The sequence below is a fragment of the Stegastes partitus genome, unplaced genomic scaffold (assembly GCF_000690725.1).
Source record: "Stegastes partitus isolate 25-593 unplaced genomic scaffold, Stegastes_partitus-1.0.2 Scaffold1228, whole genome shotgun sequence".
Lineage (NCBI taxonomy): Eukaryota > Metazoa > Chordata > Actinopteri > Pomacentridae > Stegastes > Stegastes partitus.
Genome location: NW_007578959.1, coordinates 141178 through 213266, shown reverse-complemented (window position 1 = coordinate 213266; position 72089 = coordinate 141178). Strand labels below are relative to the sequence as shown.

The window sequence follows — 72089 nt, the reverse complement described above, 5'->3', positions numbered from 1 at the left end:
GCTTTATTTTCTTGTTTGTTGTTTTAAGCTAATGCTGTTTATGTGACCTTGATTCAAACATTAATTCCAATACAAACACTATGTTGTATTTGTGAAGCTCTATCTGGGAGCAGTTCTCACAAATAATGTTATTAAAAGAGAAAGAAAAAAGTATTACAGTAAGAGGTAAGTACAAAGCCTTTTTTTGTGTTTCATCATTCGAGTAATTTGTGAAAAATGAAGACAGAAAAACTGAGATTTTGTTGAACAGAACATGAATGTTTTATTGAATTAACCCAGATTTCTTTTGGGAAAGTATCATTATCTGATCTCTAACCATATCAGCGTTAATCAACAGGTTTATTTTCATACCAGTAAATGATTCTATGACACCCAGTGACAGATTTTTTACTTTTATATCTGGAGTTTTTGTTGAATCACATCTGTCTTTGAGCAGAAGGATCCTGATATCATCATCTCTCTTCTCGCTAACAGAAACCTCAAATTACTAACTGTATATTAGACAAGAGGAAGTCAACTTTCCTTGAATTTCATGCACACTTTGTCACCATTGCTCTTCCTCTGAGAAGCCATCCATATTGATGGTAGAGAGTGATTTATATCGCCATGACTACCATCCAATGGCAGCGCTTGTTGATCAATCAAAGCTAATTTGATTGGATGGAATCCTTAAAGAACAGCCAGATGGGAGCCATCAGAGTGGCTCTGTCCACTGCAGTCTCTGACTCTCTTCCTGTTCCCAGAAGGCCGCTGTCTGGACCTGAAGGATGATGCTGCACCACAGAGCTGGAGCAGAAGGATTCGGTATTCTGGCTGGAATCAATATGCTGGATGGTACATTGGCCGGTAAACAAGAAGAGTCCACTGATTTATAATGTTTTCACAGAGCTGCCTTCTTGTGAGTGGGCTGCATTGTCCTGCATCGTTACAGTACATTTTGAATCTCTGGCTTAATGTGGCAAATTGTTTCTGTGTTATTCATATTGTCAACATGTGAAAAGACCAAAACAATGATTATATCCTACAAAGTAAGTCTTTTGTGTGTTGCAAAAAGCTTTGTATATACTTTTGTCCATTAAAAAGACATCGCTGAGCCATGCTGTTGCTTCATTAGGATGAACACACACTGTAGAGTCGGCTCCACATACACTCTGTCCTGCTGCTGGAAATACTCACTAGACTGAAGGAACTGACTGTATTACTCCATATTTGAAAATTGTCTCCACCAAATGCACAATTTTACTACTGTTTGAGTAACATTTACCAAAAAATGAAACATGAATAAGTAGCTTATCCTCCTAAAAATAGATTTAAGGTGTTGGTTGGTTTTGGAATTTGCTCACATAAATAAAAAAGCAGAATTACACCACCCGTACCATTTAGAATTTTTCTCCATTTGTTGATTTACCCTCTAAAATCCTCAATCAAACTTACATATTTACATTTTTTTCCCATGATAGCAATCTCTTCCTGCCTTTAAAAGGCTGAGCTGTAACTCTGCACTGTTGCTTCGGTTTATTCAGAGAAAGAATAATGATATAGAAAACCTCATTCTGCCAGCTGACAGAAGTGGTTCCTTTGGTTTGTTATATATGAAACCTCGAGAAAAAAAAAAAAAAGGAAACTGATGAGCCAGCAGGTTAAAGGTAAAAATGCTCATCCATTGTGCTGAGGGCTTGTTTCACTTTGGATAAGTCTTCCAACATAAAATAAAGTAAAATAACATATAAATAAATAAACCTTACAGACATATTAACAAGGTACTAAGAGGTAGAGATCAGTTAAGCATCAAACCAGCAGTTCTGGTGGCCTGAAAGCCTGCATATGGCCCAATGTTTATCATCTTACCTTGTTAGCATGCTAACATTTGTTGTTCAGCAGTAGCTATGCACATCTGAGTCAAATGGCCATGTCATCCATGTTTCAGGTATTTGGCAAAGGCTTCACTTTATGTTGAAAAAGTGGTAAAAACCAAAACATAATTTAAACAGTCTTCAGCATACACAATGTTTGTCAATGCAATGGGAAGATCATTATGAGGTCAAAGCAGACAATCATAAATGGAGGGAAAAATTCATAACGTGCTGAAAAAAAGGCAACAATATGAAAATACTTCTCGTACAATACAAAACAGTGTCAATACCAGCATCACATGAAGCACCAGTGTCTCATGTCTCTGCCCTGATATGTGACAAAATACAAACAAAGCTAAAGATAGATCAATCCTTCTTTAGAGTTTACATAAAACTGCCTTGTTGTTTTTAAGCTGCATGAGTCAAGCTCAACAAATCATGAATCATCTTAAGCTTTTTGGCCACAAAATGTAGTTAGGAGAGCGCTGGTTTCTTTCACTTATGAAAGCCACTAAGGACACATCATGGACACATGCTGGAGTCCTGTGATCCATCCACATTTCAGGACTGTTTGGAAAATGCACATTTTTGTCTTCTATATGTCCATTGCATTGCATGTTTGGTGAAGAAAAACTTCAGCGAAAGTGTTCTCAGTTGTTTTATGTGTTAGGTATTTCTTGGTTTTCAGAACAAATTTTCAAAATGTAGTTTTTAAAAAGTGATGTCCACAGCAGCCCCTGTTTAGATGATGCTTTTGGTATTTGATCATTACTAAGCATTAGAGAAACTTAAACTTTGGCCTGATAGCAAGCTCATTTATTACAAGGCTGAGTATAAACGTTCATTGCAGTGGTTGTCAAGAATTTTCCCCTGAAAGCCACATAAACCAGCCTCATGGTGGCGCTACACGGGTGGAGTCGGTGGGATTCATTGTCTCAGAAACATACATTTCTGTACAAAATCTTTTGGCGTTCTATCCAGTCGTTGAGATACTTCACTCTGGACCATAGTAGCAGACTGACTGACATCACCTTCCCCAGAATCGACTCACCAGTGTGGCTAAAAATTCATGCCAGCTGCTTTAGCCGTGTGAAAACAGATGGCAGGTCTCTGAGCCTCCTTTCTATCTATATTATTTCTATGCCGCTCTTCTTCCCTCCTCTGCCTCCCCTGTGGTAGCTTGACGTGACAAATAGCTGGATCTGCACTTTTCTGCAGCAAAACCAACATGCCCCTCATCATCACCGGGTGCAAATTTGATCAGAACACACCCAGAATCCCCTGGCTGCCTGATGATGAATTGGCATATTAGGAACGATGTTTATGCATCAGGCCAGCGCTCTCCGGCAAATGACAGTAAATTGCCTCTCAGACAAATCTCTGGTCTGGGATTCCACTGACTGGCGATGAATTGAACCTTCTTCCTGGATCCCATGGGTTCCAGGAAACCTTGTCAAAGACGGCAGATGATGGTGTGGGACTTACAGATAGTTCGCTGTGAAATTAGTCAATTTAAGCTCGTTTGGTGAAAACAAAGGCGAGATTAAACAAAGTGCACAACAGCTCCAGTTAGAATGAAGACGGTAGTAAAGCCACACCGAAAACAATCACTTTTTATCCACAATATATAATCTTTAGGTGTTTTGCATATAGATAGAAATGAATATCAAGAAAACTTTGATGAACACAAGTTTGTCAGATGGAGGAAAAGCTAAGTTCGTCAGCAAATTACTGTGACTGTATATTTACCTTTTAATGCACTCTGTCAGATGTAATGTCCCTTTGATGGAGTGAGCTTGTGAAGTCAGGAGTTGAACTTGGCTGTTCATATAGCTTTTATATGAATTAACGTCAGTGTAAGCTGGTCTAGCTCAGCCTGGTCCAGGTCCAGATTGAAGCCACAGAATGAAAACCAATAGCCCAGGGCTGATATAGAGTAGCAGTGAGAAGACGGAGGGAACCGTAAGAGGAGCAATAAAGCTAATGTGATCAAAGAAAATGGCTCTCTGAATAGAGGTGGGATGAAAGCCATACCCCTGAAATCTGGGTTTGCAGGCCCTGGCTGAGGTGACAGCGTGATGAAGTTTCTATTGGATTTCCTGAGAGTAGAAGCAAAGTAGCCCTAAACCACTGCTACTCACGTGTTAGATAGGAAATTGATAGGCAATATGTGTTCTTGAGGTGAATTACACTGGCAGACTTGGTGAGACTGTAGGCCCACGTATGAATAACATCCCAGAGTCCAGAAAAGGTGTACATTAACTGAAGCTGTTAAATGGTTGGTTGGCAAATTGGCGATGAAGACGTTTTTGTTGTTTCTAAATTCATGCTTAATTAGTGGTTGACCGATACCAAATATTAGCAATCAAGGAGGCCAATAGCAGACATTGGATCTGCAGTGAAAAAATAATCCTGTTGTGAAACTTTAGGACAACATAAATGCCTTTTCCTGAGAATGTTTCAACATTTATCCTTTCCTATTGAGAGGCCTTCACTTGTGACTTGTAACCGGTCAGATAGTGCTGTGGTTGATGCATACGGGTATTATAAAACAAGGAAAAGCACAGAAGATGAATATTACAAATATATATGCCCATGTTCCTTTTACCTAAAACTTGACTTGGAGTGTTACTGTTGCTTTGAATCCAGCACTTTTATTCTGGATATCATTTCTAAATTATAACTTAAAGAAGTGATCACAGAGTTATCTACAGTTGGTTCAGTGGAGGGAAAGAAGGCTGGGTAATATCATGAAGAACATGCTTCAATTAAAACCAGAAATATTTGTGGAGAAATACCAGAACTGTGCAATTAAGATTATAAAATGCCCCGCTGCAAAATACAATCAGCTGAATAATCACATCAAATTGTGTTGTCACTAATACAAATGATTCCAGTAAACACTTTTGCAACTGTGCAAATTGTTGCTGATGTCCTGTGAAATCCAAGAGTCCCCAAAATGTCAGCCTTCATTAGTTAAGAAGCAAAACAGTCTTGTTTTCAGCTTTGTGCCATGTTGACCCAGTAGGGTTTTTTGTTGTTGTTGTTTTAAAATGCAGTTTAAGAAGTGTTAGAATTTACTATTTCTTTTAAATCCGTAGCTTGTTAGCATTCTGTCACCACTAACTTTAAACTACAACTAAGACTGATGGTATTCCAACTTTAGATGAAGATATATTCCATCATTAAGGAAATAATTCAACATTTTGGGGCGATAAGATCAGCTGTTCATGTTTCTGCATTAAAGGTCTAAAGATGGGAGATAATTCACTCGACTACCACAAGAAATTTGACTTGTTTATAAATCTGTAATGTAAAGATGACAGTTTGTGGTTAAATGTTGATCCACTACGTAACATAACTAGTTTGTAGACGTCATTCATTGGTTTATGGACCGCCATTTTGACATTTACCTACCACCACCTCGGGCTTTTAAACCTGGACGTGTCGAGGCAGTGGATGTAACTGAGAAGTTGAGCATTAACAGGTTATCGTGGGTTTGAACAGCACGCTGCTTCAGACACTTACTGCTAATTACAAAGCAAAATGATTACAGTTAGGATGAAGGTCTGAGGGAGGTGGTACTTTGACTCGCTGTGGTTTTCACATGACACCAGGTCCATACTGTAGCAACTCGTCACTGACAAGCTACTTTCTAAAGTCTTGCTTTCTCATCTGTTTTATTCTGTATGGGACAATAAACGACAAAACGAACATCATGCTGTGTTGAAGGAGGCTTGAAACTAGTGATTGAAACCATTAACTCATTCAATAAATGTTGACTGATTTAAAAAATCAAGTGTGTTCTCACAGACTTGTAGACCGTCTGTCTTCCAGAGGAGTCGCCCCCTGCTGGCTGTTACAGAGAGCAAAGGTTTAAATCACTTCTGTTTGGGCTTCACTTCTCACACCCAGAAGCCACATCCTTTTTTTTTTAAACACAGACTGTGGTAAATTCGGATGCCTGATGAAAAGCCAGGATCACCAAGGTCACAACCGTAAATATATTTGATAGCAGTCAGTAAACCAGCAGTGCCTCCCAATCAGCCCTTTGTTAGTGTGACTAAAATGTAATTTCTGGTTGTGTTTACATTATTGTGGAATTCAATGAGGATTAATTCAAATAACCAGGATGATGCACGTCGTGATTTGGTTAGAGGAACTCAGCTAATCTCATATTCTGATTATGACAACCCCAGTTCACACGGCTGGCTTATTACTGTAGCATGATAACACACGTTGCTATCAGAGGGCGAAACTCACGACTGTGGGTTCAGCAATAATGACACAAAATACATGACAGAGCAGCAGGTAGTGTTCTTACATGATTGTCAAGAGGTTTGCCATTAATTTTATTTGTTAGAAGTTAAATACTGCTTAATTAAAGACAGAAACATACAGCTTTTTTAGGCTTTCACAGATGAAATATGAAATAAAAAAAAAGTAAAGTGGTTTATTGCTGAGTAATGTTCATATAAGCAGCCTCATTGAGTGTCTGTCCACACGTCTCAGGACACCTTATAATGACTTTAGAATCAAAACAATCATCATTTTTGATCTATTGTGTGTCCCTCCCGCCAGCCAGACTGTGTCGACGTCTTGTTTGGTTTCTAATCACAAAATGCCCACCAGTTTGCGACCAGCGTTTGTCCGCCCTCTCCTTCCCCTGCCTGTGTTTGCAGGTTTGCATCTGAATCAGGGGGCTGGTGGGGGCCCGAGCGCTCGGCCACGTGGACCAGATTGATGTCATTGTCTCGGCACACTGACCTTTGCTGTAATACCCACGGCAGACATCACAAACTCTCACATCAATTTAGCCCAATTGGATGTGGCATGTCTTGGCTAACTCAATTTGTGGAGAAATGCACCTGTCTCTGCCTTCCCTCCCTATAGATTTACTCAAGGGGAGGGGGGAGGAGGAGGAGGAGGAGGTATTGCAGGGAAGAGAAAGGGAGAGTGAGGGGAGGGTTTCAGAGTGGAGTTGGCTGCTGATCCCCTACCCTCCTCCTCCCTCCTCCTCACCCCCCAAAAACACTCACCCACATGCATATAAACACCGTACACCAACTTCTCCCTTTTTCTCTTTCTCTCAGCTCTTTTCCCTCTGCCATGCTCTGCAGATGTAGCGCCTCTGCAGCAGCACACACCCCGAACACTGAGTGTGTGTGTGTGTGTGTGTGTTTTTTGTGTGTGTGTTTTCCAAGGTCTGGGCAGAGCGTCTGGGAGGAGCAGAAGGAGAGCCATTAGCCCAGCAGTAATCAGATTAGAGCGACGTTAAAGGGGGATGTGAATTTAAACAGCCAGCAGAGAGAAGAAGAGGAAAAGTTGGAGGTGTTATTAAGGTTGTTCATTACTCATATGCTCTCAGAGTGTGTGTGTGTGTGTGTGTGTGTGTGTGTGTGTGTGTGTGTGTGTGTGTGTGTAGCATATGTTGAAGTATGGTCTGCAAGGTCACTTCTCTATGCAGCATATGTGCGCTCTGCGTGCACAGGATGTGAGTAGCTGTACTGTATGTGTGCACTAAGCACAGACTGTTGGTGTAGATTTCTGGTGTTGTGAGTTTATGAGGTCAAGTTTGAGTTTTAGACCTTGGGAGTGAAATTTTGGCTGGTTCTCACTTTCATACACACCTTCAAAGGTCTGTTTAAAGGTCAAGGCTGTTGGTTCAGAATAGGATGAGGTTTAGGTTGGGGTTTTAGGGGTAAGGGTTAGGCCTTCAGTTGGGATGGTAAAGGCTGAAGTAAGAGGCCAGGGAATGCATAATGTCAGGGAGAGTCCTCAGAAAGATAGAGGTTCAAACGTGTGTATGTGTGTGTTTATGAGTGTGTGTTTGTTTTATGCAAAGCGCGCAAGCTGTCAGAGATGAATAATACGTGTTGGGATCTGAGCATTAGGTAATGAGCAGCGTGCTGTGAGGTGAGGCATGAGCCCTCCATCTGCACTGATACTGCCCACTTGTAAACACACAAACACACACATTAGCTCTGCCGTCCTTGTCAGGACCCGGAATCATTCGCTAGTCCAAAAGAAAATCTGAAATTCTGCATTAAATTTGCACTTTTATGAAAAGATGTAATACATATCAACAATACGGAAGCTTGCGGTGATAAACCCACAGTGGCTGGTTTTTCAGGCTGTTTAGCTTTGTTTTGGTTTTTTTATGACCCATTCCCTGCATAGTTTAGCCTCACAGCTCACATCACATTGTTTCAAACAGCAGCAGGTGGCTGTTTTCACCAAAGAAAAGCTTCAGGTAAACCCACTGTTTGCCACCTGTCCTGCACTAAATAGCAGACAGACGTTAGGTCGTTCTGCACTGCAGGAACCTGCAGGATGTTTTCGGCCAACCCAAATCTTTGTACATGTTTAAGCCACAAGAATCCCCATTTAGAACCTCTTCTCTGGCTTTCTGCAGGGGGAAAAAAAGTACCTACTTCAGGGTAGGTATCTCTGAGCAGCCATGAAAAACCTGCTCTGTAGGTCTCGACTCAGTGACGACAGACACTGATGCTTTAAAGTCGGAGAGGACAACAAGCGCCATTTTGTTTTCTCTTCAATGTCCTCGTTAGGTAGCATTCTTCTCCTCTCTCACATCACCACCACCAATAACAAAACTCTTCACATAGGCTAACATAATAAACCTCTAATGCTCTGTTTACTCTACAGAACTGAAATTGCTTCCAATAAGTACTATTTGTTGTTGTTTTGGTGCACTCAGAGTTGACATCAACAGTTAACGCCACAGACCTGCATCTTTATTGACTGTGACCACAATCTTTCTCCAAAACTTACCATGTTGTACTTTCCAGATGTGTTGAAAGCAAGAGTTTTTGATTGTTTGCATTTCACTGTCCATTAAATTGCTCAGTCATCTGCTACCACCATTCCTGTCTGGTGATAGTGTTGGTTTGCTAAAAGTGGTTCACCGTAACAAAGTTATAAAGCTATAATATGTCAGTGCTGCATGTCTGTCAGCTTGTTTTGGAGATCTAAGAGTCCTAATGGCCAAAAATTGATTATCACAGCTTTCAAGTGGCAATCTCATCTCAAGATCGACATTTTGCTCTCTTTGGCGGCACCTTTGGCCATAAGTGGTGATTGCAGGTGTGTTTTTGAACTTCACTTGTGAGGTTGTTAGTCAGTTGGCACCTGGGCCGAGCAATCCAACGTCACCACCCATTAAAGCAAAAAGGGAATAATGGTGATGGAAAAAGCATCACTGACTGCAACACCCAGTTCATAATGATGTAAATGTAAAACCTTCTATATAATTTCATCAGCGGTTCAAAAGCTCTGTCACCATCGTGTAACAGTAACATTTGTCAGACCAACGCTGGAGAAAGTATTAATGTATATTGTTCTAGTAAAATATGTTCTAAGACCTTTAAACCCTTTCATGCATCAGTGAACACAAACCAATGTTGAGCTCACATTTGCAGGCCTTATAGATCTTGCCTGCAGTGGTATTGACAGGCCAGTCAATAAGCCAGCAGGGTAAAGACGACCCTAACCTTACTATTCGGTTAACATTGACTCAGAGGTATCTCCTGGACGACGCAGTGAAAAGAGCGCAGCACGTCAAAACGCCAAAATGCCCGGCATGTCATAATGTTAGTGGTGTTCATGTGATGAGTGTCAAAGCTTTTACCGTTTCAACACGGCTAACCTTGATTACACTAACAGTGAGCTTGTATGAAACGTATGCATACGCTGATATATGTGTTCATGTAAACTTGCATGATGCATATTTCAATCTTTCATAATCAAAGGAACCACGCTACACTCAGTTTTTATACCGTTCTTTATGCTCTACATCCAAATGTAGACACAACACTATGAAAGCCTTTGTCAGATGAAGTCCTTTCTCTTTATCTTTAATTGTGTTTATTCAAAAATGTTGTGCCAACTGCAACTTGCAGCATTTTGAACCCTCATCATGTGTTTTTAATTCCTTTTACACTTGTGACTTAACGAATAACTTTTGCTGAAAACCCCACTCTGTTTGCCACTGTATTTGCTTTACAGACTTTTCCCTAATTTTTTAGTGTAAGATTCCAGTGTAAAATGATAAATATCCAATGATAAAGTCATTTTTTTCTTCAGCAGAGCATCATTAAGCACCATTTACAAATACTTCAGAAGCTGTAATAAATCATTTACTGGTGCTTTACAGATCAGTTTTTCGCCATAGATGAGAACAATTGTCTCACTAATCATTTCATTAGTGAGACAACGCTACTGAAAACCTACCTTATGGAAAAGATCCGCAGTTGACATGCTTTCAAAACCTAAAATAGTGTAAGAGGAATACATCAAATGTGAAATGTTGATGATAAAAGTTCTCCTGCTGCTGTTTGAGTAATCCTCTCTTGCATAAGTGTACCTTTGAAATAATGATTCATTACCGCTGTCTGCAGGTGTAAATGTTAACAAAATCCTGGGTTCTACAATTCCAATTCATCAAGTCCTTAGTTGTAAACGTTAATAAGCAGTTAATAAATGGATTTTGGTCCAGATGTCCTGCGGCTCTGTTCCAGAGGACAGGAGGTCAAACAAACAATGAGTGTAAAGGTTGGGTAAAAAGACTAGCACAGGTTTCTATTAATAACTGCTCTATAAAGCATTAATGAGTGAACATTAATAAATCCTTTAATTACACAATAAACACACACACATATATATATATTATAATACATATAGACCCTTTGTAAAGAGTACTTTATCAGAAAGTGGTACACAAATGATAGTTCAGATGTGTCTATCCTTCTGACTACAGAGTAAAGCATCATGCCTCTGTTATGTGGTAAACAGTGAATGACTTAACGAGGGAGAGATTTTCATCACAGCATTAGCCTGAAGCAGACGTGCTGCTTGTTGCTATGGTTACCTGCAGTATAATAGTGGATGCACGTAGCTCTGTTATCAGGAGTTGTTTGAAGCAGGTTTACTCGGTACCTGCAACAGATCCTAAACCCTTGTATTTGTTGATGCGGTACATTAACTCAACATGCACCACAGTGATTTGTTATTTCACTTTGAAGATGTTTCAAGTTTAAACTGAAAGAAGTCACAAAAGGTCTCTAATGATGGCGGCTCGTGGCAGGTTCATGCTGAAAGGAAGCTACTCCTGCAATACTTTGATCACAAGTTTTATTTTTCTTTGTGTGTTGAGTGTGAAGGCCACTTATGATGAGTTGTGGCTTTTTTTTTACAGGAAATGCAAATGTGCCCTCCATCTTTAAAACTGTAAGACGACAGCAAAAGTAGAATAAAAGGCCATTTTGTGCATATGATGAATCTTAACAACTGAGGGTGTTATGAACATCTGGATAAACAGCTGGTGAGTGAATATGCATTTTTAATTAAAGTGTTACTTTTAGTTTAGTTTGAGTGAAAGCCAAAGATAACCTATGAGCTAATTTTTCTTGTTGTCTTTGTGTTTTTTAGTGGTGTCAACACAGTCAAATAGGAAATCCACACTGTAGCAACATACACAACAACATGATACAAACGAGTAAGAATCTGACAGAGTAAAACTTTTTACAGCTGTTTCAAACCTACAGAGGGACTGTCTTTCATGTCTGGATCTATCTCTTTATACAGCAGGTTCAGACTTCACCCAGCTCTCTTTGGAGGATGACAAGGGGCATTCTGGGAAATGTAGGACAATCACCGCCTGAAGCAGAATTAAACAAAGCCTGTTAAGGGTAAGTAAATCACTGCACTTCATTACAAAAATGAATGAATGTACTAAGCATGACAGATTTATATCTGACAGGACAGATTCTCTCTTCAGCTCAGTTGGATTTCTGAAGCGCCTGAACAGGTTACATGCACATAAAGTCCCATAATCACACACATAAACATGTTTTCCCTCTTGTTCCCAGCCAGAGGTCCAGTCGGTGACCTGTTACAGCCAGGCTGCACAGAGTGACCCCCGCTGCCCCCTCACACCACCGCCACGACCCGTCCCTTCGACCCGCTCCCCACCCGAATGCTGAGGCATCACTGCTCCTGAGCACACAGTCCTGTAGCACCCCCTGACCCCGCGCTGTCCCCCATTATAGAGCAGTCAGAAAGCTTTTAGGGGCTCCGGTAACGCTGAAAGATTGATGGCGTAAAATGGGGCGGAGGAGGGGGGAAGAGCAGGTGGTTAAGAAGAGAATGTCCTGCTTAATGGGTTGCCAGGAATGTAATTCAATAATTATGAAAAGTGACTCAGGAGAGCTGGCTGGATGGATGGATGGCTGGATGGCTACTGAGGGAAACGGGGAGGCTGCCGGCCCGCTGCACATGCCTGAGCATCCTCAGCCTCCTGGTCCAGCAAAAACAGGTGAGCGTGTTTTTATTTCCCTCATTCAGCCTCGATTTCAAAGGAACACAAACAGCCAGATTTATCCAGTGCAGCCCCACTAACTCTAAGACATGTGGTATTATAAAATTAAACTGTTCCATTTGGATTATCAGGTTACGACATGAACATCTCTATTAAAATATCTGGTTCTTTGATAAAAATAAAACAATAACAACAACAACAACAATATTAAATAATAATTAAAAAAAAAAAAAAACTCCCTTCAACTACTATGAACTAACTTGTTAAGATTAGAGATTATGCTGCTGAGAAAGCTGATGATCTGCATCTCAAGTGACAACAAGCGCTCAGATCTTTTATTCAAGTTAAAGTACCATCACAAATCACAAACACACAACTACAAATAAAAGTAATGCATTAAAAAATGTACTGACATCAAAATACAAGTCAAGTGCAAACATTCAAAGTACACATTCTGCAAAATGACCCATTTCAGAAATAATCACATTATATTGATGAAATATGTTTATATACATTAACGTTTAGAATATTATATTTTGTAGATGATCAGATGTTCTCATTGCTTTATATACTGTTGGTTTATTTTAACCTACAATTGCTGAACATATTTTATTATGATTACAGTTTTAAAATAATTCATCTAATTCTGTAGACTAAATAAAGGTTTCAGTTAAATTGAGTAAATAAAACTCTAAGTGAGTACAGTACTTGATTAAAATGACTTTAGTTTGTTACTTTCCACTGCAGCAATTTAGTTTTGTGATTGGACTCAATTTTGTTTACTTTATTGATCACATCAGCAAATAACTTAACTGCTGTGTTTGGTAGAATTAACACTGATTCCAATAAGGAGGAGAACAGAGGTGCTATTGTTAAGCTACACACTGATATATTTTCACTTCAGCTTTTTTGTTGCCTCATGTCTGCCCTCAGTAAAGCATTTGAGCACAGAGAGCAGTGGGTGTGCAAAACATTTTTACATTTCTTTTAAACCAAGCCCACTAGCCATTGATGAGTTGCTTCAACACACTTAGAGGTCGCAAACTATGTAGCTAGAGAAGTTCATTTATGTTGAAAACACAGTCAACTCTTGCATTTTTTTCTCTGCAGTTTTGGATTTCGGAGAATCTTACTACAGCACAGCCACATGCACACCCGCCTGTCTGCTTCCTGAGCTGTGATTGGATGAATGCTGGTAAGTGGTGGGATCACAGACTGCAATTACCCTGAAAGATAGCCCCTGGGTCAGAAAAGGGAGGTCAATGTAAAAGAGTCTTAAGCCTGCATTTTTTTCCCCCGTGGCCAGCAGGGGGCGACTCATTCTGTTCAAAAAGAAGTCTGACTGTATAGATACTCTATGAGAAAATGACTCTACTTCTTCCTTCATTTGTTACATCAGTAAGTATTTTTCTAATACGTTTATGGTGTCAGTTGCTTGTTGCAAGTCTCCTTTAATACAGCACGATGTTCATTTTGTAAATTCTAGTCCCAGCAGATTGAGCTAGTTTATAAAACAGGGTGTGTTTTAGGCTGTAGCCACCTTGTGGTTGCCAGGTTGCCACCATATTGGCGTGCATAGTGCTCGAGCTCTCAGTCAAACCCACCTCTCACTCACTGTGTCCAGTTTCAAAACTCCAAGATGGGGACGGCCATTTTCAAAACTCCAGGCTTCAGAGCATTAGTGGGTGATGTTATGGTGGCTACACCCATCTTTTATATACAGTCTGTGGGTGGGGTGTAGAGAACGGTTGATTACATCCTGAGTGGGAGTTTCCTTGCATTCATTTGCAAAAACAGTCTCCAAATTCCCAGGAACCACACCAGGACCGTGACCTCAGTGTCTTCAATGCTACAAACGGAAGGCCAAAGAAGTAAAAACCAAATGCATTTATCTGAGTTTCATTATTTAATCTCAAAATATAGACACCTGAGGCTATTAAACTGGCGTCACCTTCATAAACAAGGCTCAAAACTGCCTATACTGTTTTTCTTTCAGGAGCTAATATTTTGTTTAGCTTCATCTTATAAGCAGCTCTTAGGTGGCATCAGTTTACTGAAATGAGCCCCACACTGTTTTACGTTTAGGCTTTATGTCCTAACAGTCAGTAAAGCTGCAATGTTCAAACAAAAGAAACGTAACCCAGAATTTTTTTTTGCCAGGAATGAGTAATCACCCCAGTCACAGATAATTAAAAACAAAGTACCTACAAGCACTACAGCTGTTTGTGTGAAGCCCACCTATCTGTAGATACATTTATATACAGCTCTACTAATAAAACACAAAATCCCCAAGTGCACCGCCGCTTTTTTTTTTTGAAATCACATTTCAGGATGAATTTCTGCAGCTGTCTGTGTTTACTGTCTGAGTTTGCTGATCAAATTAAAGCTATTGGTTTCCCTCAAACTCTGTGTCATCAATATTTCGCAGGCCAGATGCAAAACAGTGCTGCATCGCTTTAAAGTCTAATTGTTTTTCCTTGAAGCTGTCAGGATCATTTACAGAGCGAGAGAAAACAGAATACTGTTCGGAACTGAAGCTATGTTAGTGCATCGTTATTGTTTTGGAGAAAACAGAGGCCGATATCAACTGCTGCAGACTGCAATATTGTTGGGCTTGTTGTTTTTTTTTGCTCTTCAGTTTAAAAGTAGTTCTGGTAATTTATCTTTATAACTTCTGAAACTTTCAGACAAATACATGCACTCATCTTTGTGCCCACAAAAGATATTGTTTTTGCTTTATTTTTTTATTCTTGGCGATGGTGAAATGGTGTTTTTATGTACTGTACACTGCTTCCTTTCCACATTTCAATACATACCCGTTTACTTACTGGATTTAACAGCCGCACAATAAAGTATCTGCTGCACAGGAGCAGTATTTTGCAGTTTTGATGCGATTTGCAAACTGTATCATATACATCTGACCCCAGAATGTCAATAAATCCCTTTTCCAGTTGGTGAAAGTCTTCCCATCAACTCTTCCTCATCTTTCATCTATTACATCCTCCCGCTCTCTCTACCCAGGGTCTACTTTTGCTCTGTGTCTTCTTACTTTTGCTCTCCAAGATGTATTGATAATTTCCAGCAAAAATACGATTTCAGTTTATTCTACAGAGCAAAAAATCTAATAGCTGACTCCTCAATTCAATTGTGTTTTACCGGAGTGGAGAACAATAAACAGGGAGGAGGGCTCCGTTTCCAGACGTTCACCATGAGATTATTGTTCAAAAGAGATCTGATACGATTACAGGAAGCAATAGATGATAATTACATCAGAACATGACTTTTCCTCTGCGAACACTTATATTCATCTGGGTTATGCATTGGCCCAAAACTGAAATGTGGCAATGCATGAGATGACATGGCCTGCTAGTCTCAGGGAGCGGGGGGTTGTTGGTGAGGTGGCGTTTGCAGTCATCGCAGGGTCATGAAGCTGTTTATGATGTTTGGTGGACTTCTTTATCCGCAGCACTGCCGCTTGGCCATGGCTGTGTGTGTTTTGTGAAGCGAACAAATGTGTTACCGTTTCCAAAGCTGCTGAACGTTACTTTATTTTTACACTCACTTTTATGGATTTTATGTCCCGCTCTCCATTCTTTCAGCATTCGCTCCATGGTTCATATTTCACCTTGTTTAACTAATTGCTGCACTGTGCTAATTTACTGTTACGTCCTTTGCCTACATTTGCTCTTTATGATGGTCCTATTTAAATCCCTGCAGACTCCAGATTTACTGAAATGAGCTCTAAAACGCTGGTCATCTCTAATGAGAATCTGAAAAGAGTCCATCCTACGTAATGAGCACTTTTGCATTAAAGCCTTTAAGTGTCTTTTCAGGCTACGTTTTTTTCTCACTCTAACTACAGCAAAATTATTATTCCCATTAGACTGAGAACAAATGTGATTCACTGATTGGAAAAATCTGCAACGCAAATACAAACAAAATGCTAAGCTTAGAGTTAATGGAGAAGAAATAAGATCAAATAAAATAAACACACACAACCGGGACCCTGTTCCTGAAAGGTGGTTTAAATAATCCAGGCTATCACAATCTTAACCAGTTAAATTTATGCCCCTTAAATCCGTATTCAGCTTCAACTTTAAGAGTCTTGGTTGGGATCCAGCTAACTGTCACAAAGGCTTTACATGGCTTTGATTTGAGTTATTTCTCCGTCTCATTGCTTGCTGTAGCTTCTCATTTTGGAACCAAAATTGTCAACAAAGGATTAATATAAATATGTCAGTATTTAGCAAAACGATTTTTTATATTAATATATTGGTTTTTATATGCAAAGTTTTTATTCACTCGTTTCATCATTCACCTTAAAGTCAGCTTCAGTTACAAAACAGATCAGAGGAATAACTTTTAAAAACCCAATTCATGAGCATGTTTTATCCTATTATATAATAGACCACGTTATACCTATTGATCCATATAAAGGTGCATCTCTGAAACACAAACAATCACAAATGAAGGGATGAGATATTTAAATTTTTATGTACAAATATATATTTTCACTTGAGAAATGAACAATGTGATGAATTCAGTAAGATGCAGGTGAAAATATCAACAATCTGAGCAGCGCTGCTTGCCGTCTGCTGCTCTGAGTGTTGAGTTGGTCCCTCAGTGAGCTGACCACACGGTCACTGGGAAGAAACAGCAAAACAAACAGAAAAACAAACTTGGAGTAATGACACTCAGCGTTTGCCAGACTCGGCTGTTTGGTAAAGAGCGAGCAGTGGTGAGGGCCAGGCGGTGAAAGATGGCCACTTTTACAAGGCAAGACAATGCAAAAGAAAAATAACAAAACTGGCCAACTTTGATGGCCCCTGAATATATTGGGCACTCTGCCTTGGTTGTGTGTGTGTGTTTTGTTTTGTGTGTGTGTGTGTGTGTGCCTGCAGCAGCGGGTGGGGGGCAGAAGGGTTAAGTAGGATAGAAGGCACCCATACTTCAGATTGGCAGCAAGCTGCCGCAAGGATAATCTAATCAGGGAATGCAATTCAATTAGCCAAGGGTCTCTGGGGCCACCGAGCCAGGCAGCCGGTGGCAGCGCTGCAACCGAGGGGGCTGCTGCCTCCACACCCGACACCCCGACGCTAGCCTCCGCCGGGGCTCTGGCCGCTCCGCATGAATGCAGATGAAATTTGAAATATGAAAATCTCCAATAATTTATGGAAGTTGTCAGGAACGCAGAGCCAAGCTGCTGCTGCTGCTGGCCGAGGGGAGAGCAGGGGGAGGAGGGGGAGAGGGGTGTTATTTTTCTATGGAGGTAAAATTGTCTTACAGCTGCTGCTGCTGCTGCTGCCTCTGCTGTGTGAATACTGATGTTGTAACACATATTACTGAGCAGAGCACCAGGCCTGTAATGAGAGAAGCCTCCATGTTGTTCTGATGCTCTTCATGTTGATGTTTTACTAAAGATCTTTGGGAGCTGTGACAAGTAAATATGCTCAGAATATCCAAAACACATAATCACCTTTCAGAGAATTTAAAGGAATTGTTTGATGTTTTTGAAATCTGCTTATTTTGAAATAGATAGATGAGAAGATTGAGAACACTTTGTCCATTCAGCATGAAACTACAGGCAGTTAGCTTAGCTTAGCACAAAGACTGAAGACAGGGGGGACCGTTAGCCTGTCTCTGTCAGCTGAAGTCACCATAACATTTGTTTAACCCATAGAAACACTGAAGTGTAAAAGGACAAACTGATTTCATGGGGGTTTTCATTGGGCTGTTTCTTGATAAAAGCTTGGTGTGATTTTTGTTGTTTTTTATATAATTCATGAGATACAGTTCAAAAGCTTTTGACAAAGCATTATGGTCTTGTTGGTGCCTAAGGTGACCTTTGGCTCTTTCCTTCTGCTCCAAAGAGACACTGAACCTCCACACTCATGTGTCACCACATTCAAGTCAGAGGAAACATACACTTCTCAGCAAAATAAAAACCCAGAGGAGCATTTAACAGCCGTCACTGTGGTGAAGATATTTCAAAACTCCCCTAAGACTCTTTAAAAATCATCTGGATTTGCTGCAAAAAAAGCCCCCCACACAACCATATTTCACCTGCTTGTAGCTGTATGCTGGCTGGAAATGTGAAATACATGCAAAAACTAAATGTGCTATTTTGCATTGAAAATGTAGACATGAATAAGGTTTAGCTAACTGGTAGCATTTTGGGCTAAAATATTTGCTTTATTTAGAAAACCAGCCTCCTGTGTTTTCAGATGATTCTACAATATATTTATTTTTTAAACACACTGATGCTTCATTCTGTGACTCTAATGTTGCGTTAATACATGAGAGGGAGCAACACATTTGGGACGGCCAGTAAAACTATCGCTTTATAAACAAATGAAAAAAACATCTGTCACAAAAACATAGAACTTCTTATACTGTATCTGTATCTTCGCAGTAAGACAGAAGAAAGTAAAGTGCTGCACTAAAAAGATGAAAATTTACTCAAAAATATGACAAAAAATCTAGCTTTAAACATTGTAGGGCTGAATAATTACAAGCAGTATTTGAATTGATGGAGGTTCTTGCCGTGTGTGTGTGATATACTGGTGACAGACCTTCATTGAATGAACCAAAGCCCTCCTCTACAGCCCTGCACACGCCTCTGCTGCACACATTCCCCCTCCTCCTCCTCCTCCGTCCATATCTGTGTCACGTAGCTGTGACAAGCACCTTCCCGGGAAAAGAGAAGAAGCTGATGAGAGCTGGAGCGGAGGGGGAGCATCGAGGAGGAGGAGGAGGAGGGTGAGGGTGAGACAGGATGAGATAGAAGATGGAGGGAGAAACCAAGCAGAGGGAGAGAGAAGCTCTTAGACAGATTATTGCTCATTAGAGGCTGCCTTGCACCGTACCATTATGTCAGGAGGAATCCTTTTTCATTTGCACAAATTTGCCTGGAATTTTTCTTATTTAGCCTGGCCTCCATTATCAGAGCTGGAAATCAGATTAGCCTATGATTATTCTCTGGCTCGCTTGCCAACATTTCCCCATGCGGCCAACGCCGGTGGCTTGGATTTGTCTTGGCCTTTTGTTAACCTCTGCCCACCAACAATGCACATAACAACAGCCGTGATATGAAGTAATTCAGTGCTGGATAATAGCTCCACCTGAGAGCACGCCGATTGGATTTGTTCACGCTGTATATAAACACTGTGTCCACGTCAGTCATGGAGAGGGCCTCATGGATCAAATCTCAATTATATACTGTATATATTCTATAAGTAAAATATGACTTCACCTCAACGGACTGTGGTGCAGTGCTGAGCGTCATAACTGATCTTGCACATCACAGTCTGTTATAGTCTTGAGGAGTCCTGCTGCTCATGTGAAAAACAATTTGCACAAAATGTGATGCATCAGAATTGTCAGTTATGGCTCAAGACTCTAAGTTTAAAAATTAAATTCATGCCACGGTGTAGAGTTAGAATGAGTGAGCTACTAATTTCTGCTCCAGGCTGCTTTAGCTGCTACATACAGCATCTCTGATTAAAGTGTAGTTGGGTTAAGTTGCATCATGGGTACTGTAGGCACCAGGTTATGACGAGGACGAACACGTTCCTCAAAAAAAGACAATGTCTGGTTCTGCTGCAATGATTAGAATCCTAAATCCTAATTTAAAAAGAAAAAGGAAATAAATCTTCTTGAGGTCCAAACTTCCAACCCTTTTCTTCCCCAGCTTCCCTTCTTGTTCGCTACATGCATGCATCAGTACATCCTGTGCTGAAACACTGTAAAGTACATTGAACTGTGAAGTAATGTGTTGCAGGCTGTAATTTAAAGCATTATCCACTGATTTTACATCCTCAGTTAATATAGGCAAAATAAAAAAATAGACAGAAAACATTTCCAAGTTTAAACCATACAATCTTTTTGATTTGTGACTCTTTACTTTAAAAAAATAAAATAAAATAATAATAATAATAACAACAACAACAACAAAAAACAGCGTGTTGTTTTGACCCCATGTTCAATTTCAAATATCTAATAGTCATTTTCACAATGAAAACTTATCAACAACCTTTTCCCACTGTCTGCTTTGGAGACCAAGTTCTGACAGATTAATTTCAGCTCTCTTCAGGAAGGAGGTACGTCTCCCTTCTGGACTACAACAAACATGATCAGAGCATAGCAGCAGCCAACATTTCACCACCTGTGTGTCTACATTGACAAGAACCTGAACCTTTTTCATACTGACATAGGAGAACACATTTTAGTCTGTCCTGCTACTGCATTTTAAATTATGCACATCTAAAGCTTCCCAGTTTGAAAAACACAGTGAGGAAGCAAATCTGAACTTTGCTCTGCAAGTTCTGATACAGATCATGTTGTTGGTTATACATTAGTGAAAAAGCAGCTTATGAGTCAGTAACGCTTCCCACAAAGAAGCATTCTCTTTTCAATTTCCCTTAAGGTGTCACTGAAATACATAAACGGTTAAGGTGTTCAAGTAGAAAGAAACTAACAATAAAACAGATTTTGCAAAGTTTAGTGCCTTTAGTTAAACATCTTTCTCAGCACAAACTCAACCATGAAGCTCAACCTATTAGTCAATTTAACACAGTGTGAGGCTTCCAGGGCTCTATGCAGATTAAGATGCGTAAATCTGTAGCGTTAACCATTCTAGATATTTTTATAGAGCAGTTCTAAGTGGTACAAAACATTGTTTATCTATTTAAACACACAACTACAGCATCAATTAAGCAGTCCATTAATTAAAAGTGATTTTATTCCAACTTATTTTGGTAAATATATTAATATAAATGAGACTAAAAATAAAAGTAATCTAATGTCTCTGAAATTTATCTGATGGCTCTTTGGAGGAATCTGACCCCAATGATGGGAGTCAGTGGACCAAGACATCTGCCTGGTGAACTGTTTTAAACTCGCTTCACATCACAGATGCAACAGGAAAAGAGAGATTACACATTGTTGAATCAGTAGGAAAAATCTGTTACGGGGACATTTTAGGGAAGAATAATTACATTTAGGTGATTATTTAGGCAGGATTTGACGGCAGGACTTTTACTTCTAATGGAGTATTTTTGCTCTTTAGGAAACCGTCCTCTCAACGTGATGATGAAAAGCTGCTGACTCTACCAGAGGTGCAGAGGAGGAACAGGTGGAATGGTTTCCCATTGCTAAATAATCACTCCAATTAAGCAATTAAAATCTGAGGCAGAATCAAGTTATGGATACCCCATGAATGAGCCCCCCACACTAATCGCAAATCAATAAAGACACATTTGACTGTTGCGCTGTCATTATCCTATTGCTTTTGAACTGCTCGCACAAATCTTTTATGGCTTTAATTGACTGTAAAGCAATAAGATGTCATTTGTTGCTAGTTAGGCAGTTTTAGGTTCATTAGTAAATAGTACAAGTCGTTGATTCAAATCATGAAAAGATTATAAAAATGTAATAACAGGCAGAGAGAATGGCACGCAGGTTCACGCTGCACCTGAGCAGGTGTGTTACTGAGTCATCACTGTTGACTCTGTGAACAGAACCTACTGGTCACACTGGTTCCTTCTTCTGAACCTGAGGGTACAGAAACAACTGAATTAAGATTTTTGACTTTGGATGCATATTCAGTGTAGAACAAATACTGAGTGCACTTCAATACATCACTATAAAAAATTAAATCACACCAATTTGTATCATATTACAATAATTGCGTTATTATTAAAGGGTCATTGTGTAGAATTTAGTGGCATGGAGTTCTTTAGATTGCAACTAAAGATTGTATCTGAAAATATAAAAAACCCTCCATGACGTCACCCACAGGTAGCTCAGTGTGGTGGATCCGACTGTCGGCATCTTAACAGTGCTTCACCCCGTCGATCCCGAAAATAAGGAAAGAGGTGGAGCATAAGTTGAGCTAAGGAGGGCCGTGCAAATGTCTCTGGGCCATGATCTGTCCTGTGACAGTACCAAAGAGGCCACAGCCCCACAACTTGAAGTTTTAATACGATTCAAGCAGGTGACTTCTATAAATATTAATGTCATGAATGGATATATTAGCTGTAGAGATCAAAACCGTCTTTGTAGGAGGCAGTAAACATGTTCATTCCTGCTGTAAAGTTAAGTATGTTAACACTGGAATCAATAGAGATTGACTCCCTTTTGGAGTCAGCTTCAAGTAGTCATTCAAGGAACTGTAGTTTTTGGTCCTCCTGTGTCGGCTTCTTCTTTCGTTTTTTTCTTTTTTCAGCTACTGTAGAAAGATGGAGGCACAAACAGTACCTGCTCCGTCTATAGATATGAAGAGCCCATTCTAGGCTAATGAAAACACAGTGATTTGTCACTACTGATAATTATGCACTAATGAAATCATAATTATGAATATTACATTCCCTTTCTGCTAATAGATCCCCCTAAATCTTCCACACTGGACCTGAAGTGTTTCAACCATGTGTATGATGAAAAGCAAACAGGCTATGCAGACAACACTAAAAACATTCAAACATGTTTACACACAACAGAAGCAAGTCAGCGCCCTTCATTAGTGATTAGACTGATTTATTTTTGTAACATTTTAAGCCTTTATGTTTGCTCACAGATCTGTGCTGGTTGGCTTGGATGATACTCGTCTGTAACAAACCTTTGGAGAAATGCTCTTCCATTCTTCACAGATGATTCTTCTCAGCTGTTGTTGCTGAAGGGTTTTTGTTGCACAACCTTGACCTTCACTCACAGGGTTGGATTCAAGTCAGGGGACATACTTTGCCTGGTCATGTTTCTTTACAAACTTTTGCGAGATTGTTGCAGTGTGGTTGGGATCAAAAATCCCTCTTCTGCAAAGCTTCCTGAGTGTAAGAGTAATTCTTTTGATTTAATGGTTGGGAAACAGGCCGTCTCACAAAGTGTCATCTCTAAATGCCGTTCTACTAAACCTTTTACACTTACACTGGACTTGTACCTCTGATTCATAATGTGGTCACTGCAGTAGTGCTGGCCAGGCCCATGCCAAACATATTGGTTCCCATCTGACTCAAGCCAGTTTATTTGGGTTTCATCAGACCAAAGCAGTGTGCTTCTAACATTCATTAGGTGTCTTTTCTTGTCCTTTGGTGAAGTTTAACCTTGCAGTGCTCTGAGCACTGGTTTTCTGTCTGAGGAGGTTGACTTCATGTGAAGGCTTAAGTGTCTGAGCAGTGAGTGAAACACCATTTTTTACAGATAATCCTTCTGCTGAGTCAGAAGCACTGACTCATCAGTTTTTGTAAATGATGACATGTGCGTGGTGTCATTGTTTGAGAAGAGCCCCTTCTGATTCTGCTAGTTTGACCCTCCGAACCGCTGCTGCCGCCATGTTTCAGCTTCAGCTCACAGATCCTCTTGTCCTTTCTTTAAGGTTTCGTCAGGCAGTTCCTCACCACGTGAAGCCGTATTGCATTAGATACAGCTCAGTCTATAAGCTTGTTCATGCAATTAGCCTTAATTGGAAATTACATGTGTAATCACTTTTGTTTTATTGAGGTTGTACTTTGACGCCTGAATTTCTAGTGTAGTGAATCTAATCTGTTTGTTCTACAGTCCCTCTCCAGACACTGATTAAACCCCCAAACACTCATGTGTGTGTTTCAAAGTTAAATATTTAGAAGATGTTTTTTTTTTTTCTTCATTAAAATAATCCTCTTTAAAAGCAGAATAATGATCAAGAAGATCAGGATTCTGGTTCATTAGGTTTGTTGCATGTCATTAGTAAACTACAGTTTCAAGATGGATTTACAGTAATGGATCTTCCAGCACATAAAAACAACAACAACAAAAAGATGTTCACTGGAGATTTTAAATGCAAAAGCCACACATTTAGAATAGCTGCCATCATTTTCTACAATTTGCTCTGTAAATACAACCAAGTGAAGACAAGCGTAGTGTAACTATTCTCATTTTAGCTGTGCCTCCGTTTTCTTTGTCTCATAATAACATACACATGATGTTCCTTTCAGTCTCTAACCCGAGAAGCTACAGGTGTCCAATCAATGATTTGAAACTGGGACTTGAGTCTAGCTTAGATCAAGCTTCAGACTTTAATCTTCACTTACTTTGAGTCTGCCTGAAAACAAGAGCCTTGTAAGCAAAAACATGGTTAGTTTTGACCTCTTAAAGCCCTAAAATCTGACCTCACACATCATTCCTGCATTTACAGGAGATATTTGTGTTGCGGATTATTGGGAAGATTGTTTATTCAGTTATTGTGATTAAGTGTGTGACCTCCACCAAGTCTTGAAGTTGTGTGACTATCCTGCTCCTGTCTTTTGCTTTGCTGTGGCCTCATGAGGCAATCGTGTCCTCAAGCGGTTTAATCTGAGACATTTTCATCATCTCTGTCAGGCAGAGAGTACAACCGAATATTTATAACAGCCAACATGTGTACAAAGATATTAATAACTCCTCTGTCTTTTCTCATTTTCTGTAAATGTCTCGAGAGCAGCTGTGAAAAATAAATGTTCAAAGCTACTAAAACTAACTTCTTGTCAGATGGCACTTGAGGACAGTAAAATCTGAATGATTTGCATTAGTAGAAGGAGAACAGACCATTTTAGAGGGCTTCCATTGTAATTCATCAGTCATTTTTCCCTCTTTGCTTGCAGCTGTTCTGTGTGGGATCTGGTTCAAGTAGAAGAAAGCGACCAGAAAATGGTTTAAGAAGTTTTGTCTTCAGAAAATGTAAGTGGCTTCATGACTAACCTCCATCTCTGCACAAATTACACACTGATTTGACTGAAGTATCAGGATATTTTGAACTAAACTGAAATAGTACAGGTGCCAGATTTCAGGTCTGCTCACTCGTGACACTTACATTTGTACATTACCTGGAGTGGAAGATAAACTTTGCATCTTCATTCGAGGGAAGTTCTACTTTCTGTCACTTGCACCAGGTTACTTGTGACATCTGATTAAAAGCTGTTTATGAAATCTTCGACTTTGAACATGACTTGAGACCTGAACTTAATTTGTCTAAATTTTTGTGACACTTGACCTTAAAAAAAATCTCTATGACAGCTGCTATGCCAAAGCATGTGTGTAGGAATGAATGAAACAACAAACATCGCATTTGTTTTGTGGAAACTTTGGTAGATTTATTGTCACAAACAAACATGAAGAATTTTACTGTCTTGCATAAAAAAGAAAACACAGGTTTGACTGGAATTAAAATGTGAAATAATATGACTGAATTATACATTTATATTGTAGGTCCTCCAGTGGAAAGTATTAAAGCATTGATCAGAGGATGACATTCAAATGTACCACAACGATTGTAAACTTTTGGGAATCTTTTTGCAGTTTGTTGTTTATTATTGTCCTAATAGGCCAACATGTGGACAGGATGACAGGACAAAAAGCATTTCCCCTCATCTGTGATCTCTGCAGACCCTGCAGAGCAGAGACAGCCATCAGGCCATCAGTCCGCTCTCTCAAACCTCCATCCTGCCAACTCCAGCCAGGATGGTCTGCAGGACATCGTGTAGCCATGCTGGAGTCACTGAAAGCTGGCTTGGTAGGAGCAGATTGCTGCCTAATTGTGCTTTTCAGAGCTGCTGTGAGCTGGGGGTTACAACAGGGCTGCATGCGGTCTGGGGCCACAGCAGTGGACGCAGCACCGAAGGAATCCAACCTAGCAGGGTCTCATTGATCAGCCGAAGCAAAGGTCACCACAGTTATGCATCTGCAGGCTGAATGATGGCCACCAGAGTAGCAGCGGAGAGGTCAAATCACTCAGTTTTAGGGCCCCATCACTTTCTTGTGGTCTACTTTTTGTATATTTTGGCTTTTGATCATCTCTAGCGTGTGTGAAAAGCAGCCTGCGGATCTTATTTCCAGTTTGGTTCATCCGCTTCCCTTTTTCCCATTATGCATCCTGAGACTGGATGATCCATCTCTTTCTCCCTCTCCCTCTCCCTGTATCTCCCCCTCCAGCACTCCACCAGCAAACCCCTGCTATTTTCACCCCACACACATCCGTCGCTGCACTTATCCAGCCTCAGACGGCTGCTGGCTCGATAGCTAAACAGATTATCCAACAACAGAGCACCTCTCCTTCTCCCTCTCTTCCTCTCCCTCTCTCTCTGCATGCTCTCTTCTAGCCGTGGGTCCTCGGAGGCGGAGGGGCCCTATTGAGCGGGGCCCAGGCTCTCCACTAGCCAGGCTCTTTATTGAGGCGTCTATGGGGCTTTATGCTGCCAGCGCTCGGCCTTGCCCTCGCCATCATCAATCATCCTCGGCTCCAGGGCTGCTATCACTGCCCAGACAGGCGTCCAATCACAGCCTTCCAGGAAGCTCTATAGGAGATGGAGAGAGAAGCAGAAGAGAAGAAGGAGCAGGGGAAAAAAACAAGGGAATCAGTTTGTTTCTGGTGCTGCCAGTCTGATTTGATTGACATCTTCTGTACCTTCTGGGTGCATGACAACACTGGCAGATTGGCCTGCGTGGTATTTGATTAGATGGTGAGCTGAGAGTCTGAGTCATGAAAGCACATATAACCACGTTAAAATAGTAATTATAGTAGGCATTTGGCAGCAATACCACAGCCTTTTATGACGGATCTATATTAATCTTATAAGTTTGAATTTTAGAAGAAGGGTTCAGTATAAAAATACTGCAAACCCATAAATCCCCAAAGGAATAAAGGACCATTCTGACAGATGGAAGCAGTCACTAATGAGTGCCACACTGGAAGTTTCTGTGGGGATATGTAAAGAAACCCAAAATGAGGACAATTTGTATGTTAAAGCTGACTTTCTTCTTTTTCATCAAGCCTCAACAGTACGTTGAATTTTTACTCGAGGCTTAACTTTTTTAATAACGATTTTTTTTCTCCCCCCTCACTTTTTTCTTTTTCTTTGTTTTTTTTTTCTGCCTTTCTTTTTTTTTTTTTTTTTTGCCCCATCTCTTTCTCTCGGCAGCCCTGAGCTCTCATCCTGCTCCAGGAGGAATAGGCGGAATCTGATTACAGACCTATTTTACAGCAGACGCCGGGGCGCAATAAAAGGAGAGAGAGCACGGAAACGGGACTCGGCCCATCAATTAGATCTCTATTAGCAGCCAATGCGGACCTCACCTCAGGAAACGCCGGGGCCCTGAAATTAAACAATTCTTCAAGCCCGACAAGCCAGTCACTTCTGCTATATCTTTGAGAAAGGAGGAGGAGGGAGGGGATGCTGTCCTTACCAGGATGCACTCCTACAATAAAAAATCATTTAAAATGCACTATATGGAAACAGGAACATATCGATGGTAATAAAGAAGAACCATAAAGACCCAAACCTTAGGTAAGGTCACCACTCAGTACCAAACACACATGATAAATCCTTGTTTGAATAATATATAAATGTTATATTAATGGGATTTGGGATTTTTCAAAAACAATAAAGTACAATAAGAAAAAAAAAATTGGCCCATATAAGGCCTGTTACTGACCTTACAGCTAACATGTTAAAGTAAAATGTGCCAAAAACAAAACATTAAGCACTGTAGTGATGTTATTATTATACTACAGTGACTTTTTTCTTTCCTTTCCTTCCTCTAAGCTCCTTCCAGTGCCATTAATCTCCAACTGTTGACCCGCTGACCTGAGGCGGGACAAAATGTCAATATTGGATAATTAGCTGCAGCATTAAGGCCATTTAGACAGAACACCTTGAGAGCATGTGAATGGCCGTTAAATCCTTATTGCTTCTGGGGAAAATTAAAAGTTTAACTTTTAGCCTACAAGTCAGATGCCAAACAGTTTAGTTTTAGTCTTTGGGACGTGGTGTTTCCATGTTTGAAATGGTCTATTGGTTGGGAGGACGAGCAGGAACACTGGAACAGCTTCCTGCATGCAGTGCCAGGCCAAAGACTCTCAAGTTATGGGTCCTAATCTGGTTTGTTACACCCGATAACCTGGTAAGAAAGATAAATATTGCTGGGATGAAGAGGCACCAGGAGCTGAACCTCATGCCTGTCTCCTACACTCAGAGTTTTTGAGGAGACAACTTCAGGATATTTCAAGCTGTTATATTTGTTTTCCCCCCAAAAAAGGCAGATAGAACTCTAATTATTCTACTAATAGAGGCCATTAGGATATTTCCATATATAAGTCCACGTAAGATTGATGCTGCTCTTAAGGCGCACAGATTTCTTAGGTTTGGGAAAATGCAGTTGCTTTTACAGCCTAATGTTTAGTGGTGATTCATTTCTGGCATGATCTGACGCAAGACCACGAGTCCTCTCCTGAACAATCTTCGCCTGTTTCTCACTCCTGTGGCACGTATTTCTCTATTTGCTCAATCAAAGGATGGCCATTTATCATCGAGAAGGACAGCTTCGTATTTTCTACCTTGCCCGCTCGGTTCCAGGACCAAATTCAGCATTTTTATGGAAAACTGCAGTCATTTTGATTGATGAAATCCAAAGATGTCCAAAACAATCCGGGAGATCCCCAACTGTGGCGCACCGGCGGGGTGCTCCAGTGTTGTCATTGTTCCGCAGAAAGAAAGGAGCGCGTCCGGAGAACACCAGGGGAAAAATCACGATTTTCAGTTCAAAAGGGCCAGAAAAGCAGCATTTCTTTACAGGCAGTGGGAAAGTGGAGGAAAACCTTTTTCCACTTGCAGACGAAAACAATACTTGCTTGGCTTTTTCCTCTTGATGCATTCAGCTATAAAGGCATGGTCTAATAGAAACAGGCCCGAATAATGAATTGATTATTTTACTGTGAGGGCTGATGTTATTTGTGTCTGAGCCAGCTGAATGGCTGGTGCAACACATCCCCCTGCATTCATCCGATTTGCGCATATAGACTCATTGTGTGTCATGTAGCTGCGGAAAGCAAAATAACTTTTCCTTAAAACCCATTTCACATAGCGTTTATTTACCCGCGCTTGTCTTGTTTGCAGTGATTCATAACGTCACATGAAATGTCACCTGTCTGGCCTAATTGGCACCTTCTGTTATTAATACCAGGAGTGTGGCTCCCTTTTGCACCCGCGGAAATAAGCCTATATTGCGTACTTAATACAGCGTCACCCAAAGGGAGATTCAATAAATCTCCCTTTAACGGCGCTTCCCCTCAAAACTCCTTCAGGCGAGTGGAGGCCGTGTCAAGATTGCGATTGTGCGCCAGTGCTTAGGACCAGCTGCTCCCAGGACAGACAAGCCCTTGTCAATTAGGCGGTGACAAGCAGGTCCTCCAACTGCCTGCAGGCGCTCCACCAGCCAGCAGTGTACAGTCCCTGCAATTAGTATCAATTTCTGTCGAGACCTCCTTGGAGCGCGCAGACACAGGCCGGGTAAATGGCCAAACATTGTCCAAATAACACCAAGAGCCACAAATGACAACGTGTAATGGGGCCGGTGTTAACCGCTCGGCGCGCAGCGGGGAAAGAAAAACGTTTGAATTTAGGCAGAGCAGGACATAAACGCAGGATAGTTTCCAGCACGAATGCACCAACCTCCAGCTTCTGACTATAATTATCACTGCGACAATGGCACTGGGTATTTTGGTGAGGAAAAAAACAATATTGCAGTAAGACTGTATTTAATGTATAATTGGAATATAATCTTGTTAAGTAATCAGCTCTGTGGCTGGCACCTCTTGGCAGGAGAGACATTCATTAATCAGTCTAATGAATAAACACATGAATAAGACTTGAACATTATGGCAGTGTTGGCCATATAACTTTCTGGCACCTCTTATTAGGCGCTTAAATGTTGTAATTATTTAGTGTTTAACAACAAATAGCAAAATTGGGGTTAATCACTCGCAGAAAATGACAGCATGTTTCTATTTTTTTAGCTCTGTATTTGTGACATGTGCAATGACAATAAAGATTCTGATTAATTTTAATTAATAATAGCCTTTTTATCACAAGGCACTCCTCAGAAGCCTACAGGTTGTCTCTTTATTTACCTTAATTTTATAAGTTATAATCAATTATTAAGAGCAAATCAGGCTGTTTGTATTTGGTAAGACTGTGTTTATTGATTAACTGTTGCTATTTTATCAATAAATGGTCAATAAGTTTCCTTCTCTGTAGTATAAAATGCTAAAAGCCATCACAGTCTCTCATTTGTGTTTATAAGAGCTTTGGTCCAGATAATCTGTGGCCACTTGCCTGTTTGGTTAACTTGTTAAACCAGTCAGAGATGCCAAGTGTCACAACCTGCCATCTAACAACTTGTTCTATTTTCATGGTTTGTACCTGATCTATAAACTTTAAGTCGATGCTTTCTATTTAAAGCTATTATTGCAGCTCATAAACCCTGTATGCTTTGGTAAAAAAGTGGCATCTTTTTAGTTTTAAAATGGCAGCAACATTGAAAATAACCTAACCTTGGTCAGTTTTTGGTCCAATGAGAGAGTAAATAAATGTCAGGCCCTGCACTGTCACAACACTGACAACCCATAGAAAGATTGCTCACCAAGCCCTCTTTTGTAAATGGTGTCACCAAAAGCAGCTGGTGGTGGCATTCCCGGGCCTTGGACGCTGCCCTTTGGCCCCTGGGGGGTTGGACTCCGGACAGGGCGGTCCAGCCGTCTCCACAGCGCCGTGGTAGCTCAGGTCAGCGGGGCCAAGTTTCCAGCAGGAGAAGCTGGGGCAAAGTAGGCGAACAAAAACCCCAGAGCTCACCAGGCCAGTGGGATCATTAGTATGAGCGTTTGTTTAACTAATTAGCAAGCTGGGCAGCCAGAGGGAGGCTTGTATAGGCGACATGGACGTCATATATGGCAAAGGTATGGGCATCTGTCATTCTGCGTCAACAGAGTGTCAATGCAGTTTGCAGAATGTGGCTGAACGGCAGAAATCTAGTTCAGATCGTGTTGATAGTGTGCATTGAAAACTGGCTAATAATTCCTCACAATGGCCAAATTCTGAATTTCCAACAGTCCTCCGTCCCTTGGTTTCCTCTAATTTAAGGAGTCTGCAACAGTGAACTGACTCCATGGGTCTGTGGACAATGAGTCGTTCTTTTCGAGGGAAGATTGTTCCGCAGGGTTCAAAGTACAGGATGGGGACAGGGCAGCGCACTGAAGTTCAAGAACAGTGCAAACAGCACATGCCAACAAAAGGAGCCACAGAGCATTCAGCTGTGGCAGAGCAGGAGAAGATGGTCGGGGGGAGGCTGCGGGTCCCGCGTTAAATATGGGAAAGTTTGGGGAACGAGGTCGTCAGGTCAAGAAAAGTCAACAAGAGAGCAGTCTTGATGACAGAAGGAATTTAATATCAAAAATACATAAATCTTCAAGTGAGGGCAGGCGTATAATGGGCACAATGGAGGCGAGTGTTAGAGTCAACACAGATTTGTTGTTGGCGATTAAATGGATCGGGCCAAGTTGTTAACATTTAACACAAAACGTTGGCACTAGAATAGAGGTTGAGCGGGATGGAAGGGGGTTTCCTGGATGGAGCAGGGCAGTCATGACTCGCAGAAACAGAGAAAGACAGCTCGTGAGACGGCAGATCTGGCGCTACAGGACATATTTCGTGCCTTTGCAATTATGCACCAATGCAGCGAGCAGCTTCACGTTTTGGACGTAAAATAAAGAAAAAAATATATTGTATTTGTTGATTATTTGATACTCCGCCGGCATGGTTGGTTTTGAATCTTCCTTGTAGCTGCTTCAAATTGCGTAATTGGTATTGTTGCGCATTTACGCACGAATTTTACGCATTTTGTGAGTCGTGTTGGAAGCACTGACGGGTAAATCCACATTAGCTTGTTGAATCACAGTGTCACTGCATGGATATCCTGGCACAATGTAGAGATTAATCACCCCATGCTGTAGGAAATAGGCCTACATTTGTCTCCACATCCCCTCTGACTGCTGTGCCACGCTGGACGCAGCGCTGAGAACTCTGTCTGACCTTCGCCCTCGCCCCTGCGAAGCCCTGCAAGTTCCCCGGCAGTCGCAAACAACTCTGAATTCCATAATTCTTCAGGAAAAGGCACTATTAGGGAAAAATCCTTCCTTTTTGACAATTTAATAGTGCAAACTAATCATCTGGTTGACACGGGCCATTCATCTCCGTGCAGGCAGACAAAGACAAGGCCTTTTCCATAGGTTCGTCTGGATCCTGCAGTCAGACCAGCCTCTATTTTGAGATCAAGTGCACAATAAAAGCATTGTGACTGCTTAATGGCTATGTTTGTGAAGCCACCCAAAACCCAGTGTATTAAATGCATTTTTTGCAAAGAATGAAAAATAGGCCAACGTGGGCTAACGGCCGCAGAGCTGGGAAGAAACCGGGTTCAGTGAGAAGCACAGTGATGCAAAAACTTTGTTTGGATGCTTAAAATAATCAAAACATGAAACAATAGAAAAGATTGCGGATAAAAACTGGGCGCCGCAAAATTGCTTAAACGCCCCAAGTTATGAATTCGTTTCTGAATCAATTTAGCGGTGCAGGCATTTTCCAAACATCCTCTTGCGGGAGTAACAAGACAGGGAAATTGATCCGGTGAGACCTCACCTCTCGGTGCGCCTCAATAAAAGAGACATCAGCCTCTCTCGACGACTGTATAATTTTTAATATATATGCAATAAATGTTCAATTTGTTTCCAGAAATGACGGGAAATAATAACGTCAAATTTTAAAGCCATCCATTACAGCCAAACAATGCTCATGCATAGGTGCTCTAACGCAGAGTGCTTTGATTAATTCACATTTTGATTGTGTTTGATAAAGCAATAACGTTACGGCGCTCGGCTCTGGACCATTTTCCTTTCTGTAAAAACAAATAAGACGGTGGCTGTGTTTGGATTTTTTTTTAAAGAATATATCAGTATAATTTGTGAAGCCACTATATCCATTTTTAGAGGTTTTTGTTTGTTTGTTTGTTTGTTGAGGAGTCATTCAGGGTGACTGTCCTCACAGATTACCCAAATTATGAGTGAAGGAACTAATCCTGGAAGTAGACACATGAAACTGTCCATACAGTGCAGGTCCTATCTTAATCTAATTGGCTTTTATTTGTTAGAAATGCGTTCCTAAATAAATTAAATCGCTTAAAATGTATTCTTTTTAAAAAAGCAAATAGATTGATGTAAAAAAGAAAATGAAAACTCCCTCATGAAGCCTTCAGAGGTCCTTCATGTTTCACTGCAGAGCTGTAAAGCGGTCTAATAACGTTACAAAGGTTACAATAATGCAACATAAATGTATTATAGGATGCTGCAGAGAGGCAAGACCAAAACTTTTCATGCTCGTGATACTCAAGGATGAAAATTAGCACTCAATACACAGTAATTTCACACTACAGCTCCCTGCAGGACTGTGCAAGTGATAATTGATCAAATATTTTTAAAGATCAATTGAATAAAAGGTCAGAGTCAGTTCAGTTTTCAGAACCACATCAATTGTCCCTTCAGGAATATGATTGTGTTTTCAGTCAGGTTGTAGTCACAGATCAGACGGATACAGCGCAGGTAGAAGGAGACCGGGGTCTCGGATCACTGTAGACCTTGACACAAAGTGCATTAAGTTGGCTGATCCCTCTCAAACCATTTGATTAATTCACTCCCATTCAAACCCGAGCGAGCAAGGAGTGCAGGGACGTGACCAATGACATAATAGGCTCTGTCAAACAGCCTTGCAAAACGCCCAGACCATTTGTGGTGACAATCCTGATGCCATCAGTTCCATTATAGGCCCCCATTCAAGCCACAAACAAACATAGCTTCACTCCCAAAAAAGGGGAAAAGTCAGCTTTCTGGTGGATCCCTGTGCTTTCTGTGTCAGAAGTTTTTGGCTCAGATCCCCTGTGACTGATGACAAAACAATGTCCTTTATCAACAGAAGCAAACTAAAAACCACAACCTATCCCCTCTGTGTGTGTTTAAGTAATTACATCTGCACTTTCGGTTGTATTTTTAAAAATGTAAAATATTTCACTTATATTTAAATGAAATAGAAATTACTCAGTTATCCCAATGCATTCACAATAACAATATAATTAATTTATCTGGCTGCTGGAAAACTGTATTTAAAGTTTTTAAATTTCAAAGCATGCAGAAAGATCCTCTCCTTCTTCCTCAGATCAATTCAGTTATAATTGCATGAATCAAATCCAAAACCATGTCAGTGAAGGTTTTGGTTTTTGCGCACATACAGACAGAAGTGTGTCAAGAGTGAAAGATTTTAGAGATGCTGCAAGATTTAGTAAAAAGGTCCCTGAATGTATAAACACATACAGTAGCACAGAGTGAGGACCTTGATGAAGGAGTGGAGGAAATGTAGCAGAAAGCTCCTCAGCAGCCAGAATCGAAGCCACTTGTGCAAGAAAACAGATAACAGCCTCAAAATAGTGTTTTTGTTGTACGCAGATAAAGGTTGTTAGGGTCAGTCTCTCACAAGGTGGTCAGATATCAAGGGTCAGCATGCAGAAGTGTGCCATTTGGGCATGTATGACAGCAACCTGTGTCAGAGATTAATAAATGAAATTGTAAGTAAAATCAAGTAAGTAAGAATATTTTGGAAACCGAATGATAAAATGAAGGAAGCCCGTTTGTTTAGCTTTAACCTCAACAGATGTAATATTTTTAACATGTTGCTTTTTCTATTTCCTGCAGTAAATCATGCAGGAATCAAACATATTTAGAATTGTAGAGAAAAAAAATTGTCTGTCCAAATAGCAAAGATTATTTTAAAGTACTAAACAGCCGTGAATCAGACGTGACACTGAAGTAAACAAACTAAATAACAGCGAAGATGCTGCATTCAAGGGAGTGCAAAAATACACATCAGAGCCTTGACCTCCATCCTGGAAAAATCTAAATGTATTTATTTTTAAAGAAAAAAAAGGTACATTTTTGCTTGTTGCGATGTTACAATTTTAACTCTTGGATAATTAATTTCCCACATTGGTCTGTGCGTAAAACCGTTAAATTATATTAAAAAAATTAAATAAAGGCTTCTTCAACGGAATTTCAATATTTGTAGGTTATCAGAGAAGTTTAATTTAAGTTAAATATTAGAATTTCAATCCTCAGAGAAAGAATAATATAATTCATCATCATCAAAGTGCGCACAGAGCTTTTATATATATACTATTAATCATTGTAGTCGTCATGAAATAATCTTGAAACGCCTTCTTAAATGGCGCAACAAAGAGGAAAAAGGGCAGAGAAGTCTGTTGATAACTCGCTTTATTGTTTCTTTAACCAGCCTGAGGGAAATCCACCGTGTCCTTCTTTTGGTCCCTATCAAACCGATTCTTTCTCCCCTTCTTCTTCCTCGCTTGTCCCGATTTTCATCCCCATCCACGCCCTGTTTGTTTTGGCCGAACAGCTCCAGAGGCTCGGATGGAGCCATTACAAGCGCATTCCTTTCAGCAACACGACGGTTTACTTCTTTTAGAGGCCTTTCACTTTGGTCTGTCACTCACTCTCCTTTCTGTTCTTATTTCTCTTTTCAAACGTGTCGATGAAGAAGCTTTGAGGGGAAAAGATTAAAGGCGGGATGAAGTGAGTGCTGGATGGAACCTTTATGTTTGCGCAGATGTGAGAGGGGGAAAAAAAGCGCCTCTTTATACATAAAACTGATATTTTTTATTACGATTCCAATGATTATAGATGTAGTATATTTTCTCTTACTGCCAGTTATCGTGTTTTATTGTGCTGTTGTTGGTAATAATAATTTGAGGAATTTAAACCAGTAGAAGCTCGCATTATTACAATATCATGACTGTTTTTTTTTTTTTTTTTTTTAAAGCTATTATAAATCTGTTAACAAATAATCCATACGTTTAGGCTTTTAATTTAAATTTTTAAGTACCGGTACACAGCTTTATTATTACCGAAGCTCACAGGACAAGAAAATGTGGTAAAAAGCTCAAACAGTCACCGTTTTTACAGTTGTTGTTTGATCTCAGACGATTTACTCTCAAATCAAAATGATCAACAACTTCTAAATGTATTTTAAATATTTATTAGAAACATATAGTAGGAATGAAATTAAGATCATATTTTCAAACAAGTAAAATTGGGATTAAACTAGTGTACACCTCCTTGCCTGTCTCTAGCACTCAGCAGCACTGGTATCATTAACTTCCCTACAGCATCTCTGTCATGAGCATCTATATGATTTTGTATTTTTTCCAACATTTATTTTTTACTCTGAAAACAAATCAAACTCTCAGAGTTCTGCCTCTGGAGCCCCGCCAAATTAAAAGTCGGTCAGAAAACGTTGTCTCATTTAAATTCTCACCTTGAGCTCTCTAGTGACTGGTAATGGTCCGAGAGGAGCTGACGCTTTAAAAAAAACTCACATCATCACGGTGTATTCTCACTGTGCGCTACCGTTTGGAGAGTTCTGTCATACCCAAACAATTAGAAGACATTGTAAAGAAGAGAAGGGAAAAAAAAGAGCAGAAAATAGTAGCAATGCTGTCCAGCAGGCAGGCAGGCAGAATCATTATTTAAATATAGAAAATGCATGCAAGGCAGGGCGCTGCAGCCTTACTTACTCTGTGCGCTGCGCTGAGTCTCCGCAGTTTAATTACAAGCGCTAATTTCCAGTCGCACATAGTGTCAAAAAATCTGCGACTATTTCTCAGAGATTCCCTTTAACAAGTGGAAACTTAGTGTCCTCCTGCACCATTTTATACATGATGAGCCGTCAGTAATGGGATTATTAAACAAAAACGTTTCAGGCGCTGGCGTTAACCTTTTTTAATGCCTAATTAGGTTTTGCAAAGAAATAATTAGATTCTACAGTGCTTACACTGCCTATATTTTCAAATGGCATCTGCAGCAAACACATCATCCTGCGACACTCGTGCCAATAATCTGCGGATATATGCGCTACAGTAGCAGTCAGATGTAAGATTTTAAAACATGTTGCGACCAAATAAGGTGCACTTAAAGCTAAAATAATTATCCAGCGCAGGCTATAGGACAACCTGCAGCAAGAACATAGTCTGGTCAGCTGCGCCCCCTTGTGGTCCATTTACTAATGCGGCTGGAGAGTGTTTAGCGGAGGGGGGAGCAAATAAAGAGATATCCATAAAGGTCTGTCGTTGTTATTGTCCAATTGGAATATCAGAAAATTCAACATTCTTTATCAAAGCAGCACTGTTCAGAAATAAAGCTGAGAAGTTGGTTTGTGCTCTACAGACGTGGGCGTTGACCTCGGCGCAGGCGCAGACCGCAGTTTGTTCCTTGTACTGGAGCTTCATGTGTGGTGTGGAGGAGATGTATAGCTTTGCCACAACGCCACTATTTTATGTTTTTATGAATTCTATTTTATTTTCTTATTTTTTGTTAACAGATTATGGGATCTTGGCAAAGATTTTTTTTAAATTGACATCAATATTATCCAGAAAAAACAAACATGCTGTCCTCCATCACACATCTTTGTACAGCAGATGAACAAAGGCACTGACTATATGTATATAAAGTAACCTATTGCATTATCTATTTAAAACTTCAGCAGTCCAAAGCTACCAGCACTCCTTTGCACCACCTGTATACGGTATGTCCACATAAAATGAACATATAGCCTGTCTGTTATGTCAGTTACTTGTATTCCAGCATACTCTCCAATAAAGATTTGCTTTAAATCAAATCAATGCAACTTATATTTACTATGAATTGCATTGAGGGATGCAATGGGGATAGCAAACTTCAAAACTGTTGCTAACCATGTTCAAGTAGTTTCCTGTTTATTCATTTCATGTGTTTAATATAGAACTAATATGTTTGTTGGGGATGTGTATATTAAATATAACTACTGTACTCATATGAACAAAAGGCTCAAACAAAGCAGAGTAGTGAAACATTTGGAGAAAACTATAAAATAGATGCAGCAATTATGTACCCTTGTACAAACAATAAATTATAGGGTATGTGCACTGTAAACTGTACACGTAAAGGGTTCTAAACTGAGTGCAACAAGTACAGCAATGCGGATTATAACAAGTGATTGTATACTGTATAGTACAATTGGTATGCAGTGTTTGCATACAATCTGCTTAGATTTATCTGTATATTTGGCAGCAATACATAATATGTACATGTTATTTCATTATTTGTGTATCAAACTACAACACAGTCAGATAATATTTTTATAATTCTGTTTAATTGCAATGGTTGTTGTGAATGTTTATCACTTCTCTGTTCTTGACCATAGATTCTGTTAGACATTATGTGCCTTTGCTCATATTTTTTATTATATACAGTTTGTATGTTTAGATGTTTCTTATCTTGATGTACATCCTATTTTTATTTTTTTTAATTTTTTTAAATATATGAAGGCCTACTTCTCAACTTCCATCTTCATTTCTAGTCTATTTTAAATTATGAGATGAATGTGTGATGATTTGGGTGGTCATTTGTGTTGAATATCTGATTAGTTATTCTCTGTGTATTTTTCATTCAAAAAAAAAAAGCAAAAAGATTTTCACTTTCAGTCCTTGAAAAGAATTGTCTACTGACACCATTTAGTTTACTAAGCAAGCAAAAAAGTAGTAACGTTTTGGGAAGCTTTAACATTTTCTTTCCTGAAGCGTCTGACTTAATATACAACATTATGTGTGAACTCCTGTTTTGGGTTTTCCATTCTGCGTTCTCCTGATTGGTATTCTCTTCATCCACTAGAGGGGGGTGTTTCCCGCATGATCCTGGCGCTAGCCTTCTAAAATATCGCGAGAGTTGACCCACTTCCTTTCTCGCTTCAGAAGGTCAGCTGATCATTTACTACAGTGGTGACCAGCGGCTACCTGTCACTTTTAATCTAGCACGGAACGGAGCAGTTCGACGCTGTAGCACTGGTAAGCGACGTGCTTTACTCCCGCCACATATAATAACAACCGATCGTGTTAATACTGTACAGGCTACTTTAAACAGCGGGGAAGCTAACGTTAGCCAGCGTAACCAGGGTAACATACATGCATGAGGTAGGGGAAGGCTAGGTAGCTAACGTTAGCTGAGCCGTTAGCACACATGCTAGTAACGATGGTAACAGAATATTCTAGAGCCACCTGCTTCTAACGTTAGCTCCTAATGCCTTAGCCTTAATAAAGTCCTTGCAGAAGGCTTTCTAAACCTTTATAGTGGTTGATCTTTACTTTAAACAGTAGTGACAGCCTCATTTTTTCAATTTGTCTGCTTGTTTTGTGTTAATAAAGTCGTAGTTACTTACCTAAACTAGCGCAAGCCAGGAGAGCTAGTTAGCCAGCTAACCACATCTTCCACTTGCCGGAGGAAGTACAGTGACGTTAATCAATTGATAGTTCCCATATAATCCATTCTATGCAGATACAGTCTATAGAGGTTAATATACTATCAAAAACACAGTTTTCTCTCGATTTTCAGTTAACGATTAGCTAAACTAGTGGTCATCTCTAGCATCAGTTTACAGTTGAATACGAATGAATTAAATATGGTCAAATTTGAGTTACTGGATTTCATAAAGTCCAAAGGGAGATCTTAAGATTACTTTTTTTTGTATCATCAATAGTCCATAGTTTAAAGTCACAGTACATTCTCATTGTAAGTGAAACCAAAAGCAGGCAATGTGGTTGAACTAGAATGACCTGAACAACTAACAAAAAATAAATAAATCAATAAAAATACAGGGAGTGTTGCATGGACAATATTGTTGGTTGTTTAAAAGTGAAGAAGGTACGATGTCAGGCGCTCTTCAAGAATAGGACAAGTAGTCAGTAAAGATTGAATTAAACAATGACTGTACCGTATCCTATAGCTAAAAGCCCTTAGTTTTGGTCAGGGGTCCAAAAAGTCATCAAAGTGCTCTGATTTTAAGAGCCTTCATACATACATGGGTCTTTGTCCATGATTAAAAATGAATATAGATTAATGATTTTAAACAGGGTTGAGCTCATCTAAATCTATTTGGATGTATTGCACACTGAATACTGAACTAAATCTCGACTGTGAATTTAATCATTAACACAGGCTGAGTTGAACAAATAAACTCCCTCAGTAATACATGGATAAACATCCTCCAATATACTTTTACTGCCAACCAACACTAAGAACTTGCATAATTAAGATAGGTGATTATTGAATGGTCTCGGTCATAATTATCATAAACTGACAAAGCTTTATACCAGGGAACACTACTGATAACATTTTTGCCAAAATTGGATTTTTATTTTTATTTAAAAAAAAAAAAACACAAATAAAAAACCAAACAGATCTAGGTTTGTGAGACTTGTGGGAGGTTGTATCATGCTATTGCAGCTGGATACATTTTGTCAGTGTTCCTTCATGATGAGACTTATTTTTTGTTTTTATCAACAGAACACCCTACACTCCCAAAGATGGCAGATACAAACCAACAAAGTCCTCCTCCCCAGGCGGGACCTGTGGTAAGTGGACTGTTTTAACCCCACAGTGAAAACGTCCATCTGTTTTCCCACAAGATGCTCTGGACTGATTCTGGATATCGAGATAATGGCCATAAGATGCACCAGTTGACCTCCAAAAACATTTATATAATGTCTTCTGTGGCTCTGCAGGGAACTTTTTTATTAACTTTGTGACCATGCTGTTCAAAGAATATTTATCAGAAAGTCGAGGAGTATGTTTAGCAGACAGGCCAGTCAGGTAGACGTTGGGCTGCCTTCTTACATTGTTTTTTGCCTAGATTGCCTCATACTTGGAACTAACATTTAGAATATTTGTTTTTGACTATTTCGTTTGTTATTAGCTCTTGACAACATGTACGTGCTAGATTCCAGGGTACCGTTTTAAACCATCTCATGATACTAGCCTTCATTAGAATGGCTTTGTACAAGCATTTTAGGAAATCTACTCATAATGTTTTTCACTATCGCAGTTAGTGATGTGTTTCCAAAGTGCTTGTTTATAATTGTGAGATTATGAGATATAGTTGTATTCATAATGTTTGTTTCTCAAACTTTCTGTTCCAACCAGTCAGTTTAGTAGAACCTGTTCTATAACGATGACCTGACTTTGGAAATATCAGTTGAATCCGGAGCCTCTTTGATGAGTTGCAGCGGAGTTTTGAACAGAGAGCAATACAATTACCTGCTAGATTGAACTAACCTGTTCCTGTAGTTCAACTGGTTTGTGCTGCTTATTAGGAGAACTTGAGTGGAGGTCTGAGCCTTTCAGTAAATCAGTTTTCAGTATATGAGAGAAAAGACATTCTTCACCTACACTGTTATATCATCTGTGACTGAACAGGTTGAACAGTTAATATCTGTTTGTGTTTAAAATTTACAAATTGACTTTTTTTTTTTTCTCCACAGCAATTTTTAATGAGCAACAAGCTGGAAACTGCAATGTGGCTTTCACGACTCTTCACTGTCTACTGCTCTATAATGTTTATTTTACCAATCTTGGGGTGAGTTCACTCATTGACAGTGTAAAAAGACACAACTTTACAAAAACTGATGAGCAATCCAGCCTAAATAGATGCTACAACGTTTCTCACTGCTTGTGTGTTTTAGACCCTATGCAGCAGCAAACTTCTATCAGAGAGCCTTGTTAGCAAATGCCCTCACCAGTGCCCTTCGCCTACACCAGAGGCTTCCACGCTTTCAGCTGAGCAGAGCTTTCCTGGCCCAGGCTCTGCAAGAGGACAGCTGCCATTACCTGCTCTACTCCCTCATCCTGGTCAACTCCTACCCTATCACAAGTATCCTTTTCACCCCAAATACAGAACATGTGTATGTTGTGTTTTATATCTTGTTTACTATCTGATAGCATTGGTCCACACAGTGTCTGCTTAGACTGCACAAGAGCACCTATTGTAAAGAGCCCATAATTTGCAGTTTTACAGGTTTATGATTTTATTTTTGGGCTCTAGTAGGATGGATTTACATGCTTTAATGTTCAGGAAAAACATTATATTTTCTTACTGTAGATTGCTGCAGCAGCCTCCATCTTTGGGGCCCCTTGCCTCACAGCTCAGTCTCCTCTGATTGATCAGCTGGCCCGGTCATAGTGAGGCAGTGTTGGTTATATAGTGTAAACTTAGATCTGTGAATTTAGAGATGTACTCCTACTAGGATCAGCTGTAGTGAGGAAATAATGCTGGACTGCAAGGAAGCTGCTAGTTCTTTGTTTTAGGGTGTGCCAGCTGCTAGAGAGGAGTTATGCAAATGGATTACATGGTGATGTAAATCCGTAATAGAAGAAAAACCTGGACTGTTTCTGTTTTTGTGGGACAGAATAACTCCCTTTGGTGTTGACATTGGGCTTTGTAAGTTTGCAGACCCTTTACATCTACTAAAAAGCAGCTTTATAAAATACCAAAGAAAAGGAAAAAACCCCAAAAGCACAATTTGGGCTTTTTAAAAGTTTAAATAATAAAGATTTTACCAGTAAAAATTTTAGCTTTTACTTGTTTGAAATAAAATTGTAATCAGTTGATAGCCAGCAATTCTTTGTTAGGCTTTTAATGTTGGCTTTCTTTCTAGGCAACATCATTAAAGCTTTTTTCCTTTTCCCCAAGATTTGAAAGGTTTCTACATTCAGCAAAAGCTACAATATCACACACAATTATTACATACATTCACATTCAAGTTCCCCTTTGTAGCTGCTCTAAATCTCAGATGTTCAATGTGTTTTTGTTGTTGTTTGTTTGTTTGTTTGTTTGGGGTTGATCCTTAACATTTGTGTCCAGTGAGCATCTTCCCAGTGTTCCTGTTTTCCTTGCTTCATGCAACTACCTACACTAAGAAAGTCCTTGATGTGAGTATTAGTCAACAACCACCTGCTGGGGCTTTTAATGTTGTTTATTAAAAAAGTATGTCTGAAAGCAGTTTGCCAGACATTTCTTAGCACCCAGGTGGGCCGTTAGCACCAGCCAAATGGAGTTTTAATTGGCTACTTAATCAAGCATGGGTTGCTCGGAGGCAAATATTAAACACAAAAATCTAATAAAAGCCATAATTGCTAATGCCATTTCCTTCACATTTGCTTCATGTAAACTTTCTGTCCCACTGAAAACTTTGATTTGCTGCAGCTTTGTTGTCACTTTCTGACTTTTTGTTTTTCCTACAGTCCATGGGCCCCAGCAGCCTGATGTTTGTTAGAAACCTGCTGGACAAACTAACATCCAATCAGCAGAACATCCTCAAGTTTATTGCCTGTAATGAGATCTTCTTGATGCCCGCCACTGTTTTCATGCTCTTCAGGTAGGCTCATGATGGAAGTCAAGTGTTTCCTGTTGTTAAGAGACATTTCAGGTTCTTTAGTTTGCAACATGTAAGCCTTGTGACAATGGTGGAAGTAGTGATCTCACTGAATTATATCTTAAAAACAATTGCAAATGTTCATAACATCCTTCAGCGGTACAGGGAGGTCAGACTGTCATTATGTTGATTGCATTATGTAATACTGGTGTTTCCTTTTTGCAGTTTGGATTAATATCCCAGGGTTTTTCTCGGCTTAGAATGGGCTTTTTAGGTGGAAACTATGCACAACAATAAGCATGATTAGTCTGAACACAGTAAAAGCAAGGTGTGACCTTATTTAAAATCTGTGTATTTCCCTGTTTTTTCTATCATTTGATAAACAAACAATGTCAGTTTTGCTTGAGTAGACAAAACCCCAATAATAAAAAAAAAAAAAGATCCTTACAAAAACACACAAAGTTGTTTGTTCTTGTTGAAGCACTGAACTCTGCAGCTGTGTTATGTCAGTTTTTATGTATTAATGTCGTTTATATTTTGTCTACAGCGGCCAGGGGAGCTTGTTGCTGCCTTTCATTTACTACCGATTCCTCACTCTTCGTTACACATCCAGAAGAAACCCATACTGCCGGTAAGATGCTCAATAAAGCAACATTTTCTGAATTGCCCCTAGGGGATAAATAAAGTTATTTGAATTAAAATTGCCCCAAAGCATGTAAATGATGATTACATGGCAAGTCATAGTGCAAAGGGTGAAGAATACCTAAAACATATATATATGCTTTTTTTTTTTTTTTTTTTTTTTTTAAAAGTTGTTTACCTTAGACATTCATCATCAAAGATTGCATTTACAAATACTACTTTTATTGCAAACCAGAACGTCTTGAAAACACCAAAAAGGTGTTGCATCTTTGGAATCATGGAAACGTCAAGGATGTTGTTCAGCCATATTAGCTCATCTCTGACACAATATAGCGCCGTTAGTGTATACTGTCCAAAAAGTTACAAGAAATGTCAGTATTGAAATGCCAGAGATATGTTTGAGGGGATCTAGAATTGTGTCTCATTTTGTTGGAGAGCTCAATGTTCATTGCTAAATAGCTAAACCCAGCAATTACCAGGCATATATCGTGTATGACTGCAGAAGCTAACATGCTTTCATTTAGCCTCATGAACATCGTGTTGCAGAAAAGCTGCTGCAGCTAATCAAGGTACTCGCTAGGGATGGGCATTGAAACACATTTTTGGATTTTGTATTGGAGAAATTAGGAAAATGGATTTCCTATTGAGGCTGCAAGGTGGCTCAGTGGTTAGCACTGTTGCCTCGCAGCATGAGGGTCGCTGGTTTGCATCCTGGTGAGGACACCCAGGATCTTTCTGCGTGGAGTTTGCATGTTCTCTCCGTGCAGTGTGGGTTCTCTCTGGGTTCTCCGGCTTCTTCCCACAGTCCAAAAACATGTTGAAGTTAATTGGTGATTCTAAATTGTCCGTAGGTGTGAATGTGAGTGTGCTTGGTTGCCTGTGATTGATTGGCGACCTGTCCAGGGTGTCCCCTGCCTTCGCCCTAAGTCAGCTGGGTTAGGCTCCAGCCCCCCATGACCCTAGTGAGGGTTAAGCGGGTTAGATAATGGATGGATTTCCTATTGGTTATTGCTACACCACTGTCATCAACTCGATTGTATTTTCACTATTCCCAGTCCAGAATAAAACACGCTCTCATGCACTGCAGCTCCCTGTAGCACGCCCGCAGATCCTGCTCTTGGTGACAATCACAGAGACAAGTAGCTTAAAGGTGTGGTTGAACAACACCAGAGAAGATACTGATGAGGCTCGTTGCCAGAAGTGTCATAAGTCTTTTGTGTGCAAAAGCTAAAACATGATCAGTCTGTTGAAACATCTAGCAAAAGTTCATCACACACATGTGGAGAAATTCATAGCTGTCTGTCAGCGTACAGGTATATTGCCCTTACAGAATTAACTAAATTATACAAACATGGTTTAATGATTAAAAGTAGCATAAATTCAGTGTGAAATGGTCAGACTTTTACTTTCAGAGCAGGATTGTTTAATTATTTGGTGGCTGAAGGTAAAACATTCTTCCTTTATTTTCACTCTTTCTCTAACTGAATGTTTGTGTTATCAGTGGTAGAAGAAGTGTTCAACGGGATTTCACAAGCACAACTAACAACACTGCACAGTATAGACACTGTCAAAGAAAAAGACCTGCGTTTAATTTTTTACTTAAAAGTTAAGAGTGAAAATGATGAACTAAAGTTAAACTAAAATGTTCGTTCTATTCCTACAATAAAATTAGTTTAAAGAAATTATAAAAAATAAAATACGTTTAAAATGTTCTCCTAAAAAATAAGAAAAATTACAGACAGAAGTTCTGTGCAGGCTTGATAAGCAGTATTCAAGTTGTGCAGGACAGATCTTTTTTTCTGAATTGATGTAAAACTACATTCAAAAAGACAAACTGAACAGTATAACTGGCATTTTAAAGTAAACTGAAATTGGCACGATCCACATGAATTCAATGGTTGGACCACTGTATTATTTTTTTCTTTATAAGAGATGCTGTTTGAACAGCAATTTAATTAGAAATCAGCAGATGTACAATATGTATGTTAATGCAAAATCATTTCAATAATGTTTCAAAATGACAAATCTTTGACGTACTTTGGATGATCAGAGTTGAGTATTAAACATGTCTTCTTTGCACCCCAGCACCTTGTTCACAGAGCTGCGAATTCTTCTGGAGCACTTCATCATGAAGCCTGCCTGCCCCGCCTTCTTCAGGAGGATGTGCCTCAGCAGTATCGCCTTCATAAGCCGTCTCGCCCCCACAGGGGTCTGATTACGCTACATAGAAAGTTTTGTGTTCTTCATGTTTTTGTTTTCCAACCATGTAAGATGTGACTTAAACTTTGATGGGGACAGATATTGCCATCAACGGAAGGAACTGTTTTTTGAATGTCACCTTTACAGTCTGTGCTCCAACTTTTCTGTATATTTGAGTACAGTTGAAGACCAGCCAGTAATGAACTGAAGTCTATTGGTGATATTTCTTTTCCCATCTTCTTAATGTGACCTCATTGAAGCGGCGGACACCCTCTCGCTTTGTTACGTTCACTGAAGGGAGCACGGTAGACATCAGCTGCGTTCCTGTGTATCGGCTGTCATTGTTCTTTCCTTTTATGTCGTTATTTATTCATGAAGATTGGTTATTCTGTGATGAAACATTAACATTCTGAGATTAGTAACTTAATGAACATGTGCTTATACATAACTGATTTTGTCTTTTCTTTGTATAATCATCTTGTACTTGTTCTTTGCTTTGCGATTTCTACCTTCATATTTCTTATGTACAAAGCATCTAATGTTTTGATTTGTCTAAATGCCTAATTTAAAATGTATTCTATCAATGCCATCAACTCACTCGTTTAACAACATGCAAAATCTATGTAGCTATGATGTCAGGATGGGTGTCGGAATGAGAAACAAAATATCTGCTGTATTTTATAGATCATCTTAAGGTACCAGACATTTTTGCTGTAGGATTCATATTTTAAATGATTTGCACAATGCATGTCATGTCTTTGAATGCATCCTGACCCCGTTTCTCAGTTTAAACACTGTTTAGAATTTGCTTCATCCATTCATATGTTGCTAAAATGCTTCTTGCTTAATGCATGCTGTTTTTTTTTTTTCTCTGCCATGTTATATGTGTTTATTTGCCTACAGACAAACCACATTTTTATGACAAGATTAAAGTTATCTCTTAATTAAAACAATAAAATATCAAAGAACAGTATTGGAGTTTTGTGCTGATAATTTTCTAGCCGTCAAGGATTCAATCCTGTCAGACCTTCTGTATCATGTTTGCTCAGGATCGTTTTTTGGTTTGAACATGTACAGTTGAATTACTCCAATATTACAGCTTGCCCTTGTGTCATGTAGAATAGTTTTACGATGGCATACTGAGCTGATGTGCTCAAGCTGCAGGCAGAGTGGAAGGGGAGACTAAAAAAGGCCTGTTTGGCTAGAGGTGATTTGCTGAAAAAGAATACAAAATATTAACAGGATTTTGTGCCACCCCAGTGTGAGTAATGGTCTCCAGCCTGGTCATCATATTAAATGTTATAGTGGTCCTGGAAAACAGCCTCGAAGTCCCGTTGGATTTATCGAAGTGAGATAACCAATCAGGAGGCAGCTTCAAACCCTGTGAATCTCTTTGGTCCAGTGATGTGGCAGCGTGTTAAAGGCTGCAGCGTTGCCATTGGCAACAGCGTTCGTCGCCTTCCCAAGTGTTGTATAGAGAGTTTAAGCATAATATTCGCGATTAAAAAAGGGAATTCAGCTCCGTGTTGCAAAATATGCAAACAGTATCTCGCTTTAGGTGTTTAGTGTGGCTCAGTAGATTCAGTTAAAGAGGGTTTTCGATCGTTACAAAAGTCATATGGCGTGCAAATAAATCGTGTTAGCCAATTAGCTTTCTAGCTAACGTTAGCCCGTCGAGCTAATCTTCTTGCTGGATAATCCCAGTCTAAACTACCGTCTTTATCGTCCTGTAATTCGGTTAAATTTTTCTTTTAAGTTGTGAGTGGCAGCTTGCTACAGAGGACAGAGACTAATGATTCCTACAGTTGTGTGACCGGATAACCTACCAGCAACATTTGCAGCATACTTTACTTAGGTTCGGACACACTACAGAAGGAAAATGGAGCTCCATCTGAATCGAGTTGATTATATTCAGGTAACACGAAGGTTTATGTTGCTTTTCTAGCAGTCTGTCATTCTAATATTGGATGCAGAGCAGTTGTTTTTTTTGTTTTTTTTTTAATTTATTATATTGCAGTACATGATCTTCCTTGTTCTGTATTTTCAGGTTGGTGTGACATCCCAGAAAACTATGAGGCTGCTTCCAGCACTGGGAAAAAAGGCCACCCAAAAGGTATAGTTATTGTCTTGTTAGCTAGTACCATGAACTAATTATAGTTTGTATTTTCAATTGGGGAGAAATACACTTTTAATAGGGTGGCCAGGCAGAGAGCATTACTTCCATTCTGCTAATCATGTGCAGGCAAGACAACAACAAGTAGAGGAGAGCTCATATACTGTATGATAAGCTTTTTGTGTAGCCCTCAGTTGATTTAAAATCTAGAAGGGCTGCTAAAGTTACACTTTTTAAATTGCTTAAAACTGTTAATAAAGTGATTAGAATCTAAATTGCATTAGAAAGTACACATAAGACACTCAATGCAATGTTTTATCTAGGTTTGTGTCCTGTGTCCATCCGGGCTTTTCTTTCTTTCTTTTGGCAGCAGGTTCTGGGTGAATCGTGGATTGTTCAACAGTTTGTTACAGCCTTGTCTGACGAGTCTGTCCAAGAGTTTAAATAAAGCCACAGCTATACCTAAATTGGGGGATGGTTGCGTTTTTATATATCTACAGGACAGATTTATATGAGAACAACGCCCATAGAGAAAGGTTTCACCAGAAAATCAGTAGTTAGTGGATGTAACTCCAGTTTGTGAGAATGTGTGTCTTTTGGACTTCACTTCGCCCCTGGCATTTCTATAGTTTTTTCAATAAATCTTTCAATATTGTGATGCTTGATTGGCATCTCATTGTGTTTCAGGTTGCTATTGCTGATCACGATGGTATACTTACATGTTTTGGGATGAAGAAGGGAGAGGCAGTGGTGAGTTGAAATTTTTCTATTGTTGTATAGCTGAACTGAACTGAAATGAAAGGTCCCTACGATTAAGAAATTTGACTTTCTGTTTCAGCCCGTGTTTAAAACACTCCCAGGGCAGAAAATAGCGAGAATGGACCTTGGAGGCGCTGCGGGAACTCCCCAGGAGAAGATCTTTGTCTGTTCTGGTTCTCAGGTCCGGGGATTCACCAAGAAAGGCAAACAGTTCCTCACCTTTGAAGCCAACCTAACTGAGAACGTGAACGCCATGTGAGAACTGCTTCTCTGCATTTTGATTTACACTGCTTGATTGAGTTGTTGAAAGTTATGGGATCTGTACTCGACTGAGTGGTGCTGGCAATGTCTTTTCCAGGCATGTCTCAGGCGCTGACCTTTTTGTGTGTGCAAGTTACATCTACAACCATTACTGTGACTGCAAGGATCAAGACTACTACCTCTCTGGGGACAAAATCAATGATATCACGTGTTTGTCCTCAGAAAACCTCAGTCGCCTTGTCCCAGTCCTTGCATGCCAAGATCGTGTTCTTCGGGTCTTACAGGTAGAATAAGCACATATTTGCTTGCTTTTGATTTTGTGAGGTTGTTTCAACTCAATCATTTGAGGTGTTTTGTTTTTTTTGTTGTTATTTTTATGAATTTCTACTTTAGGGATCTGAACTTGCCTATGACATTGAAGTCCCTGGCCCTCCATCTGTCTTGGAACTATACAATAGAGATATAGGCAAGTTTGTTTGTTGTCTACTATAATGAAAAAAAATACTGTATAAGATTACTTTATATGGACCAGATATAATATAATGTCCATATTTTTTCTTCAGGAGAAGAAGTCCTCTATGGAACCACAGATGGTAAAATAGGATTGGTCCAGATAGGTGAAGACTCAGCTGTGACCAAATGGGAGATTGACAATGACAAAACGAAAGGAGGTATGTTGTGTATGGCAGTAATGTATTGCATTTTTTATCCAACAAGATGCATTAGTGTGTAATATAATATCAACCATTTTCCATAGCACGTCAGATTGACTTGTAGGAGATGGATAATCTGTATTGCGTCTAAGAATCTAAAGTGCCACCTCTCCCCCTTTATGTATGTATTTATGTATTCCTTGTTATAAACAGATTGAGGCAAGGAGTAAGGTTGTGTCAGATGATCATTGGCAGTCATCTTAATCATCTTTTCCATCTTTTTAAAGTCAGCACTAAGAAGGCTGAACTCAAAATATAAAACAATTTGAAAACATTTAAAATGCAAAATACAATAAAAGTGTGGTAAAATCATTTAAAAGGACAGTAAGAACAGTAAAAACAATAGAAAACAATAAAACAGGAGTCATGCCGGGGCGAAGGCCAGGGCATAGAAATGATTTTTCGGACGGGTTTTAAAAATTGAATATTGAATTTCCCTTCTGGGATGAATAAAGTATTTTTCATTTCATTTCATTTTTCATTCAAAAATGGACAGTGATAATGCTTCTCTAACGTGCAGCAGCAAAGAATTCTAGAGTCTTGGAGCTGCAACTTTAAAGGCTCTGTCTCCTCTACTCAGAGTGGAATAATTTAAATTCTACTTTTCTGATGGCATATTTATGTTTTTATTCTTCGTTGTTACGTATTTTCTATTTGTGTATGATGACTATTAGCTACTGCTAGCAAACTGGTCCTCAGAGATAATGAAGGCTTCGCTCTACTGAACTATACTCTACTTGTTGTTTTGGTTCAGCCTTTGACAGCACAATCACACTCCTCTCTCCCCCGTCAGGAATTCTTTGCATTGACACCTATGATATTGTTGGAGACGGAGTGAATGACATCCTGGTGGGCAGAGATGATGGGACAGTGGAGGTCTATGGTTTTGACAGCACCAATGAACCCGCATTACGCTTTGACCATGTGAGTTTTTGTGTGGCACTTTGTATTCACTCTCCAGTTTTTACTCAGATCTGTTTTTTCAGTCAAGTATGTAGTTTTCAAATGGTAAACAACAGAATTACTGTGTGAAAACACTGCCTGCCGACATCACAGCTTGAATGGAGATATTTTGCAACACATTCAGCCAAGTCTGCATTTCTCTAACTTTCTGTTTTAGAAGTTTGACTGTCTTAAACCTAGAAACAACTGCCACTTATTTTCTGAAATTATGATAAATTGCCTTCGCCCTAAGTCAGCTGAGATAGGCTCCAGCCCGCCCGTGACCCTAGTGAGGATTAAGAGGTGTATAGATAATGGATGGATGGATATTAAATTGTCGTTATTTTTTTATACTTTCAATAATTTCCCCCTTCAATTGAGAGCCTGTTGGCCTTTTCCTAAATGCAGCACAGTCATACATTTTTCCCTCCCTCATTAATTGCTCATATCCTGTCTTTTCTGGTTACAGGTGTTGTCAGAGAGTGTGACCTCCATCCAGGGTGGCTGTGTGGGGAAAGAGTCCTACGATGAGGTCTTGACTGCTACTTATACAGGTTAGATGAAGATTTTTTCACAAGTAGTGCAGCTTGTATACATAATTTGAAATGAAAAGGTGTCAGTTGTCTATCTTCCTGACACCATTTTTAATTAGAGACATTATGCTTGAACTGTTTAGCATTTACATGGGTTTAGTCAATATTAGTTTAGGAGCAGTAGTCGGGTATGTGATATGCACTACAGTCCTTATCTCTTACAGGATGGGTGACGGGTTTGACCACTGAGCCCCAGAAGGCTGAGGCCGGTCCCGGAGACGAGGTCAAGATGAGTAAGGAGACACAGTCTAAAGTGGAAGGACTCAGGTATCGGCAAAATAGCGTAGCTCTTTCTCATGTTCAGCTGTTGAGCCATTCATTGTTTTAACTTACTGTCAATAGTTGAAATATGACCTCAAAACAAATCTGTTCTTCAGTCAGTCGTATTGTTGCCTTTTAGGGCCGAGCTGGAGCAGCTGCAGGTCAAAGTCCTGCAGGGACGTGAGCAGTACCAGCAGACCTCTCAATCAAGCACGGCCGTCTCTGCTGTGCCCGTCTTCAGCGTCAACGACAAGTTCACTCTCTGCCAGGACGATGCCAGCTACAGCCTCACCCTGGAGGTGCAGACTGCCATCGACAATGTGTTGCTCCAGGTACAGCTGGTGACTAAACTGTGTTGTTACAATGGACTCGTAATTAAAGACCCATACATTTTTGAATAAAGTATACTTCTGATATCATGTCTCACATGTAGACATGCAGAATGTAACCTTAAGTGTGATTGCGTATGCAGAGCGACGTCCCCATAGACCTGCTGGATGTGGATAGGAACTCAGCTGTTGTCAGTTTCAGCGAATGCGACTCAGAGGTGAGCTGTATAAACAAACTGTACAAATATAGTCAGCAACCTGCAGTATCCTCCAGAGGCCTGACTCTCTTATTCCTGTTTGCAGCAGCCTAATGGGAACTTCCTCCTAGCAACATACAGATGTCAGGCCAACATTACCAGACTTGAGCTCAAGGTAACAAGTACAACTAATTGTGGTATTTTCTGGTGCTCAGTGAAGCCTCGTGCTCATTCCTTTAATTCTATGCAATGCTATTTATGTTAAAATCCATAATGTTACAGTGGGCATAGTTTTGTGTGATTATGGTTGCGTGTTGCTTTCTATTGCATCACAACTTCCTCCATAATGTTGGTAGAAGTCTTTTGCAGTGTGATATAAGTGCATTTATATCACATTTGTTTCAGCTGTTTGAGGTGTGATGCATTGCAGCAGAACTATGTGTTTTAGTCACAATAAACTCTTTTCCTAGGTGAGGTCCATTGAGGGACAGTATGGGACCCTGCAAGCTTACATTACCCCCAGACTGCAACCCAAGACCTGCCAAGTCCGCCAGTACCAGATCAAACCACTGTCCCTGCACCAGCGGACACACAGCATAGACCAAGACAGGTGAAGAAGAGTTCAGTTACAAAAAGCCATTGAAATTTGATATTTGAGAAGTGTTTTTAAAAGCGATAAAGTATATTCAGATCATGTAGATTCTCATTCAGAAGCCTCATACAAAGTATACTTCTAACATCCGCCACCCTAGAATTGTTCACACGGGCTACATTTAGAGGTATCAGACCTAAAAAGAATGATTAGTGCGACATAATTTAGACAATTATTTTTAATTATTACATTTTATTATAGGAGCTAAATAGACCAACTGCTACCTCAAGCATATATATTGTGACATAGTGAGATTTAACACAAAATTGTGAATGCAGTGTAACACTCGCTCATGTTTTCTCTTTCTTCTTTACTCTGCTTCAGGCCGATGAACAGACTGAACTTGGTTGGGCAGTTCAGTTTCGCAGAGATCCACTCCTGGGTTGTTTTCTGTTTGCCAGAGGTGCCTGAAAAAACACCAGCAAGAGATAGCATCACTTTCTATTTCCATAACACCTTCCTTGGCACACAGCTTGAAGCCACATACTGGTAAATGCGAGCAGTAGAAAGCCTCCAAACACACATAAACTTGCACATAGTGCAAGTTTATCAAGAGATTGTCACCGAACTAAAGTGTAAATGAAAGTTCTTGTTCTGTATGATGCTGCTAGACAAAGTAGTTTCTTTTACATGCTAAAAATGTACACTTCCTTTAATGTCAAAGTGTACTTTCAATCAAGCACATCTTCTCTGAATCTGTAATTTCAGCAAAGGCGAGGGTTACTTCAAGTCCGACAACATCTCTACTATCTCCATACTGAGCGACGTTCTCTCTAAAGAAGCCACCAAAAGAAAAATCAATCTCAACATTTCATATGGTAGGTGCATTATTGCTCCATTGTCGCTAACATCTTTCTTGCGTTAAATGATCAAAAGAAAAAATAAATGGCATGTTTATTAATCTTCCAGACATCAATGACGACTCTGTGAGCCACACCCTCAAGATGATCCATCCAAAGCTGGAGTACCAGTTGTTGTTGGCTCGAAAAGTTCAGCTTATCGATGCTCTTAAAGTGAGTATTGGCTAAAACATTCTGAAAAAACAGCAGCAATTGCTCCTTTTTTCTGCAGATGAATACGCAAACTTAAGTGGAAAAGTTACAGAGAACTCCGTTGTAGAAAAGGCAAAGAGAAACCTCCAGAATGATCAACAGCTTAATTCCACAAGCTGTCAGAATGCTGAACTGCCAATCTAGATATGCCAACACTTGTTTATTTAAATTGCTTTAAGTTATTGGATCCTAAAGAAATGCTCTCTCATCTTACCTGTACAACTGTGTATGTACAGCGAATTGACAATAAACTTGATTTGATTTGATTTGAGAAAGTTTTGAAAACATTTCATCAGGCAGAGGCCACCTACAGCCACACCAGCCTCTAGACAACTTGGATTTGAATATGATCACATACAGCTGAGTCCTCACTGCTTCATAAGTCTGCAAGTCTACCTTGAGTTAAAAGCAACACATTCTCACTCATTCCCTGTGGGTTTTTTTGTTTTTTTTTAATTATTTCACAAAGACTTATATTCAACCTTATATATACCTCATTTCCACTGTGTCTATCGTTTGCAGGAGCTTCAGGTTCACGAAGGAAATGCAGACTTCCTCATCCCAGAGTATCGCAACATCTTGGATGAATCTGCCAATCTCCTGGAGGAGTACAAGAAGCAGCCTGCACACCTTGAAAGGCTTTATGGTGTGGTACTTCACATTATAGTCACCTTTAACTGATCATCGCTACATTTCACTCAATACTTGCATTCAGAGCCTGTTAGTATTTTTTGTCTTGCAGTTACTAACTTTTCCCTTCTCTTTCCTACAGGAATGATCACAGACCTTTTCATCGACAAATTCAAGTTTAAGGGCCAGAATGTGAAAACAAAGGTTTCCTCGTTGTTGGAGATTCTCAATAATTACGATTTAAATTCGCTGTTGGAGTTTTTTCAGTGAGGTGTAATGTCAAATAGATGAGAGGGTATTTATTTACTTGTCTTTGGGGGTTTCTGTGTTTGTAATTTTTGTATTGTAAATACAGTACAGCAGCTTTGTTTCATTATAGTTACTGTGTCAATGTCATTGTTGTTATATTTTCATTTAGATGCTGCTTGTTCTAACTACAGTGTATATTATATTATAATATTTAACATTTATGATGTCTTTTGATAGCATCTTAAAAGGTTGCCAGGAACGTGCAGGTTCTTCTTTTTATTAGTGGCTTTGTGACTTCTGAAACTTCAGTGACCAAATGAGAGGCACAGGGAATGTCTGTTTATATGTATGTATGTATGTATGTATGTATGTATGTATGTATGTATTTCCTAACTTTCATAGGACTGTGAGTTTCCCCCCTTGAATTAAAAATGAGATGAAAACCATTTTAAACTCTCTAGAAACAAAAATTGTGTGATGCATCAAACCATATGTAAATCAAACCATATGTGAGAAATGTTCAACAATTTTCCACGTATCACACTCAAGTCTCATTTATTTAACGACAGCATCTGCTATAGCTTTGCTGGTAATGTTATATACAGATTACCATTGTTGTTTTCTTTCTAGTAATTTAATCCTCTGACACTATAACAACCAGAGACATATATGTACATTCATGCATAGCTGTACAAATCAATTAAGTACAGTTACTGAAGTACTGGGAATAAGTTCTTGTGCTACATTATCTGCACTTTACACTTTATGCTTAACTATATTTTTAAGAAAAATATTGCTTTCTTTGTTCCATACTTATTTGACAGCTGGTATCCTTGCAGAATAAATGTTTCATTTATAAAATATGACACAGTGTTAAAGATTTAACCAATCAACAGTATTTACAGTGGTTAATATAAACCAGCAACAACACAATTCTGCCTAAACAACACAAAAAATAGTATATGCAAGCACACTACATGGTGAGCGATTGAATTTAGAATAAGAACACTTGTGGTTTACTAAGGTAAGAAATTTAATGGAGCATCCCTTCCTGCTCACTAGATTAGGCTAATTTAAATTCCAGGTTTGTTCTTGGATAATATTGGCCTTGCTAATCTTTACATATAATACTATTATAGTATTCGTATCGTCTGTGCAGGCTGGGACAGCTGCTTCTCCTATATAACGACCTTCCATACGTTCAAGTGTGTCAAACCAGTTTTGAATTTGTAATTAAAGGAATTTTGTACTCTCTCTGTTGCCGTACATCTAAAACGTCATCAACTGCGTGGCTTGTGATTGGTCTGTTTCAATCCTCGCGGGCTACTTGAACTGAGAGAAAGCGTCTTCCTTTGCGTGTTTCTGTGTAAATGGACGGAGGCTAGCTGCCTTGTTTGCAGGTTGGTAGTAATTTTGAAACTTATGACTATGGCGCCTTGAAGTCACATTTCCAGATTGCAGCTTTTTTATACCGCCAACTGTGCATGTCTTGTTTTTGTCTACTTTCTTAGCGTTGCAGTTCCAAGTGTTGTTGCCATCCCAACTGCTTATTTTTGTATTGTTCTCTAAGTGTCCTCGGGAAGGTAGCAGCTAACGCTCGCCTTAATATAAAGTCCGTACGGGACATTTTACCACTTAAGACATTCGTGACTTCATATTTCCCAAAGAGGATCACGTAGCGGTAAATTACAAAACGAGTGGCGACAGGCTCGAGTTTTTGTCCGAGGGAAACATGTCAGGAGCTAACAGAGGACAGGGAAGCGCGGCTAGCGAGCATCACAACCAGGAAAATATGCTGTCGCGACTCAGAGGCTCGTTGAAACCCCGAGCTGCTGCAAACGACAACCAAGAAAACCTTCCCCCGAAGCAAGCCAACAACAGAACCGTCCTGGGAGCCCTGCAGAACAACCAGCTGAACAAAACCCAGAACCAGCGCGGCGCAAAGCAGGTAACAGTGCTACATAGCTACCCTAGCTGGAGCTAGTGTTTGCTAACGGTGGCTGTAGGCACAATGGGCTGCTATTGTTGCTTTTGGAGGCAACTAATTTCACTTGCGCACTATTTAAAACTGCTCACATGTGTGGATGAAGTGGCTTTGCTGTTGTACATGAATTGTTTTTACACATTTGCACATTTATGTGAAAGTAGCGGTGGTTACGTTTGTTTCCCTCCGTAGTCCGCCATTTTAATCTCTAATATCTTAGGGGTCACACTTTGCATTGAAAAGCCGACTTAATTGAAGATATTCATTTTCTAGTTCCTCCCGCCTTCCTCTAAAACTATTGGCATCACGTGGTAGTCTCAACTATCCCATGAAAATGAAACGCAAGCGATTAAGTGTTCTACCATTTGCTATATTTTTGTACTCAGTCTGTAACACTAGCCCTCATATTTGTAGCTTTCTTCACTGTCACCATCTTTCAATTGCACTGTCATGTTTGATGTCTTGACTTCTTCTCTGCTTCTAGGAGTCACAGGCCTTGTCATGCAAAAATGAAGATTTTGGCAAAAGCTGCCATGATAAGCCTTCTGCCAAGCTACCCACTTTCCAGATCCATGTGGACGAGCCTGATGGAGCCTGCAGCAAGAAGCCACAGCAGGTGGCCGAAGCTGTCAAAGGGAAGCCCACGATCGAAATCTCTCCCCTGGCCATCAGTAATACTGTGGCACGACTCAGACAGCCCCTGGCAACTATTGATATTCCATCAGCGATGGATGTCAGCTTTGGTGGGTTGCAGTTTGACTGATTCATTTTGACTACTTGTAAGCAGGGCTGAACAATTTGGGCATCTAATTGTGATTGTTCTAACAGTGATTTGATTTGAGATACACTTCATAAAGTTAGGCTTCAGTTCAATGCATACTTTACAATGGGTTTAAAACATGCGATGGAGCATTACCACATCAAACTGCATCAAAACATGACTGTAGCTTAAGTAGGATTGCATGAATTTGTAAACTCATTGACAAAGTTGAAATCCTGAGTGAGGCATGACTTTAAGACGAGTATATTGATTGAAGCGTTGGGAGCAAACCACATGGTATCCACTCACGCATTGCAGCCTGCTGAAATTTTCAGTCAGCTAGAGTTTAACAAAATAGAACTACGTTAGTCATTATTTAATAGCATACCTTATATCCTAAGTTGTAGCCTGTGAATTGCAGGTTGCATTGTTTCCAACTGCAATTTAAAATTTTAATTGTTCAGCACAATGAATGTACTTCAGGTTCAGAAATGCAAGAAGGCTTTGTAGACTGTTGTGGACCACCAGGATCTGATTTCACTTTGTGCCCTAAATGTGAAACTTTCTTTTGCCCAGATTCCCCCATGGACATGTCTGTGGTTGAGGGTGAGGAAAAACCTGTCAATGTAAACGAGGTCCTAGAATATGCAGCTGAAATCCACACATACCTGAGGGAAATGGAGGTGAGAAATGCTACTTTTTAGCTTAACAAGAAACTGGATTGCTGTGCTGACAGAAGTGACCTAACTTTATAATTGAAGTCTTTCTATGTTGGAGTGTACCCGATCCTGTCTGCACATGGGTTATTTATAACAATATTGTTGTCCCACAGGTGAAAACCAGGCCTAAAGCAGGCTATATGAAGAAGCAACCAGACATTACAAACAGCATGAGGGCCATCCTAGTTGATTGGTTGGTTGAGGTTGGAGAAGAGTACAAACTCCAGAACGAGACACTTTATCTGGCTGTCAACTACATCGATCGCTTCCTCTCTTCAATGTCAGTCCTAAGGGGCAAGCTTCAGCTGGTTGGGACTGCTGCGATGCTGCTAGCTTCGTATGTACCTGCTTTTTTTTTGCATATCAGTATTTAAACTAAATGTTCAGTAATTGGTTTACTTTCTGTAAATGTTCAATCAACATGTTCTGTTTCAATGTTCAAACACAGAAAATTTGAAGAGATCTACCCTCCTGAGGTGGCGGAGTTTGTTTACATCACAGACGACACCTACACAAAGAAGCAAGTGTTAAGAATGGAGCAGCTGGTGCTTAAAGTGCTCTCTTTTGATCTGGCAGCACCAACAATACAGCAGTTTCTCACCCAGTACTTTCTCCACCAGTCCGTTAGCAAACAGGTGGAGAGTCTAGCAATGGTGAGCACTACTTGTATGCATATGAGGCATGTTTATAGATCGCCACTTGACACGTGCTTGTTCAAGTGGCAATGATGTCATCTATTGTCTTGCTAATCTCAATTCAGTCTAATTTATTTGACTTTTTTTTTTAATGACTTTTCAGTACCTTGGGGAGCTCAGTCTGGTTGATTCAGATCCCTTCTTGAAATACCTCCCATCACAGTCAGCTGCTGCAGCTTACATAGTGGCCAACAACACTGTCACTGGTGGCTCATGGGTAAGTTGAGGAGTTGATGTTTTAAAATAAATGGCTAGTCTATTGTAAGAATCAATAAGCAACTCTTGATATCTGAAAAAGTTTTGGTTTATTTCAAGCCAAAACATCATTGGTTTCAGCATCTTTTGTGGCCACTTCTCCTGAGTTGGGTTGTGGGCAAAAACAAAGTGCAAACAACTGGGATGACTTTAGTTGTTTACTCCTCAGCCCAAGTCCTTGGTTGAGATTAGTGGCTACTCTCTGGAAGACCTGATGCCGTGTGTTGAGGATCTTCACCGAATGTACCTTAATGCCACTCAGCATGCACAGCAGTCTGTCCGGGAGAAGTACAAGGGCTCCAAGTAAGTGGGCTGCCAATAAACTTAATGTTTAGAGGTGACTGTGTTTATATTGACTGCTTTAGAGATTTCATCTTCACTTGTCAAATTTTGCAGTTTGGCATAAATGTTCGAAATTTTTTGTTCTCTTGCAGGTACCATGAAGTTTCCAGCATTCAAGCACCCACTAAATTGCTGCTGAACTGACTCCTCCATTCTCCTTGTCCATGTAGTTTTGTACGCCCTGTCAGTCTTTAATGTTTCTCTTTTTTCATATTGTTTTAAAATGAAGTGTACCACAATTCTTAAAATAACATGCCCTGGTCTTTTTGGACTAGCGCTGGGTGTTTAGAGGTTTTAATATTTTTATATTCTCAATCCCACCTTCATGCTCGACACTACTACAGTTGTCTTAATCAAGCAGTTTTAATGGTGTTGACCATATCCGACAAAATGCAGAAGTTTTATCACCACTCTGTAAACATGCTGCTTGAATCTACAGTGTCTCAAACTCCAGTAGGTCTGTAAATGTACTCAAACCCTGACGCAATAGATTGTGGCCCTTTTTTTTTTTTTTTTTTTTTGCCCCAGCTTTTAGGGTGGAGTTTCCTACACTGTTGCTGGTTGACCTTTTCTCCAGCAGTCTCACCTTTTAAGTATCTGGCCTTGTGGGATGCAGATTAAAGTGTATTTTTGTCTGTCATGGAGTCACCTGTCTATTTTCATTGGTCTTGGAGCATTTTGAGGCATCTAATGCACTGTAAAATATGGCTCTTGTAAATAAAATTCATTTAAACACTTCATTGCAACATCTTCATCACATTGGACTCATGGGGGCAGCAGAGGACCAGCTTTACTTAGATGAGGCGGAGCATCTCTAACAAAATGCATGTGAGGGTTCACAGTCTAGAAAGCAAGGTGTAGAAAAGGTGCTGAAGTGAATTTGGATAGAACATTAATTTAAAGACTGATGTATCTCCCATCTGTGCATTAATTGTGTATTTTAGACTGAGAGTACTGAGTTGTAGCTGAAGTCGGATGTTGAAAGTGAACTACATCACAGCTGATAGTTTGGGTATACTAGCCTTAGAATAGAGTGACTTAGCATACATAGGTACCGGTAGTTAAAATCTTGTTTTGAATGCAAAAAGTAAATAGGGTGTCTTGCATTTCAGGAAAATGAAAGCTTGAGATACATGAAATTGAAGAGAACCACAATTATTTAACGTCTTGTGGGTTTTTGTTTTTTACGCAGCTTCCTCAGATCCAGTAGTGTGCATAAAGGAAAATGGAAATAGACCTGCTGGCAAACATGTCTGCACATTATCAATTAGAAAATGACAAAAGGGGCTGATGTCTTCCACTTTTCATTGATCAGTGTTTCACCCCCCTCCTCCTCTGTGAAAGTCAACTAAAGGCAGCCAATGGTGTTGAAGGCACCTCGCTCTCTCTCCCCCTCTCATGATAAATTGGGAGGCTGGCTTTGTGCGAGGAGTCTGACAGGAGAGGGGAAGCGGAGCCCAGCTGCAGAAAGATTTTCATTCAGGAGAACGGACAGCTCAATGACCATGCACACACTCTCAACAGGTCTGCTTTATCACTGACGGCACACACTTGTGACTAACTGCAGGATTAAACCATGGAAACAGATGGGAATTCTATAACATAGCTAAACCTGTCGGATACTCACCAAACAATGGCTCCTGCAGCTACAGCACAGCATCTGTCCAACCCCTAAGAAGATCCGAGTGTGGGTAAAGAGCTTTGTTTGGAGTTGGAGAAGGCGGGTTGATGCCTAACCCCATGCCTGCCCCCAGAAAATTTCTGGTGGCATCCACCTCGCTGCCCCTGGCGCTGGGCTGGGGCTGGAACCTGAGCTTGTACGTGGGGATGCTTCTCGGGCTCCTGATGCTCCTGATGCTTCTCCTCTGGATGCTCCTCAAACAGCTCAGAAACTCCGTGGCAAAATCGATGCTGCAGCCAGTTCGCTCCTTCAGAAAGCCTTGCTTTGAACAGGGGTTGCAGCACGTGTTGTAAATTTTAAAAAAAGGACAATTCTGCCAAAGCACTGCCAGGACTGAGAGGCTTGTCGGAGTGCTTGAATGTGCCTTTGCAGATTCATGTAAGAAAATGACTTTTCAAAATGACTTGTTTTGGACTCAAATGCTTATAATGCATCACAAAATAATAAAAGCTCATGTTGTTATTTATAGAAACCACTGTCTGTTCTTTTAACAGCTTTGCATGTTGCTGCACTTTTTTCCTAAGAGGAGTATGGCACAGGGAGCCGTACAGCAGTTACTTACATGGAACAGGGAGTTCTTTGGAGTAATTAAATATACAGTTAATCTTAGCAACAGCAATTTCTTTTCATCCCTCCAACAAATTTGCACAGCCAAGCTCAAACATCTAAATTGCTGAGTAAAAGCACAAGCCAAGATTAAATCTGCATCCTGATTCATTCTGATTAAAGCAATGCATTCAGGAGGGCAATTTGCACTCTTCTCATCTCATCGGTGAATTGGCAAGAGGGATATTGTGTTTATCCGCAGATGAAATATATGAAAGCAGCAGCGTCACTTTGCTTCTCTGCTCCTGCATCAACGTCAGGGGGACAAAGTAAATGAGACCCTTGAGGCAAAAGCTAATATCAAGTGCAAGAACTCGCAGGCTTCACGCTGTTTAATATTTCCCAGGTATGCCCAAGTGTGTGCGATGCAGGAAGGGGCATTTGTTGAGCCCGGAAAGATGCACATTCGGTTAAGCGCAACTTGGCAACTCGAGCGCTTGATGTGTTTCAGTTTAATTCTTCAATCATCAGTGAAGGGTGGCCAGGGTGTTTTTGACTGAATAGTCAGCGAGGAATCAATAGACTCTTAACCCTGAGGGAAGCATGTTAATAACACCTTCACCGCTGACGTCTTTACACAGCAACATCATTATACAAACACCCATGGTTCAGAAGGAACACCATGTGGTGTGTTAGCATTGGTAAAGTCCCTCTCTGGCTGTTAACCCATGACTCTTTGTGTATCAGAGTTATTTATTAGAAGTTTTTTCTCTGTGAAAATAATCCCTTCCTGCCTTAAAATGGCTCACATCTAACTCAACATAGTTGCTTTGTTTAGCATGCGCAGATAAATCTCAGCCTCCCTCTTGAGACACTCACACCACTTCACCTGTTCACCTCTGATCAAACACTGTACTGCTGCACTACTCTGGGCTACACAAGCTGTAGGACTGGAGTAATAACTCAGCCACACATGGTTAAACTGGAACCCGATTCTGAAGAAGGTTAATGATACAGAAAGCCCTAACCTGTGCATTCCTTGACAGATTCTCCTTCTTTTCTGCAAAACAACAACAACAACCCCTGAGCAACAACCTACACACTGAAAATGGCAAATTTTAAAGAAAAGTTGGATCACACTTGATTCTTTGGGTGAATGTGCCATTTTAATGGTACTGCTTGCCTTAGTGCATGTAAATGTTCTACTGAAACAATTTTCCAATCACCATTTTGCAGGAGCGTCATCACTTTATCCTGGGCTTAGCATTAGCCAAGACAACTGGGGCTAGTTTAAAGACATGTACACAAGCCAGAGCATTTTATCCCCTATAGCAGAATAATGATGAGGTGCAGTCAAAATGTTCTCCATTAATAGCTAAGCTTAGGTTAGTATATAGCCTGGAAACAAAAGGAAACTGGTAGTCTGACTATGTCCAAGTTCAAAAAAATCCAACTACAAGCATCTCTAGAGCTCAATATTTAAGTCAGATTTTCTTTATTTAAAAACAATATGCTGTGAAATTAGTTACCTATTTGGACAGATCCCAGATACCCGTTTCCCCCCATTTCCAGTCTTTGTGCAAACAAAGCGGCAGCTGGCTCCAGCCTTATACACATGACAGGTGTAACGAATTTCTCTTCGATGTAGCTCTTGGCAGGAGAGCGAACAGGCTTGTTTTTCAAAATGTCAAACTATTCCTGTAAACATTTTCTCTGGCACTTTAAAATGGTCTGTCTGAAAACACTTTACCATCTCTTGGTTATTTTCACACCAGTGAATCATCGGGGAATCCTCTTCAACAGGTTATTTCAAACTAATAATAGTTTGCCTCTGCTGCCTTCAGCAAGAGACCTGTAGATTAAAGAGGTCTGACAGCATGTATTGATCTCATGGCCACATGTTTTCCACCTGTGTTACTGAGCTTAAATTTGTCCTCTGGCACTGTTTGGTTTTCTTTTGCCTCACCACTGTCCTCCGATAAGACCAGTGATGTCTTTGAATGCAGCACATTGGCAGAACCAGTGGCGTCGCGAGGCCTGAGCATCTCAGCCTTTGGCCCCAACTGTTTTATTAATAGATCTCTTTTTCTGCTCTCAGTACAGAAACTGTGAAGGAAGCATTTCTTACAATGTTATGATACATACAGTAAATACAAATACAAGCCATGATAGTAAACAGGATTTATTTGTTAACACTGAAGGGGGAGAGGGAGGTCAGGCGCGATGTAGGTTAAAAATCATCCAAGGAAATAAAACCATCGTAAAAGAAAGGTGGATGAGATGAGAAAAATAAGTACAAAAACACAGTTACATAAAGGTAGGCTTTGAAAAGAGACTTTAAAGATGAACTGGTATGTATGACTCAGAGGGACCTTCTACATAAAGAAAAGGTCACAACGCCAACTCTTAAGAGCAGAACTCAAATCGCATGTTGATAGCTCTCAGAAATACTGCTCAGTGCAACAGTCAGGTGTTTATTACTTCCACTGGTGTAGATATCATGTATACATATGATACCATTTAATTTCTATCCAGTTGTATTTATATAGCACCAGTTCACAACATGAGTAATCTTAGGGTGCTTCACATAGTAACATCAAAAACTTACAATATTATATTGTAGAAAGAAGCTCAACAAACCCAATGATTATCTTAGCAGTCTTCTTCTGTGGCTGTTTGGTACCTTGAAAAGAAAGTGTCAGTTCCAGTTTGTGTCTCAGCACCTCCTAGACAGGACAGAACTTCCACAAATACAAAATTCAGTTCCACTGAGCGTTTGAAGACTACGAAGTTAGGCCGGGGTGATATAGCTGAAACATGTCTAACGATTAAAACTTTCATTTCAGGTGATATTGATAATTGATAATCGCTAATTATTTACTTTGAATTCAACCACCTCACTTTAAATTGAACTAGTTTAGCCGCAGGTTCACAGGTAATATTTTTTTTGATGTTAACAAAACAATTAAATCACAAATAAATAAATGTATGAAATGTACAAAACAAGTAAGCATAAAGGAAGGATCTCACCTTGATACATGTTAAATAAAGACAGCAAGTTAAACCTGTAGTGGCTCAGAGGACAACCAGGGTGAAGTCTCCACACCGCAGCGAGGTTAAGGTTACCAGCTGGGCACCCTGCACCAACCTTTGGGCTGCCAGGAGTGTGTAGCTGAGGTGGAGGTGGTGGGAAAACAGGGTTGTGGGTGCAAAGCCCAGACCTGGTGGTCGTGGACTCGTGCACCTCAGGAGGCCTAAACAGATGTCACAGGGAGAGCGATAGAGGGGGCTCCATCATCAAGGTCTGTTTCTGAGCCTGTAGGGGGCACGCTTAGAGATTGTTCACACAACTATCCATTATGTTGTTGCATGTTGGTTTATGTCTAATGCATTTAAATGAAACTATCAAAGACTCTCTTTGACAGTTTTCTTTCTTGCTATTGATGAAGTGTCATCGCTGATTGCTGATACATATCAGTATTGTTTTATCAGCAAGACTTACAAAGAGTTAATTTCACTCCATTAAATACACTAAAAATAATGCTTGGTGCTGAGCTGATATTAATTCTGTTTGACTAAAGAAGACAGTATAGAAATAATAAGTTCTTTGTGTTGCCCATTTCAATTTGTCAGTTTCACATTCAAAACACAATTCTGTAGATTTGTTGTTTTTTGATGCTCAGTCTGAGTTAAAAAATCCAAATGCTTTGTTTCACAGGTTTTTTAACAATGGAGGCATCGATGAATTTTTTTTCAAGTGGCTACGCCTTAAATTGGACTACTACAAAAACGTTTTGTTCTACGACAATCTCCAGTAAAAGTGAACATTTAGGCCTCTTTCACAAAAGTGCCAAAAACAAACACCTCTTAAACTCTTCTATAACGTCTCATATGGGTTCATGTGACATACTCAAACCAACTCTAAACAGCTTGTTGTGCCATGCCTTTAATGTGGGATGAATATAGCACTTTAGTCTAACATTTTTGAACTGCTTCAGGTCAGTCAGATCACACCCGCCAGCAAAACTACCAGCATCTAATGTAGTTAATGTTTAAAATGATTTGTGGCATCTCTAGCAAATTCAGTATCATTTGAGTTGTGTTCTTGTTTCTTTAATGCTGGGTAAAACTTTTTATTCATACCGGAATCTGTTCAGATTTTCTGTGAACCAAATTCCTGCACATTACCTTGAGGACGCACTCACAGCACAGGCTGTTTTATATCCTCACTAAGATGTGATCAATGGAAAATGTGTTTGGGTCCTATTGATTAAACTTGACCAAGACGGATTAAAGTTTTTCATACGAACACACTGGAAGCTTGCATATCTGCTCAACCTGCAGGGAGAAAACTTCTGAGCATTACATTCTGTCTTTCTAGCCTAACGCTCTCGTCTGTTTACTTGGAATACTGTATTATTGTCAGCAGGGAGCCTGAGAAAGCATGGGCCAAACAAACAAGGAAAAAATCTACCGGCTTTGGTGTTGCAGCTCTGTCTTGTGTGTTGATATGAGCTTTGTTTATATGAGGGATATAAAAATTCCTAAGAATGTCTGAATCTTGACCTTCGGTTGGGCTTTAACTGATTGCAGCCGCATATTCTGAAAAATAAGTATTCTCCAAACACGTGTGAGGAGCTGAGGCGGCTAAAGACAAAGGGGCATCATTAAAATAGCTTTTTATGCCAATGACACACTGTCATCATGTAGATTGTTGCTCTGTAAGGTGTGACGGTATTTCTGATATGCTGTTTCACTAAAGGACACATTACAGGGACCAGAACGGTTTCTTGTTCATTTAGAAAGTGTGACTAAAGGTTTGTTGTGGTTTCCACATTTTTATCGCATCTATCAAGCCCTTACAAAAATGTTCTTTGACAAATTTCAAGCTCTTTGACCTCAGACGGTGTAAGAATGAAGCAGGCAGTGTTTTGGCGGCAAAGCAGAGAGCGTAGTTGTCAGAGATTAATTCTGGATAATGTGGATAGAAAGGAAGAACAATCAGATGCTTTACTTTTTAAACAGTTTAACTTTGTTTCATCTTCAGGCTTCGTCTTACAGTACAACTGTTGTGTTGGCAAACATGTTCCTTTTTTTTTTATACTGCCATACTTCGTCATAAACACGATCAATCAGGAAAGATTGATTCCAGTGTTTTGCCATTTCTATGATCTGCTATGTCTCTAATCTTAAATCTTTTTTCTAGGTCCAGCACCACAGACAAACCAGAAATGGATGTTATGGGAGCAAAGAAAAAGATGTGGAATGTGAAGGGACCTCCTTTGTACTGAGGCTTGCAATAGACTTCTACAATTTCCGCTGTCAGCATCAACACAATGCAGCGTGCACGCTGGAATGCATTCAGAGGTAGAAGCGTTTTCACACATACTGTGCCACCCAGGTCAACTTCATTGACTTTTCCTACAGATTGCCAATGTCCAATAACCCAGTAATAGTCACAGTGGCCTCTGATAAAAAAAATTTGCCAGCTTGGGTGCCAGAAAAATGACGTTAAAAAACAATGAAATACGATAACGTTTAAAAACAGCAAAGACAGCAAAACAGCAATAACACCAAATGTCTATAAAATGTTATTTTTAGCTGATTCAAATACAGTAAAGCTGTCTAAATTTCTAGACACACAAACAAGTATTTACTATTTGTAAATATACAGGTTTTTGATGTGGACATTATATAGAGTTTTTTTTTATAGTCAACATGTAAATAAATACATTCTGTTGATCATTTTACTCGATATTATCTGCATATTAACACTTTAAAAAATGCCCTACCATTATTCAGTCCTAATATACATAGTTTTTCTTTTGAATAACAGCAAATATCTGTAAAATAACACATTCTTTTGCTAATTTAATACAGTAAAAATAGTGGAATTTTAAAGCTTTGGTCTGTTTTTGTTGTTTGTTTTTTATGGTAACTATATGAACTAGTTATTAACTTTAATTTTAAAAAAAAACAAAAAAACAGCAAAAATCTGTCTAACAATTGTTCACAAAATTCCAGTTTCATTATGTGTCTGTAACAAAAAAAACAAAACAGTATCAACTCTGTAATGACGAGGTCGTGTTGCTGGCAGCAATAGTAAGCAATTGTTCTTCAGTGCAAACTGAAGGATACTTTCAAATGTATTTAATGTCTTCACTTCTTGGCAACATAAAGATAAATGCAAAGCCAAAAACAAACATCAGCAGTCTTTGGTTAGTTTGATTTGAGCAACAACAGGACCTCCATTTCCCTCTGCTGTGATAACCATGGGTGTAGCTTCTCACCTGACTAACACATCTGAGCATCAAACACTTCCATTTCCCGCATTCTGGTCAACTTTTATGCACAAACTGGTGCTTTTTCTGCATCAGTTTATGATAGAAATGTCTTTTTTCAAAATGGAATATGATACAGCAAGGCTCCCCGGGACTCTGTACTGCTTTCAGATCTTTATTCACTTGTTTTTTATTTGATACTGTTCCTGCTGAGTCAACACACACAGAGGCTTGATTTACTCTTCTGTCTTCTTTTGTGCCTTTTGTTTGGGAAGCAATGTCTTTAAATGTGCATGTGGCGCCTATATATGATAAATGATAAATTAATTCATTCGAGTGAATTAATAAATATCTGGATTTCAATTATCAATTTAAAATTCCTTTGCTTCTTTTATGTTTTTATTGGGAAGTACTAATCCCCTGTTTACGTCCACGTTTTCAGTCCGGCACTGCTTCAGGACTTGCCTACGTGATAAACACACTGCATAGGCAGATCTTTGTACATTCATTTACACTGACTGGAAATTTAATTGAATACTGGCTGTTATAACAATGCAGAATCCTCAAGGGGATAATTATCCTACATGTTGTACTGTCTTTTTTTATTGTTCTTCACAGCGAATGAAATGTGCTTTCCATTATTGAAAACGTAAATTAGAACGAGTCATCTCTTTGTCTATATGTTTTGAATGCTTGCTTTTGTGAAGGAGAGGAATATTTGTTCACTTCGTGGTCTCACTGCACAGTCGGACATTATAATTGAGTCGCATCTTAATTTTCTCTTTTAAATGTGACGATGAGGACGGGATGCTTCAGTATCAAAAAGAGAAACAGGAGGAAATATCTGTCAGTGTGCAGCACTTGGAGCTAAAGTCCAATGTAGTAATGGATCACATGTGAATAGCTTCCTAATGCTTCATGACCAAAGTTTATGATAAGCAGGCTGAATAATAAATAAAACTTGGCTCCAGAGAAGCTCATCGACTGAACCTTCATATACAAAATGCATAACACAATGCAATGCTCTAGACTCCATATTGGGGCTGAACTGTCCCGGATAAAAGATTTCCTCAGGTTTTTTTATTTCTATTTTTTATGTTTTAACATCTCGTTAGTCTCCCCTTCATAAACACATGGATGGTTTCCTGTGTAAATGTAGGGTTGTTTTCTCTGCCTTCAACCAGATTTTAAAGCAAAAACTACACAATGTTTACACACACGCTCCTGGAGTGTAGCTGTATAGGAAAATGCAAAAAGAAGAAACACGCAGACAGACAGTATAAACCCCAGGACTGTTATTTGCCAAAGCTTAGTGTCACACTAAATTTTCCTAAACACAGAAATTGTTCCATTTGGGCTGGATACAGTTCTCCTCCTATTGCACATACAGATAATGAGCGAGGGAGCTTCTGTTTATGAGTCATCGCTTTCTGTCTGCGAGACAGAGCGTCCTGCCTCCTAACACGGTTTTGCTTGTGTATCACACATTTACTACACTGGTTTCATTACTGGAAAAAATGAGTCCACTATTATAACTGCATTAGGCTCAGTTTAATGTATGACAAACATTCAAACTGATATTGTCTAGTTTTTTTTTATGTTATTTTTTAACTTGATGTTAAGTTAAGTGAAGTTAACTTGATGCTGATGTGCTCACTCTTTCTAAACCCATATCTACTTGTGTGAAGTCACCCCTAATTTATAATCCAAAGTTAAACTGAAACAAATCAGTACTTTCAGACAACCTGTGGAACATGCAGACACACATTTATTTGCATTCTTTTAGTGCTACACCTTCATCAGACAAGGATGTGTTATACAGAGAGCCATCCTAAATAGAGAGAACGCTGTCACCAGTCCCACTCCCTATGTTCTATAACAAGGCATGAATCCAAAAACATCATTCTACTGACTGTAATGACACATTTTAAGTAACATACAGAAAATTGAAAAGAAACAATCCCTTTCCTTAGCGATACCTTTGTCTTGAAACAAATAAATAGCACATTAAGTGTATTAAAACCTCAGAAAGTACTCAGGAGTACTGAGGAAATCCAGGCTACAAAAATAGGACCATTAAATGGAAACCAGTCGACTACAGGATGTAAACAGGAGTGTGCAGCATTACTGCCCCAAATTAAAAGCTAAGGGGGCAAGAAAAGACATATTAAACGGTCTTTTAAATTTAGGCAGGCAATTACAGACACACTGTTAAGGTTATTGATAGCCACTGCTATGCATTAAATTTCGAGTGATATGTGTGCAGGCTCCAGCTCCCCGTGACCCTATTGAGGATTAAGCAGTGTATAGATAATGAATGGATGGATGGATGTGTGTGAATTTTTATGTGTGAGTGTTAATGAAATACTTTTAATCAGGAAGAACTGCTGCCACTGGTTCTGGCCTCTGAAACTGCTCTGTGGCTATTACATCTAAAAGGTGCATTTTAACCCAAATCAGAGTAAAGCACAGAAGAAAAGGGACTCCATGATTGTGCTATGAATATTTACCTTTCCAAGTTTTACTGCTATTAAAGCTATGCACAGCACATGCAGAAACCACAAACAGAACATGTCTACAGGCTTAATTGGCAGCTGATTGCATCTTAAAACTCGCTGTAATTATGTGTGTTCATGTGTGTCCTTTATTAGAGTAATCGGTCCTGATTGTACAGTACGGCATTAATTCAGAGATGCACACAAACGTTAGGCAAGAATTTGTCTTGCTGACAGTCCCAGTGTTAATGTGGTGTATACATTTTAAGAGCCAAAACAAAACAATACAAACTGGATCTGCCAGAAAATATCATTTTAGGAGAGCATCACTCACAAACTCCCTCAATAAACTTGTGAAACGTCATATATTCCGAGTCTTCAATCAAAGGCTGATCAAAGGCTGAACAAGTACATTTATGCAAAAGGAAGAAAAAAAACAAGTAAAAAAATACTGTTTGTATTGATTAAAGAATAAAGTTTCCCCTGTCAAACCTAACAAAGCAATACCAGTCATTCCAGCTGCTGTTTATGTGATATTTCAGAGGTTTGGTGACCGTCTGTGACCTTAGAGTTCAGAAAGAGAAGCGAGGTTGACACAGCAGCCAGCTAGTTTATGTAGAAACAGTCTGCTTTACGAGAGGCAGAACCTTTTTGGCTCTGCATAGTTATTAGTGGCGTAAAACTGGTAAGTTGCATCTTTTTGTCTGGCCTCGTGCATCTTCTCCATCCCCTCCACCGCAAATGCTTTTAGGATGACTTTACCACAGCCTAAATTATGGAAATTTAGAGCAATTTAATATTTTTGCTTTTTTTTCCAGCTTCCCCTCGTCCTGAACTCTACAATGTACTGACTCTATGTCAGAGGTAATGAACAGAAGAAAACAGAAAGAAAACTGTCTGAAATCTCAAATGGAAACTGCCTTGCCTTCAAGACAACAACCGCTCCAGAGTTTAGAGCCTCTACTGTGACCTCATGCACCATCTGTCCTGGCTGAGGAGCGTACGGAGCTGGAGAGGGGAGGATGAATAGAGGGGGGGAAAAAAAGAGCAGGTTTTCAAAACCGTTCTGCAACAGAGATATATGAAGTAATACTGAGACAGTTATTGTACTGCAGATTGTTAATTTAACTCATATACTGCCCATTTGCATCGCACTAACAGACAGAGCTGCAGAAGCAGTAATCTTTCCTTCTTTAATGGAAGATAAATTATAATAGGGAGCTTAGGACTAATTGTCTGTGCAGCCAAGCAAATGAAATCAGAAAAAAACATGGCCTCCATGCTGCTGCTGCTGGTTCTGTGTAATTTAGATTGCTTTTTCAACATGATGTTGTCAGAATCATTTTGGGTTCAGCAGATTTTTCACCAAAATCCATTCTTTGTGTTTTAAAGTGCCTTTATGAAGACTTTCTCAGTATT

At 39.7% G+C, this 72089-nt stretch overlaps 3 protein-coding genes across 4 annotated transcripts; all 3 read left to right on the top strand.

Annotated features, from left to right (window-relative positions):
- Positions 1-38858: 38858 nt before the first annotated feature.
- Positions 38859-47134, top strand: tmem33 (transmembrane protein 33). Its single transcript, XM_008297548.1, has 8 exons — positions 38859-38961; positions 40457-40524; positions 41431-41525; positions 41632-41819; positions 42810-42877; positions 43190-43323; positions 43868-43951; positions 46048-47134. The coding sequence occupies exons 2-8, from the start codon at positions 40477-40479 to the stop codon at positions 46175-46177; spliced, it is 747 nt and encodes a 248-aa protein (XP_008295770.1). The 5' UTR covers positions 38859-38961; positions 40457-40476; the 3' UTR covers positions 46178-47134.
- Positions 47135-47784: 650 nt separating this feature from the next.
- On the top strand, positions 47785-55358 carry bbs7 (Bardet-Biedl syndrome 7). Its single transcript, XM_008297547.1, has 19 exons — positions 47785-48076; positions 48209-48274; positions 48962-49024; positions 49113-49288; positions 49392-49578; positions 49688-49760; positions 49858-49965; positions 50801-50931; positions 51419-51503; positions 51707-51809; positions 51943-52135; positions 52276-52350; positions 52436-52504; positions 52800-52939; positions 53306-53470; positions 53690-53799; positions 53891-53994; positions 54556-54679; positions 54806-55358. The coding sequence occupies exons 1-19, from the start codon at positions 48041-48043 to the stop codon at positions 54931-54933; spliced, it is 2136 nt and encodes a 711-aa protein (XP_008295769.1). The 5' UTR covers positions 47785-48040; the 3' UTR covers positions 54934-55358.
- A 903-nt stretch (positions 55359-56261) lies between these two features.
- Positions 56262-60405, top strand: ccna2 (cyclin A2). Of its 2 annotated transcripts, XM_008297546.1 has the most exons (9): positions 56262-56312; positions 56424-56860; positions 57381-57639; positions 58233-58339; positions 58489-58712; positions 58824-59028; positions 59174-59287; positions 59495-59628; positions 59760-60405. In XM_008297546.1, the coding sequence occupies exons 2-9, from the start codon at positions 56645-56647 to the stop codon at positions 59809-59811; spliced, it is 1311 nt and encodes a 436-aa protein (XP_008295768.1). In that variant the 5' UTR covers positions 56262-56312; positions 56424-56644; the 3' UTR covers positions 59812-60405. The 2 variants fall into 2 exon arrangements, with proteins under 2 accessions (XP_008295768.1, XP_008295767.1); XM_008297545.1 differs by having other exon boundaries at positions 56266-56860.
- Positions 60406-72089: the final 11684 nt, after the last annotated feature.

Coding starts and splice junctions, on each gene's coding strand:
- tmem33 (XM_008297548.1), top strand. CDS start 40,477: ATGGCAGATACAAACCAACAAAGTCCTCCTCCCCAGGCGGGACCTGTG. Junction 41,526..41,631: donor TTTATTTTACCAATCTTGGG/GTGAGTTCACTC, acceptor TGTGTGTTTTAG/ACCCTATGCAGCAGCAAACT. Junction 42,878..43,189: donor ACACTAAGAAAGTCCTTGAT/GTGAGTATTAGT, acceptor TTTTTCCTACAG/TCCATGGGCCCCAGCAGCCT.
- bbs7 (XM_008297547.1), top strand. CDS start 48,041: ATGGAGCTCCATCTGAATCGAGTTGATTATATTCAG. Junction 51,504..51,706: donor CTTGACTGCTACTTATACAG/GTTAGATGAAGA, acceptor TATCTCTTACAG/GATGGGTGACGGGTTTGACC. Junction 52,505..52,799: donor TTACCAGACTTGAGCTCAAG/GTAACAAGTACA, acceptor CTCTTTTCCTAG/GTGAGGTCCATTGAGGGACA.
- ccna2 (XM_008297546.1), top strand. CDS start 56,645: ATGTCAGGAGCTAACAGAGGACAGGGAAGCGCGGCTAGCGAGCATCAC. Junction 57,640..58,232: donor AGCGATGGATGTCAGCTTTG/GTGGGTTGCAGT, acceptor TCTTTTGCCCAG/ATTCCCCCATGGACATGTCT. Junction 58,340..58,488: donor CATACCTGAGGGAAATGGAG/GTGAGAAATGCT, acceptor GTTGTCCCACAG/GTGAAAACCAGGCCTAAAGC.